Source organism: Arachis hypogaea, chromosome 3 (assembly GCF_003086295.3).
Source record: "Arachis hypogaea cultivar Tifrunner chromosome 3, arahy.Tifrunner.gnm2.J5K5, whole genome shotgun sequence".
NCBI classification, from domain to species: Eukaryota; Viridiplantae; Streptophyta; class Magnoliopsida; order Fabales; family Fabaceae; genus Arachis; species Arachis hypogaea.
The window spans coordinates 26,504,834-26,571,926 of NC_092038.1; the positions used below are offsets into that span (position 1 = coordinate 26,504,834).

General features: G+C 32.5%; 1 non-coding gene across 1 annotated transcript; it reads right to left on the bottom strand.

Moving 5' to 3' along the window:
- Window positions 1–44,487: 44,487 nt before the first annotated feature.
- Window positions 44,488–44,594, bottom strand: LOC112792837 (small nucleolar RNA R71). Its single transcript, XR_003197559.1, has one exon. It is a non-coding gene; the product is annotated as a small nucleolar RNA R71 (small nucleolar RNA).
- Window positions 44,595–67,093: the final 22,499 nt, after the last annotated feature.

A 67,093-nucleotide genomic window follows, 5' to 3' on the forward strand; every position in this document is an offset into this window, starting at 1 on the left:
ATTCGACAGTCCAGGGTCTCGTTAGTGTTAAAGCCCCATCTCCGACCGTCTTCAATCATATACGGTTAGTGGGTTAATTTTCTTTTTTCAGGATTCATCTTTCTATTGCTTCGTGTTTTAGACATAGTTTAGCCTGCTGAGATGTTTGATTGTACATGGTGGAAAACCGAATACATACAATTTTAGTAAGTAGGAACATGATGAATAAGATGTTTGCTGAGATTGTTGAAATTGATTTAAGCATAGCCCGGGAAAGTTAGCAAAATTTAGGTAATCTGGTTCAAATAGAAGAATATTTTTCCCTCGCCTGGTTGTCCTTTGCATGCAGTGTGACGTAAGCAAGCTGACCATTGTCTATCTGTAATTAACCCCTAATTGGATGGTTACTTTAGTAAGATATCGGATGGTTGGTTTTGATGATAGATCTTTTTCTTTTTCTGCATATATGTTGTCTGTTTGTGCTGTTGGTGGTTGTATTGAATTTTAATTAAGAATGTAATAATTGAATAAAAGTTCTTAATTTGTTAGATGTTTATTATCAATTAAAATGGATGTTCTTTTTACTATGTATACATATGGTTCGTTTATCCGAAAAGCGGATGTTATTTTACTTATAATATTGATCTTTTGCATTGATTTGCTGAATTCTGCATGTACATGCTCCATTAGTTTCTTTTGTTAAGTGGTTTGGGAGTAATGAAGAAGATTTGGACTAGACTTAGTTTATGTTTTCTTGAATTGAAGTTGGTAGATGAAATTTTGGTTAATTTGTTAGATGTTTAATATCAACTAAAACGGATGTTCATTTTTTTTAGAATAAGTTAGTTGGCTGTAAAAGTGATTTGACTATCTCTTTGAGATTAAGGTACTATGTTCACTCTTAAAGTGAACAACAATTAAGTTACATAAACAGAACAAGAAATGATGTTTTTTCTCTCTCTTACAGCTACTGAAAATCACAAGAGACAACAAGATATGATGCAACAATAAGGTTGCTGTTGTATGACTTTGGTGGTCACAACCCAGAATTTGTAGTCCTGGGAACAGTCTTAGCACAAGGGGAAAGGTTGCATGACACTCACCAAATCACACAATTGCACAGATGCATGCACTGTGTTGCATGCTCAGTCTTGTCAATGAATGCTTGAAATTTCATGATCGATCTACTAGTTTATAATGTCTAATCATGCATTCAAATGATGTAGTGATCCATTAGAAGGTTAAAAGTCTTCAATAGAAAATACCATGACATATAACATGTCTCATAATATGATATTTTGAATTAAGATAAGAAAAACAAGTTTAATTTACATATGTTTACAAGTGATACTGAGAATTCAAGATAAACCTGCCAGTATTAAAGAAGTCCTTGAGTTCTTGATGAAATATCTTGAATTGCTCCACAAATGCTTGATTATATTCCCATGGGTTTTTTATGATTTTATCAAGCATAGCTTCTGTTGCAACCAAATCTTCAGAACCACCATTTCAGTGAAGCTTGTTTTGTATAGTGTGCTTAATTTGTAACTGCCAAAAAAGAGCATGAAACAGGCAATCTATCATACATTAAACTGAAATGGGATTACATATTTGAGGTACTGTGAAAAAACAACCTTGAGGTCATATGGGATGTCATTCCGGTGAGAAATATCTCTAATTTGAGTCAGAGGAGCAGATTCTTGAAGAGCTTAGCCTTGAAGAGCTTAATACTTGTCATCATAATGCAGCATTTTTTGAAGATTCTTCTTATGTTAACACACTTTTAAATTTTGATGACTAACTGTTGACTTTTTAGTATTTCTCTAAACTATAAATTATATATCTCATGTAAATGTTATGTAATAAAAATTTCTTTTAATTTCAAATTAAGATTTTATTTATTTTTTAATTTAATATCAATGTTTACAAAAATTCTATTTTAATCTATACTTTCTAAACCATAAAACAAAAGAAACACATGGAGCATGCGGATGCAAAAACCGAAAAATTAAGTTAAGGACAAATGGTATATCTAAAATAAACATTCACTTTAAAAAGAAAGGAACAATTCGCATAGACAGTAAAATAAACATCCACATTAGTTGATAAAAAATAACTAAGCAATTCATAAAAAATACCACTCCTGCATCATGTTTAAATGGCATAACTAAAACTTAGCTTAAATTCAATCAAATTAAACTAAATCTAATTCAACCCATAAATAAAAAAATTTGCAGGCCATATGCAAACAAAATGCAGGAAATCAAGTAAAAGACAAATAATATACCCAAAATAACTATCTACTTTAAAATGAAAAGAACCATCTGCAATTATAATAAAATGAACATCAGACTTAGTTTAAGTATAGACAATTTTTTTAATATGACTTTTTTATTTGAATCACAACTTGTAATATAGAAAAACTCATTGTTATCCTCATTTATTGTTTTAATATGATATCTATTTTTATGGATACCTTTAAAATTCATCAAGTTCTTTTGAGGCTTTGTAAAATAACACATTATCTATAACGAGTTTTATTCCTCTAAGGAGCAAAATAATAACTTTTCTAGAACCATCAATTATTTTATTTGTACCAATAATGATAACAACACTTGCCTCTTCGTATATAAGGTTGGCAAAATAATTTTTACTTTTAAATAGTGTATGTAATATTTACATTATCCGCAACACAAATATCTTCTTTAGGTACCTTCATTATTTTCTTAAAAAAAACATGTGAAAAAGCAATTCAACATATGATTTATTTTTAAAATTAATTTTCTTTTATTAAAATTCCTAAGTCAATTGTTTTGATAATATATATATAATGAATTAAACCATATTCTTACTTGCACAACTATTTTATTTATTGTACACATATTATTATAGCTCAAATTTATTTATTGATTCTTTGAAACTTACATAAAAAGATAAATTTAAAAATAAATACATTTAAATATAAATAAATAATAAAAACATACATTATCGAAAACCAAATATATAAAATATTCAATATTTTTATTATTGATCATATGACCAATATTTTTTTTAGGATCTTCAGATAGAACATATATCATAATAAATTGTGGTAAGAATATTTTTTGAGATAAAGTTAGTTTATATCTTTTTTTCATTGATATTTGGTAAACTCCAACTAACTGTTTTGGCGTATCACGTATGACAAATATGCGACTAATGACCTTTATCATAAAAAAGATGACATCTGCTTTCTATATTCTTAATGTGCTCATTTTTGTTATTATTCCACTTTTTTGTAGGATCCTTTATTATTGAATAATATTTTCTTTTCTTTGTCATATTTGTTACTCATGATTTTTCATGAATAATTTGTTTTCCTGTTCTATCACAAGAAGACATGCAATTAATTTACAATATTTTGTAAATTCTTTTTCTCAATATTACTGTTACAAAAGCATATATGAGGCATGAAAGGTTGAATATGTTTTCTACATCTCACTATCAGTAACATTTTTACCACACAATTTTAATTAGGAGGTTATTTTAAACATTGTGAAATTATATTCAACGATAAATTTAAAATTTTGTAACTGTAAATATAACTATTCATATCAGACATTTGAAAGAATCACTAACTTTTGGTGATAATACCTTTTCATTAAACTCTTTTATAGTTTTATTAGATTTTTTATGGCAAGATTTATTTTTCAATTTTTTGTCAAGATAACATCGAAAAAAATCATTACTGTAGTGCGATATATATATATAGCATTAATGGCATTACTAAGACCTATTGAGTCAAAATAAATTATAGTTTCACAATTCTTAATAAATAAATTTTTTTTTTAAAAATATGAAATTGTACAAATTTCAAACGAAAAAAATTTAATATAATTAAAATTTTTTACCTGAAGAGCCTTCATACTGATAAAATGTTGTGAAATTAATATGAATTATAAATAAAAATAGAACTAGAGAATTATAAGAGAGTAAGAGAACTTTGTTATTAATATAACATAACATATTTATACTAATATTACGTGCATTATTTTTCTCAAACGAATCAAAAGATTATTTGAGATAAGTAACTCTCTGAGTTCTCTTCCATGTATTTTTTTTTGGTGTGTTAAAACTTTTTTTTTTAGAATTTATTTATAGATGAAACATTTAAATTAAATAATATATAATAAGATATTATTCACCTAACTCACTAATTAGTAGAAACAGATGATAAAAATTCATATTTCATTAATTGATAATGTTCTCTACTCCATTATGTATGATAATATTTCATAATACATTATGTATGATAATGTTTCATACTCTGTTATATATGATAAAGCTTCATAATATGACATCCACAATTATAATCATTTTATAACAAATTTTAATTTGTTTAAATTATTAGTTTTTTAGTCAGAAAAAGCTCATTTTTCACTATTCAATAACTAAATACATAAACTTGGTATAATACACAAAATCAAATAATACATAAAATTTAGGTGCGCTTAATTTGAGCTTTTATTTTTTATTTTTAATATTTTTATTTTTAAAATTTTATAAAAGAAAATAAGAGATAAAAACAGAAAAGATAAAATATATTTTTAATTTTTAACATTTTCAAAAAAATTTAAAATTATCCATAACATTAATTTAATTCATTTTGTTATTAACTTTAAAATAGTTTTAATTTTATCTTTACCATCAATTTTTTTCGGTCAACATTTAATAATTTTTTTTCAATTTTACTTTTAATAAAAAATATAACCTTAATCTCTAAGCCCCAACAATTCTAAATTCCCAACCACCTCCGTCACTCCAACTCTCCACTCCCAATCTCTCACCGTCACTCTTGTCACTACTGCCTCCCTTCCTTCAAATTTCTCTTCTCACCCTCTATTTTGCCCTTGTCCTCCCTTCCACTGTGGTTCACCCTCCCCTCCACTTTCGATTTGTCCTCGTCCTCCCCTTCACCTCCGCCTGTGATTCGACCTCCTCTCCGTCTCCACTTCTAATTCACCCTCATACCCCCTTCACTTTTGGGTCTCCTTTTCCTCCGTCTCTAGTTCGCTCTCCTCTTCCCTTTCCATTATATTTTTGATTGTGTCTCATCTCTGTCTTTCTGTTCTCTATTTCTCTTTGTTAGATGAGAGAAAAGTTAAAATTAAAAAAAAATTGACTAATTGTTAATTGGCAAAAATTTGATGGTAAAGATAAAATTAAAATTATTTTAAACATTAGAGATAAAACTGAATCAAATTAAACATTAAAAATAATTTTAAAATTTTTTAAAAATATTAGACAAAAATATAATTTATCCAAACAAAAAAAATTAATTCTAAATACAAAAAATATTTAAAATAAAAATAAAAAAATACAAATACAAATCAAACGCACCCTTAATTTTTAACTATGAAATTGAATTAAAGTGAAAGATATAATAGTTTTTTTCTTTCCTAATTAGTGGCCTATATAATAATTGAGGGCTTTAAGCTTTAATTTGTTCTGCATCCAAGTAATTTTAAAATTTGTGGTCTACATCTATCCTAGAAGTATACGTGGGTTGGGTTGGGTTGGGTGAAATCGGATTTGATGTGATTCAGATCTGATTCGAAATATATATGGGGTTTATTTGTTAGACCCGAACTCAACCTTAGACCTGATGAAACCTATAGACTTTCGGGCCACGATTATATCGGATAAAAACTGGGTAAAAACCGAGTCGTTAACATTACATTACCTTGATACCTTCTTACAAGCTAGCATGTGAAAATATCCAAAATTTCAAAACTCTAACCATTATTTAACATGGTAAAAATCACTTAGAAAAATATAACAAGAACCAACTCTTCTCTAAAATTAAAGCATAACCATAATCAATACTAATATTGTCTAATAACATCAAATATTTAAATCAATACAAATAACACAATATTATGTATTAGTCTAAAATCTTACGCATTTAAACATAAAACATTAACTTATTGTCTTATAATAACTAATAACACAAAATATTAAGATTTACCATACTTAAATTTCACATAAGAATAGCCATCACCCATTACTAATAACAAAAAATATTAATTATGTATGACGTCCGGATCACCGGGACGAGTTCGGATGACTCGAACCATGGCCCGGACTCGACCCAAAATAATGACCGAGTCTATTTTTGAGATCATTACCCGACTCTAGACCCGATAAAATCACACAAAATTAGTCTCTAAAATATTCAGAAACGAACTGAATCTTTAAGTCGGGCCGAACCATACACACCCCTAATCTATCCTTAGCCAATTGATAAGGAGCAACCTAGTGTAAAAGATCCCATGTTAGGTAGGATTTGGAATAAAAATTTCCTATCAAAATGTATAATGAGAACAATCTAGTTTGATGAAGTATTTAGTTTATTTCACTGTTTTAAACTAGTAACCTTAATTTACCCCTAGCCAATTCAAATTGAAATATCCAATTAATATGACAACAAATACTTTGTGAAACAAAAGTGAAACAGGTAAATAAAAAAAATAGAGAATTAGTTTTTAAGTAGATAACATTATTAGTTAATTCTTTTTATTGTAAAATTAGTTTTTGAATCTTATTTTTTTTTGAGAATTTAGGATATTTAGAATTTAAAATTTAAATTAAAAAATAGTTAATATTAGGTAAGAAATTTATTTATAGTTGAATTTATAAATAAAATAACATATAAGCCTAAACTTAAAATATTAATCGATAAATTTTTAATTGGTCCAAGCAGCAAGATAATTTTGTTAGCTAACAACATTAAATTTTTGAAATGAGTGACCTCATAATACTATATGAGAAATTTTATAATCAAAATATCTAGAATTTAATCTTAAAAAAATCAATATAAGACAAACAAAAAATCATGTTTCAAAGCTCTCATAAAAGCTATTATATATATGAAGGAGTACGTTAATATATATATATATAACCATTATGTATTCAAACATGATATACATGTAAATTTTTTAATAAAATATTTTCACAACGAATTTGAGCAAAAAATTTTTTAATATGGAGTTGAGATATGGGATTCTCAATTATATTGCTTTTTGCTTTTATTTTTTTAAATATAAAAATTGTTTACCAAAAAGTAAAATCAGAAGGCTCGATTTTAATTTTTAAATTTTTTAATTTTCTAAAAATAGAAATTGGAGAGTCTAATTTAAAATTTTTATTTTTTAAAATAAAAATCGAGAGATCCATTTCAGTTTTAAAATATTTTATTAATTTTTTAAAAACAAAAATCAGAGATCCAATTTAAATTTTAAAATTTTTTTAATTTTTCTAAAACAAAAATTAAAGGATTTAATCAGTTAATTTTAATTTTTATTATTGTTTAATTTCGTAAAATATGAAATTGGAAAGTTCAATTTTAATTTTAAAAATATTTTAAAAATGTTAAATCCTAAAAACAAAAATTGGAAAGTATAATTTCAGTTACAGCATGCTTTTGAAAATATCCCTTTTTTCCATATTACAGTATAGTAGTATACCAAACATGCATGTATGATGTGAAAATTAATTTGGAACAAATTTGTTACTGTTATCGAAAGTAAATATCTCAAAACGAAAAGAAGAAAACAAAACACACACAGAGAGAAGACACATACTCATACTAGAAATGGAACCCTAGTAAGAGGGACGCTATATATCGCATCATAGTTTCCGTGTGCTTTTACTTTTAAGTAGCATAGCATGCATGTTGCTTTCGCTTTCACACTTTCACACTTGAGATGTAGAGTTAAAAATTGAGATAGGGAGTGTGAGAGATGATAACGTTTTGTTTCTTCATGGCAATCAATAATTAAGTGCTTCGTCTTCCATTTACTGTTGAACAGTTCTCTTGTCGGTCAAATTTAACCAGAAATAATGACCCTATATTTCCTCCTATTTCATCCCTAGATGTTGCTAGAACGATCCAGATACATTTGTTAAACAACACTATTAGTAATTATTCTAGTTTTATTTTAAATATTTATTAAGAAAAATAATTATTATTAATGGTTAGTGTATATTGTTAGGATTTTATGATTTATTTTAAATTTTTATTGAAAAACAGGATTAAATTAATTATTAGGATATATTTTTAGTAATTAATTAGTTTGATTTTACGTATTTATAAACAAAAGAGAATTATTATTAAATATGTTTAATTATTTTGTTGGTTCCTAGAGTTTCACCAAATTCTTAATTATATTTTTATATATTTTTTTTAATTAGGACTTTATACTATTTTTAATTGTATAATTAGTTCATTCTTAGTGTAAAAAATATTAGAATTAATTAAATATTTTTTTGTAAATTAAAGGTATTCATAATTAAAAACTTAACTAGATCTTTAACAACATGTATTTTAGAAAAAAATATTCGGTTAGTTTTAATATTTGTTATATAAAAAAGGCCTAATTACAAAATTAAAACTAATGTAGGGATTCAATTGAAAAAAAAAGTATTAGAACCTAATTAAAAATTTGGTAAAATTATAAAGACTAACAAAATAATTAAACCTATTAAATATTAGCATATATTTATTGAATTTAGTTCTAGTTTAAATATTGATTAAAAAACATAATTATTATTAATGTTTAGTATATATTTTTAGTAATTTATGTTCAATTTTAAATATTTATTTTAAGAAACAATATTATTATTAATTATTAGCATATGTTGCTATTAATTTTAGATTTATTTTAAATATTATAAAAGATTAATTACTAGTAAAAATAGAATTATTATTAATTGTTAGTATTTTTTTTGTAAAGTTTAGAAAAGATAAAAATAGAAAAACGTGAATTCACACTAACTTGATGTGTAATTAATTTTATACGAAATTGATAGTTAAGAGTCATTGATGATTTGATAAATTTGACAAAATTATCATATAACGATTCTCTACTATCAATTTCATATGAAATTAACTGCACCTGAATTTTTAACTTATAAAATATCTTTAGCATTCTTTATATGTGAGTAATTTTCCTATTTAAAATAGTGGTTAATAATTAAGAATTAATTCAGCAATTACTAATTAAGTAATTTTGTTAGTTATTATTCAAATTAATTATTAATTTACTAATTATTAATTGTGTTTATTCGTATTAATAGTAATTTAGTAATTATTAATTATAGATGTTACTAAGTAGTTAATAATTAATTACAATATCAATTTATTATTAATCAATTATAGTATTTATTAATTATTTATAGTCAATTATTAAGTAGCTATTATTTATGTTATTTACTATCATTATTGTTGTCGTTAGTTGTAGTTATTGACTGTTAATAATAATTTGTCTTTTTAGAATACAAAAATATTGCATAATATACACTTAAATTAAACAGGTTTGTACGATGTGATAAAAGAACAGTTAAAACAAAGAATAAATTTTATCATATATTTTAGATTGACAAGATCATGATTCATTATCTAACGATAAATACGTTGGTTGAAAGATGACATCTTAAAACGGAAGGATTATCATGTGTTTATAATATACAGCAAAAAAAAAGAAAGTAATTCTTAAAGATCTATTTTGTACTTAAACTTTATTCTAATAATATAATATATAGTAAATCAGATCTAAATATCTGTATGTACGCTAGTAAAAATCTTTTTCTCCTTCGATAGTACGAAGGCGCTATGCATATCCACACCGATATCAATACTTGCTGTCAACTCTTTGACCAATGGACATCTGATCTAAATTGAAAAACCTCTTTGCAACTCTTTGCACACCATAAAATTCTTCTCCAAGAATTAGGCTCACATACATTTATGTGTATAGAGATAAAGGAATAAAACTATTGTTATTCTCTCGTGGCTTTCCTGTACTCTTGACGTACATATATATAGTATGAGATTTGTTACTGATTTTAAATTTGATTCTCAATTCAAATTTAAATCATATCTTGAAATTCCAAATCTGAATCATTCAAATTTTATGAATCATATCATAACTCAATTTGAAAACAGAATCAGTTAGGATCTCATCCAAATTTAAAAATAAAATAACTAATTATTCTCAAATCTCATTTAATATTCTCAATTATCATACTATTATTATATTTTTGGTGCTAGCAAAAAATATAATAATATTCCATCTGAATTAATATAATTATTTATTTGATCAAATCAAAATAATAATTAAATAATTCTATAACAAATATTAGAACACTCGTTAGTGTGTGACTCCATAGGTTTAATACTAAGCGGGTAGTAAATTAGTCATACTAAATTTACTAATTAAGGTTGGCGTCTAGCAACACTTCTCAACGACCCGATAGTATGAAGTAATATATTTTTACTAAGAACCTCAGAAGAACAAAGTATAATTCCTTCTATCTTTCCAGCTCTTTGTTAACCTTTAGAGTATAGTTTAATTGTCAAACTCTAATTTGTTACCATTATTATAATGAACTGTGAATGACCTAAGAAACTCATTTCTTCATTCATTCAATCCCCTTGACTAAGGTTTTATTCATTTCATTCATTATAATCATATAGCTCAAACTCTTTACCGAGAGTTGACAGATTCCTTATTGACTGATCATTAATTCTACAAGTATTTAAATCATACCCAATATCCATTCAACTAGCACCCTAGGGTATTAGGTGTCCGGAATCAAAGTATAATAAATACGTTGTTAATTACTATGATAGTCACATGTCAAAGGAAACTCTATTACTATGTTCATTTTGAGAATATCCTATTGACAAATATACGGCAATTATAACCATTAGAAATTCTCAAAGTGAGTCAGTTCAATGGTCATATCTCTATATGCACCATCTATATATATAATTTAATAAATGAGATCTATTAATCTTCATCCAATGAAGACCATTATGTATATATTGGTCTTTTCGGATTATTAATGTCCTTTTTAATAATTCTATGACCAAGAACAATTTAGATTAAATTATAAAAGATTTATCTCTCAATATTATGATCACTATCACAATAATAAATCTCTAAATTTAATCAAGGACCTTATTATATTAACATTTTAATATAATAACAATAACAAATTATTTGACACATGATTGATTGAATTGTGGTCATACTCTTTATGTCCAACAATCTCCCACTTGCACAAGAGCCAATCATGATAGATTGGATCTTGGGCATACTATTATCTCAATAATCTCCTACTTGCATTAGAGCCAATCAATCATGTATATAATTTTTCAATGCACATTTGTGTTTGTCAAAACTCTTTTGACCTTAAACACCTTTGCTCTTGAGCCTGTTTGCTTGTCCTTTTGTAAAATACACCTAGTGTATAATAAATATCATGTTTTTTCAAAACATGAAATCTTCCACTACAATAGTGCATAATTTTATTTTAAGGACAATCCTTATTAAACATGATTATAAAAAAAATGTAAGTAACCATTAGATTTATCTTTATAGAATTGTATCATTATACAAATAGGCTACTTTTTCGAAAAGTTAGTTTGACGATCAAACATTTTATACTTTTAGGAGAAAGTATATCCTCTATTGAGTGATATACAATTCTAATAAAAGTAATTATACTCCCACTTTTTCTTTAAGATGGAATCCCTTTTCTAAAAAAGTGTTTAACTTCTTATCACAGACACTTTGTTATAAGATGAATGATAAAAAATAATCTCATTATTTCTTTATGGTAACCAATAAATCTCATTTATCGGACCTAATATCAATTCTATTGTTGTGCATTCTCTTAACACATATAAGGTATCTCCAAACTCTAATGTTCTTGAGTTTCAGCTTATGCCTTTTCCATATCTCATATGGATAAAAAATTGATTTAGTGAAAAATTTGTTAATTTAGCAACAATTTTAAAATGTCGTCCAAATATTTAACAAACAGTGATACTCAACTAAATCAAATTTCATGTTTCTTAAACATGATAGAGTACATAGAGTACTAGTATTTATACATGGAGAGAATCTTATTTTCTATTAAATAGAATATCAATTAGATAATTTAGAGATTTTATTTTACACTCTTATAATAAAAATACTCAATATCTTTATTATTGGTCAAACCAACTCTTAAGAGCAATTTTAATTGGCATCCTCAATACTCGTATTGAGTTTTTCTAAAAAGATAAAAAACATTAATCATATTAAGGCCAATTATAAATTATTTGTAACAAAATAAATCTCCAAAAATGCTTGCAAGAACAATTCTCGCAAAAGCCATTTGACTAATGGCATTCCAACTTCTAAAGTGTAAAACCCGGTTAATTAACGGCTAATTAACCCATAAATGAGAATTTATTCTAGAAAGCCTAAAATGTGATTTTTATGGCTAAATGTGATAGAGGAGATTGAGACGAGAATTTCGGTACCAATTTTATAGAAATCGGACCAAGATTGGACCGAACGGGCCAAACCGGGCCAACCGGACCCAAAGTGGGCCCTTGGCCCAATATAACTAGACCAAAACCCTAGTTTTCAGCAATCTCTCTCCTCACTAAACACACTCACATGCTGAAAATGGAGGCCATGGAGGGAAGAACACTCTCAAGTTCTCTCCCTTGGTTGATCTTCAAACCACCATAACTTTTGATCTAGAGCTCCGATTGCCGCTCCGTTTGCAGCCACGCGTTCACCGCGGAGAGCTCTACAAAACCCATACAATCAATCTTGAGGTAAGCCACGTGTTGCTGTTCGAAATTCCAGCCCTTATTTTCGAGTTTCATGGGTGAAATGTTGAGATTTTAGGTTCTTTGATGTTATAGGACCCAACTCTCTTGAAGGAGAAGGTTAATCTTGTCTCCTTGGACCTTAGGTGTGGTAAGATTCTCAGCCCTAGTGTAATTTTGTTGTTTTATGATGTTTGGGTTTTGAGATGTTGTGTATGGGTATGATGATTGTGGCTTAGGTTGTGTATATGTGAATATTGGAGCTTGATTGGTGATTTTGAAAAACTTGGAAAGGGTTTGGTGGTGAAAAATCTGTTCTTGGAGGTGTTGAGGCCTTGAGAGCTTGTGGATAAGTGATTTGGAAGTGCTCCGGTGGAGCTTGGGAAAATCGACTAAGGTATGGTTTCGGTTTCCCGTATCTAATATGTAATGTGGTAGGAAATACTTAGGCTAGAGGCCCTAAGATAGGCATTGAATGGTTGGTGTTGTTGAATTGTTGATATATATGATGTGATCATATATGTGATGATGATTAATGATGCCTTGGTGGTATGATGTATGAGAAATATGCATGTTGTGATATATGCTTGATGATTGGTTATGGTTGAATTGTGGGTTGAACCATGTTTATGGTGAGTATGATGTTGATTGTGTACAATAATGATTTATTGGGATTGGTGTTGTTGGAATTGGCATGAGGAAGAGTATATGATATGTCAATATGTTTGAGTTTGAGCCACTTGGGTGAAGTGGGTTAAAATGATGAGATAGTGATTTTGTAAATTGTGGTAAAGTGTCAATGTGTGAGTTGAGGAGGCTTGATGTTGAAATTGATGTATTTTGATTGATTTCAAAGGAAAGGGATTAAAATGGCATGTTTTGATTGATTTTGAAAAGAGTTGGAAATGGCTTGTTTTGAAAATGGCACTTTGTGGTTTTTATGAAAAACATGGTTTTTGGGCATACTTTGGTGGGACATAACTTGGACTACGGATCTCTGTTTTGTACCAAATCTTTTTAGAAATGAAATTGGATCCAAAATGTCCGTGCCGTTCGAAGAATGGGTGAAAAACGATTTAAAATGAGGAAGTTATGTTCGTTGGAAGATTGGGGTTTAAATTGGTGAATTCTGCAGCTTTTAACTTAGAAAATTTTTAGCAGAATGACCCCTTGCGCGTGGGCGCACTTGGCGCGTACGCGTCGTTCTTCTAGAAAGCGCCATCCACGCGTACGCGTGATGTGCGCGGGCGCGCCGATTGTGCTGCACCCAATGCCCAGCCATTTTTCAGAGAGTTGTGCCAGAACTGTGCCAGCTTTGTGCCTGGGCACGAGAACACCCACGCGTACGCGTGGTTGACGCGTGCGCGTCGATTGGCAAATTTTTAATCCGCGCGTTAGCGTGCATGACGCTTGCGCGTCGATGAAGTTTTTGAGGCCATCCACGCGTGCGCGTGGAGTGCGCGTACGCGTGGACCTGTTTTCATCCCAAAGTTAATTTTTGAGTTTTAAAAGCCAAATTTCATACTTCTAAGCCTCTGATCTCACCACTTATATCTTAAATCATTATGATATGTCTAGCTACGAGAAGAAAGGCTAGTGAATGTGGTAACTTGCGAGTGGAGCAAGGGAAAAATGAATGATCATTGAGGATTAAGCATGGTTATGTGAGATGCGGAGGATGGTGGTGGAAGTGCTTGTTATGCCATGGGCCGAAAGGCCGTATTTGTTAATGAGATGGCTGGTTATGGATTTAACCGTGATGCCAATGGGCTGGTTATGGATTTAACCGTGATGCCAATGGGCTAGTTATGGATTTAACCGTTAGCCGGATGGCTAGATTATTGCCGTGTTACGGCGGAGCCATGATTATGGCCAAGTATAAATGCATATATGCTGTTGAATGAATTGTGAATGTTGCACTTCCACTGTTGGAGATGAGAGTTTCCCTGGGAGGAAGCAGTGGCTAGCCACCACGTGCTCCAGGTTGAGACTCGAAGCTCTTTTGACCCTATGTCATAAGTGTGGCCGGGCACTGTGAAAGACCCGGATGAGCTCGCCCCCGTAAATATTCACCAGTGAAGGTGATGGATATAGATCATGATTATGATCAAGTTTATGACGAGTATAACTTGAGTTGGGGATGCGTGACAGAGGGACAGTCCAATGGTTAGCTACCAGGACTTGTCGGGTTGGCTCTATAACCGACAAGATGATATCATCAGCCACTAGGGACAGGCATTCATCATATGCATACTATATGAATTGTTTGAGATTGCCTATTTGACTGCATATTACTTGCTAATTGTCTAAATGCCTTACTTGTTCCTAATTGTATATTTCTTGCTTGATATAACTGTATTTGCTACATTATACTCCTACTGGTGGTTAGGAGGTCTGAAGGAATTGGAAAGGGAAGTATTAGTTAGACTGAAGTATCTTTAGTCAGATGCCCTTTATGGTTTAGCTTGTCTATAAGCTTTGATACTATCTGGAGGAAGTTCTAGGATTGCCTTCGGCTTTTCTCCATTATTATGTATTATATATGTGGAAGCTATTACCATGCTGGGGACCTCTGGTTCTCACCCATGCGGATTTTGTGGTTTTCAGATGCAGGACGTGAGGTGTCCCGCTGATGCATGCTGGAGACTTCTATAATTGCGAAGATCCTTTGTTCTCGGGGCTATGTTTTGGTTTATGTGTTTTGCTTAGATACTTTTATCTCCATTCAATAATACAAACTGTAATGACTCCTCTTATGGGAGATTTTGGAGAATATGTTTTATGTATTTGTGTCCCTTTGGGTTTCCTTTGGGATTTTTCTTATTTTTATCATATGTATATATTGCTATGCTCGGACCGGTTATCTTCGCAGCCGGATTTTGAGTCTTGATATTCCTGTTTTTGACACTCCTTTGTATATATATATCTCGCGTTGGTTTATCCTTGCTCGTTACGTTATCGATCGGAGTGTTGCGTTTTTGAGTTGCGGTTTTTGTTTACCCCTTTTTCTACAAAGGCTCCTAGTTATAATCAATCATTCATACTACTATACGTACTAGATTTTTATTTTAGAGGTCGTAATACCTTGCCATCTCTGAATTATGACTTAAGCATAAGACTCTGTATGGTAGGGTGTTACATAAAGTCGTTTAATTCAAAATATATTACCCAATACTCCTACTAGTTTAAATAAAATCTTTGATAGTCATACTATCTTGCTTTGGCATTATACATCTTCTCAAGATGTTTAATAATAATAGTAGGTTGTCTTTGAAATTGGAATTCATGGTTGTTAAAACAACCTATGTTACAGTAAAACAATATTCCAAATTCTTTACAACTTCTAACTATTTCATAACCAAATTTATTGGACAATATTATTTTAATAGGATTATCATGTCCATGAAATCCTTTTATACATAAGAACAATTCTCAATGTATAGCCAATTTATTACTTTTAAGTATGTCATACGAAAGATGGACATATTTAAAAATTTAAAATATGAAAGTAAATCAAAAAATTTATATTTTTGGCAAAATTATTTAGAATCGTGAATGAGTACATTGGTAGTCAAGTTGTTACTCATACCTATTCTAAATAAACATGATTAAATTATATTCCATATAATTATAATCCCAAATAATTATCTGGTTGTCAGATAATTATTTAGCTGAATTATATTTTATACCCCTAGGTTGTCTAGGTTCAAGTATAAAATTAATTCTCCTTATGCATCATCATATACATGAATAAATTCTATCCGTGATTACAAGTCTCCTGGTCGTCAGGTCGTTCCTTGTAAACAAGAGATAAATTTATTTTTGACAATATCCTAACTTTTAGGACTTATCTCTATTGTTAGAGAATTACTACCAGTATTCTTGGATTAAATTTTATACTCCTAGGTTGTCTATGTAAAAATATAAAATTAAATTCCTAATACATCAAATGTATATACTGATTATTATCTTAAAAATAAAACTCCTGGTTGTTAGGCCGCTCTTTATAATCAAGAATATTAGAAAAACTAATTTTTAAAATTATAGTGTTCAAAACACATCAATCAAATCAAAATTTGATTTTTCATGTGCTAACGTTTAACTTTAAAAAATTATCAAATCAAATTTGACATTTATAAATACACTTATATATATAAAAAACAAACAAGAAATACTTTACATCTTATTCCTTTTATTGTGATCAAAATCACAATAAAATTTAATATATAAATAAAATCAAACAATATATTTGATTATAAATATAACTTTTATATTAAAAAAATGATATTTAATCACAATTAAATAATTAAAATAAATTAACTATTAATTTATTAAAAAAACCATCTCAATGGAAATAAATACATCACATACTTAAAAAATAATTTGAATTAATCCTATTAATTCACAAACTTTAAGAAAATAGGAATAAAAATTTAAACACAAAAAAGCCAAAGCTTTGATACCACTGAAAGATTACCATGTGTTCATAACACGCAGCGGAAGAAAAGAAAGTAATCCTTAAAGATCTATTTTGTGCTTAAACTTTATTCCAATAATATAATATATAGTAAATTAGATCTAAATACCTGTATATACGCTAGTAAAATTCTTTTTCTCCTTCGATGGTACGAAGGTGCTATGCGTATCTACACCGATACCAACATTTGCTGTCAACTCCTTGACCAATAGACATCTGATCTAAATTGAGAAACCTCTTTGCAACTCTTTGCACACCATAAAATTCTTCTCCAAGAATTAGACTCACATACATTTATGTGTATAGAGGTAAAGGAATAAAACTCTTGTTATTCTCTCGTGACTTTCCTGTACTCTTGACGTACATATATATAGTAAGAGATTTATTACTGATTTTAAATTTGATTCTCAATTCAAATTTAAATCATATCTTGAAATTCTAAATCTGAATCATTCAAATTTTATGAATCATATCATAACTCAATTTGAAAAAAGAATCAGTTAGGATCTCATCCAAATTTAGAAATAAAATAACTAATTATTCTCAAATCTCATTTAATATTCTCAATTATCATACTATTATTATATTTTTAGTGCTAGCAAAAAATATAATAATATTCCATATGAATTAATATAATTATTTATTTGATCAAATCAAAATAATAATTAAATAATTCTATAACAAATATTAGAACACTCGTTAGTGTGTGACTCCATAGGTTCAATACTAAGCGGGTAGTAAATTAGTCATACAAAATTTACTAATTAAGGTTGGCGTCTAGCAACACTTCTCAACGACCCGATAGTATGAAGTAATATATTTTTACTAAGAACCTCAGAAGAACAAAGTATAATTCCTTCTATCTTTCCAGCTCTTTGTTAACCTTTAGAGTATGGTTTAATTGTCAAACTCTAATTTGTTACCGTTATTATAATGAGCTGTGAATGACCTAAGAAACTCATTTCTTCATTCATTCAATCTCCTTGGCCAAGGTTTTATTCATTTCATTCATTATAATCATATAGCTCAAATTCTTTACCGAGAGTTGACAGATTTCTTATTGACGGATCATTAATTCTACAAGTATTTAAATCATACCCAATATCCATTCAACTAGCACCCTAGGGTATTAGGTGTCCGGAATCAAAGTATAATAAATATGTTGTTAATTACTATGATAGTCACAGGTCAAAGGAAACTCTATTACTATGTTCATTTTGAGAATATCCTATTGACAAATATACGGCAATTATAACCATTAGGAATTCTCAAAGTGAGTCAGTTCAATGGTCATATCTCTATATGCACCATCTATATATATAATTTAATAAATGAGATCTATTAATCTTCATCCAATGAAGACCATTATATATATATTGGTCTTTTCGGATTATTAATGTCCTTTTTAATAATTTTATGACCAAGAACAATTTAGATTAAATTATAAAAGATTTATCTCTCAATATTATGATCACTATCACAATGATAAATCTCTAAATTTAATCAAAGACCTTATTATATTAACATTTTAATATAATAACAATAACAAATTATTTGATACATAATTAATTGAATTGTGATCATACTCCTTATTTCCAAAAGAAAAACGTATATCTTTCATCTTTTACAGTATACTATCATGTTAAAAGATTTCGCAATGATCCTAAGACTCATGACATACCAATGACTGGATCAACTGATAGTTGAGTAAAATATTTAATTATATCTATGCTATACTAACTAATACGATTACTAGGATCATAAATACAAACATTCTATAATTAATAATTATATGCATTAACATATTTAAAAAATTTTGGTGCATGCATGACATTGAAATTCAAAATATGCATGAAAAATAGTTCTCTAAATAAATGCTAGTTCACTAATATATTTGCAATATTTGTCACATCTCTCTTACTCACTATATCATCTTTATCCATATTTTCAGTTAAGCAAATAATTTGATAATTGTCTTCAAAATTTTTATCGTTTCCGTCCAATCTATATAGAGCTCTGGTAAATCAACGTCAATGATTCAAATTTAATATATAACTCGATAATGGAGACTTCTGCTCTAGTGTGATATTAAATTTAAAATATTCTTTATATGTTTATTTCATCAGTCACATACATTATTTAAAATTAAATGAAGTCATCAACTACTAATACAAGTTGTCTATATAAAATATTTGTTATCCTCTTTAACACATAATAATTTATATTTTGAGAAAATAAATTTTTAAGTCTTTTATATGTTATTATAAAAAAAATAATAATAAACATGGATTCTCAAATAAAAAATTTTACATTTTCATATGTATGAGATAAAATCTAACTATTACAGTATATTTTTAAATTAACATAATCCTCTATTCTATACACTCATTTAACTCACTCAAAATTTTTTCCTCTCTCAAAATGCCGAACAAGACCTCTCTCAAAATGCATAATAACACTTCTCTTTTCAGGAATTTCAGCAACAACGCCATTACCTTTTTATAGTTAGTTTTATAATTTTTATTTCTACTAACACAAAATAGCACTAATGTTTTTTTTTTTAAAACGCCATTAATTTTTTTACTTTTATTGCAATACCTCAATGATGTTTTGACCAACTTTGATTTTTAATTTCGTTAAAATCCCCTATTTACTAATTTAAAAAAATTAGTTTATAAAATGACAATACCGTTTTCTTCTTTTACAATTTATTTTTTTTTGTAAAATGACAATGCCATCTTTTATTTAATTAATTTTAAAAAAGATTCACAAAAACGACACATGAGTAATGCGTTGTGTATTAAAAAAAGTAAAAAAAAAATATCATTGGAATATAAATTTATATGAGGCTAAATAACACGATGTAACGCATCTTTCATCAATAATAAAAAAATTTAGCCGTATGTGTATACCAAAAGTAAAACATCTTTTTCTAATAATAAAAACTACTAAAGTTCTTTTTAATATTAAGAAGTTAGTTTTTAATACCAGACAAAAGTGTATAAATGTTAATATGTGTAAAAAGAATACATGCGCTGTTTCTCTATTTAATTTGTACACATAAAAGCAAGAGTGATAATTATATAGGCATCGATTTTATTCTTTTATTACTATTGGATCTGATCTCTGTTTAAAAATATATCATTAATTAATAAATTATTATATATAAAAATAAAATTCAAACTCTCAATGTTTTTTATAAGCAAACGAATAAGGTAACAAATCCATCCATTCAAATTGGTTTTTGACCATTTTTTTTAAATCATCACTATCCAAATATTATTGGAAGTACTTAAATAAAGATACTTAAAATATCTTTTTAAAAATATTTTTTATTAACTAAAATTCAATATTTATAATCGATTAAATATTGTTATTTTTTTAAATTAGATCAGATAAATTAATTTGACCAAAAAATTAGTAAACTAAATCTTAAATAATATAAATTAATATTCTTTTTTATAAAAAATGACTACAATAATCCTATTATAAAAAATGACTAAAATATTCCTATTTTATATATATTGAAAACTCTAAATCCTAACTCTATAACAACACAAAAAAAAGTTAAAATTTAGGATTTTCAAAATTTAATAATAATAATAATAATAATAATAATAATAATAATAATAATAATGATAATAATAATATTTTAGTAGTCATCTTTTATAATAGAAATATTTTAGTTATTTTTTATAAAAAAATATTAATTTAGATTGGTTTAAGATATAATTTATCGATTTTTTGGCCAAATTAATTTATTCAATTTAATTTTGATAAAAATAACATGGTTTAATCAATTATATATATATATATATATTAAATTTTAATTACTTATAAACATTTAAAAAAAAAGACGTTTTAAGCGTTTTTATATGAATATCTCCCAATATTATTATCTAGATGGGTATTTATTTGTAAATTTAATTATTAATGCATTTGTAAATAAGTGAAAATAGTTATTTTTATATGATAGAATAATTATTAAATAAAAATAATATATAATATAATAGCAGTAATGGATATATGGGAATAAATAAATTTAATTTAAACGTATTGTATGTATTATCATTAAAACAATGCAAAGATGTAACTATATGTTGCTACACTAATAAAAATATTTTTTATTCAATCACATTTAATTCTTCAAATTTTACAAATATAAATATCTCATTAAATAATAATAAAAAATTAATTCCAGTTTTTTTTTTAGCGAATTTCTCTCTTTATACATATATAATGTGGGCTTGCTTCCAAATAATAAAAACATACGCGTACTAATCAAAAATAATTATTTATCAATGAAAATGAGTACAATAATAGTCTCCCTTCATTTACTATTTACTTCTGTTCTTGTTGGGCACCGTGGGAGCCCTCAATTACCGGCAAGATTTCGAAGAGAAATCAAGTAAAATAACATAAGATGAGAAAACACCACATCCAACTCAAAACCTTAAGAGACACATGCTCGGATCCTTTGGATTAAACTTGAATGGTTGTATGCTCAAAAAACTGAGAATAACAAGATGTTTTTGATCAAGCAATTGTTGGCTTTGAAATATACAGATGGGACATCAATCACAGATCACTTGAATAACTTCCAAGAAATTATGAATCAGTTATCTTTTATGGGTATCAAGTTTGATGAAGAGGTTCAAGGATTGTTACTTCTTGGCTCCTTACCAGACTCGTGAAAAATTCTCAGAATGTCATTATCCAATTCTGCTCTCGATGGTGTAATCTCTATGGATCTTGTCAAGAGTAGTGTTTTGAATGAAGAGATGAGAAGAAAGTCACAAAGTATATCGACTACACATTCAGACGTTCTTGTTTCTGAGTCTAGGGGGGAGAAACAAAAGTCGAAGTCCTAAAAGTAGAGATCAAAGCAGAAGCAAGTCTCGAGGAAAGTATAAAAATATTGAGTGTCATCATTGTGGTCAAAAAGGACATATGAAGAAATTTTGTTGGCAGCTAAAGAAGGAGAAAGTCAAGGCAAGTAAAGACAAGAGCACAAACAAAGATGATGGTAGCAAGGAAGACAAGGTTAATGTAACTCATGCTGATTTTCTTGTTGTTGAGGAGTTTGAATCTGTTAACCTTGTTGATAATAGCATTAGTTGGGTGATTGATAGTGGTGCTTCTATTCATGTTACATCTAGGAGGGATTTGTTTACATCTTATACTCCTGGTGATTTTGGTGATGTGAAAATGGCTCATCAAGGTGTTACAAAATGTGCCGGTGTTGGACAAGTTTGCTTAGAAACCTCCAACGGTACCAAGTTGACTTTGAAGCGTGTGAAGCATGTTCTAGATATTCGGTTGAACTTACTTTCTATTGGTAAGTTGTGTGATGAAGACTTGGATAGCTCATTTTCTCGTGATAGCTGGAAGCTCACCAAGGGTTCCATGGTTGTTACTAGAGGTACTCGACACTCTACTCTTTATTTAACTCAAGTAAAGATTGTGAAAGATGTTGTTAATGCAGCTGAGTTTGTTGATAAAACTGATTTATGGCATAAGAGATTATGTCATATGAGTGAGAAAGGTATGAATATGTTATCTAAGAGGAATCTTTTATCTGGTGGCAAGGTTGCTTTGCAAAAGTGCAACCATTGCTTTGCTGGAAAACAAAACAGGGTTTCTTTCAAGAGCCATCCACCTTCAAGGAAGCTGGAGATAATTGACTTGGTGCATTCTAATGTATGTGGGCTTATGAAGACAAGAACACTTGGAAGGTCTATTTATTTTGTAACCCTTATTGATGATCATTCTAGGAAATTATGGGTTTACACTTTGAAGACCAAAGATCAAGTTTTGAATGTGTTCAAGCAATTTCAAGCTTCTGTTGAAAGAGAAACTGGGAAGAAGTTGAAATGCATTCGTACTGACAATGGTGATGAGTACTCAGGTCCATTTGATGCTTATTGTAAAGAGCATGGTATCAGACATCAGAAGACTCCTCCGAAGACTCCTCAGTTGAATGGCTTGGATGAAAGAATGAACAGAACATTGGTTGAAAGAGTTAGGTGCTTATTGTCACAATCTGGATTGGCAAAATCCTTTTGGGGTGAAGCTTTGAGCAATGTTGTTCATGTCTTGAACCATGACACCATGTGTTCCCTTGCAATTTGAAGTGCCAGAGAAGTTATGGTCAGGTAAAGATGTTTTTTATGATCATTTAAGAGTCTTTGAATGTAAAACTTTTGTTCATATCCCTGAAGATGAAAGATCTAAGCTTGATGTAAAGACTAGGCAGTGTATTTTTATTGGCTATGGCATGGATGTGTTTGATTACAGGTTTTATGATCCTGTTAGCAAGAAGGTGATTCGGAGTAGAGATGTTGTCTTTGTTGAAGACCAAACATTGAAGGATGTTGATAATGCTGAGAAGCCAATGGTTCAGCCTAGTGATGATTTTTCTGACTTGGATATTACTCCCTCTATGCCTATGGTAGAAGATGGTAGAGTTGAAGCTCAAAATAATGAGCATGATACAAGTGCAGGTGAAGATGGAACAGTTGATGCGATACTCGATGAAGTTGGTGATGATGATCAAGATGAACAACCAACTTTGGAAATTCCTGCAAATGCACTCAGAAGGTATACAAGAGAGAGGAAGCCTTTGTCAAGGTATTCTCCACATGAGTTTGTTTTGTTGACTGATGGAGGAGAACCTGAATGCTTTGGAGAGGCTGCTGAAGATGAAAGCAATGCTCAATGGCTTGAAGCTTTGTAAGAAGAAATGAAGTTCTTACTTGAGAATGAAACCTATGATTTGGTAAAGCTACCGAAGGGTATGCGAGTTTTGAAGAAAAAATGGGTATTCAGAATCAAGAATGAAGAACACAATTCTAAGCCTCGGTATAAGGCTAGATTGGTTGTTAGAGTTTTAGCCAGAGAAAAGGTGTTGATTTTGAGGAGATCTTTCTACTGTTGTGAGGATGTCATCCATTCGTGCTGTGCTTGGATTAGCAGCGTCTCTTGATTTGGAGATTGAGCAAATGGATGTGAAGACAGCTTTTCTTCATGGTGATTTAGATAAGGAGATCTACATGGAGCAATCGGAGGGCTTTGTCGTTAAAGGAAAGAAAAATTTTTTGTGCAAACTTAAGAAGAGTCTTTATGGGTTGAAGCAAGCTCCAAGATAGTTGTACAAGAAGTTTGAATCTGTTATGGGGAAGCAGGGTTACTGTAAGATAACTTCAGATCATTGTGTATTTGTGCAAGAATTTTCTGATGATGATTTTATCATTCTTTTGCTTTATATGGATGATATTTTGATTGTGGGCAAGAATGCTTTGAGGATTAATGAGTTGAAGAAACAGTTGAGTAAGTTCTTTGCTATGAAGGACTTGGGTCTTGCCAAACAGATTTTGGGCATGACTATTACTCGTTATAGAGATTTCAAGAAGCTTTATTTGCCACAAGAGTACATAAAGAAGGTGCTTTAAAGGTTTGGCATGAATGATGCCAAATGTGTTGCTAGTTCTTTTGCTCCTCATTTTAAGTTAAGCACCAAGCAGTGTCCAACTACTGATGAGGAGAAACAAGCAATGGATGAAATTCCTTATGCCTCATCTGTTGGAAGCTTGATGTACGCTATGGTATGTACTCAACCAGACATTGCTCATGCGGTTGGTACTGTAAGCCGTTTTCTCTCTAATCCAGGTAAAGAATATTAGAATGCTGTTAAATGGATTATGAGATATCTCAAAGGTACAACTAACTTGAGTTTGAGTTTGAGTTTTGGTGGTGAGAAACCTTTGCTAGTTGGCTTTACTGATGCAGACATGGCAGGAGATATTGATTCTCGAAAGTCTACTTTAGGTTATTTGGTCAAGTTTGCAGGGGGAGCTATTTCATAGCAGTCAAGGCTACAAAAGTGTGTTGCACTTTTTACCATAGAGGCAGAGTTTATTGCAGCAACTGAAGCATGTAAATAGTTGTTATGGATGAAGAAGTTTCTTGCAGCACTTGGTTTTAAATAAGACCGTTATGTGTTGTTGTGTGATAGCCAAAGTGCTATTCATCTTGCCAAGAATTCTACTTTTCATGCAAGATCTAAACATATTGATGTTAGGTATCACTGGATACGGGATGTGTTAGATTCCAAGTTATTGGAACTTGAGAAAGTTCACACTGATGACGATGGTGCTGATATGATGACAAAAGCATTGTCAAGAGAAAAGTTTGAAACATATTGTTTGATCACCGGAATAGCGAGGGCCTCCACCTAGTCGAGAAGGGGGAGATTTGTTGGGTTTTTCTCTCCTTTGTGAGGCCCAAGCCAACATTTTGAGGGTGTCTCTTTGAACCCATTGTGCCACAACCCTAATCAGATTTTTGGGGTCAATTTGAGAGAAAGAGAGTAGCCATCAAAAGAGAGAGAAGAGGAAAAAATAGAATTTCTGTTTTTTTGTAAAGCAGCAAATTTCAAATGATAGTTTCTCATTCGTTAATCGTTGGATCAGCTTGAAATTTAAATTGCGTGTTCTTATCATCTTGTTCTCATTCTAGTTGGTGAAGATGTTGATTGAAAATTCGCAGTGAGAGAACTTGTCTTTGCAAGAGAGAAATTAGGTTTTCCATTTTTACACAGAGCAGTAATCTTGGAACGGCAGTGGGATCGACATGAAATTTGGACTGTAGATTCTTTACATCTTTTTCTTTATTCTGAATGGTGAAGATTTTAATTTGAGGTCTGCCGAAGGAGAAATTGGCTTCGATAGCAGCTCTAATACCACTTGTTGGGCCACTGTGGGGAGCTCTTGACTACCGGGGAGATTTCGGAGAGGAATCAAGTTAGATAACATAAGATGAGAAGACACCACTTGCAACTCAAAACCTTAAGATAGTGTCTTCTCATCTTATGTTATCTCACTTGATTCCTCTCCGAAATCTCCCCGGTGGTCGAGAGCTCTCCACGGTGGCCCAACAAGTATGAGGTGCACATGTTTTGTGAGTAACTAAAACATTTATATCACAATAGAACGAACTACTGATATAACTAAAAGAAATGATAGAAATCCAAAGAAGGGATTTCTCCTTTTGAATTTGCCAAACTCTTTAACCTAAATTTTGAGGATATTTATTTTGGATCTAAAAGAACAAATTGCGTAATTAAATAAAATATAACTCAAAATTATCTAAATATACTAATTAGATCAGAAAATAGTTATATTTTTGTCTCATGTTTATTTTATATAAACCATTATAAGATGTGAGATTTTAAATTTAAATATAAATCATTTTAGAGTGTCACAATTTATGTGAAAATTAACTAACATCATAAACCACTATAAGCTGTAACGGTTTATGCTAAAAAAAAAAACATAAATACATTAACTGCGCCAACATATAACGGTTTATGTAGAAACACTAATCCTTAAGAAGGTGCAACGGTTTATGAATAAAATATGGTGTATAAATACTAGTTGAACATGATTATAACATAGAGTGGCCAAATACAATATTTAGTGAGGATAATTTTTTAGCATTTATACACTACAGAGGAAAGATTAAAAAAAAAAGAAAAATATCAGGTATAAAGTTTATTGACAAGGAGTCTGCATATATTTTTATCTGTTCATCAAGTAGTTTTGTTGATGTTACAGAAGCTTGAGGTGTATGGAACCAAGTGGGTAAAAAAATTTTACAAGATCCCGATGATCGTGGTGTCACCTTCTGTGAAGTACAATTCATTTATGATAAGATGCGATAAAGATCTGTAAATTCTATTTTATTGTCGGAGAAATTTTCAGTGGTGAGAACCAATAAGTTGTATGTAAAGCTTAAAGATGTTATAATCAATTCGGGGATCAGCTTCAAATATGAAATTTGTTAGCTTAACGGAGAGCTTCAAGTTCGATGCTTGTATGTGGTTGTACCTGTGCCAGCATTTGTAGCATCCCCATCTTTTGTGGGTTAATTTAAATTGCAATGGTAAGGATGCCTATGATATAAGAGATAAAAATTGTTCATTTTTCAAACTTGCAGGTGCAATAACTGGTTCTCGTCATATGATTTCTACTGGTTCAGAGGAACAAGGACTAGATCAGAATTGAAATGCAATGTGGTAAGACGATTAATGAGGGTTAGATACCGTTTCAGAATTTTACAAGTTTTTAAAATTCGAATTCGTTGTAACCATAGTCCTAAACCGGAAAATAACCTTATCAACAGTGACGGACCCAGAAAATTTTAAGAGTGGGGACAAAAATATATATAATAAAATAAGTTTTGTTGAATATTATTAATTATATGGAGATATTGTAACACCCTAATATTCAAATCCTTATGCTCGAGTCATAAGTTAATGATATTATGATGGTACGACTCTCAGGTGGATTTTTAATATATAATTATAAGTATATTTGAAAAGAGTATTAATCGAGAAGCCTGAAAAGAGTAAAAATAAAATCGCGAAGTTGGGTCACTCATGCATCGACAATTAAAAGTTAAAGCGTGAAGTCGAAAAGTGACATACAGGTAAAGGCATAAAGGAGAGTAAGAGAAAGACAGCATATAGATATATATAACATAAGTAAATAGCCACTAGTCGTGACCCGCGAAATTTAGGTTGGCTAGGGTATAGTATAACAGTAGTGGACAACAGTACCTCATAATCTCTCCCAAATAAAACATGAAAGCCTCTATAGGCAAGTTCAGAAGAGTTCAATACATAATATAGCTTTTCAAAATAAAGGTGGAGAGATTCTAAGTAAATATAAAGTAGAGAATATAAAGATCTTTGCCGTCTCTCAGATGAACCATAGCTCACTTCTGAGCACCTGGACCTGTATCTAAAAAACAAGAGATATATACAGAATGAGAACCCCGACCCATGGGTTCCTAGTACGGTAAAAGTGTCAAATAAATACAAAGCATTACAATAAAAACTCACTAAGCGTCTTAACTTCCTTTCACCAATATTCACCCTATGTTCTCGCTAATCCATAAATAGGCAACTGTCATAAGGGAATGCTAAATCTAAATCATATCTTTCATGCTTCTCAACTCTCTCTAACTCTCCAACGAATCAGAATCAGAGTCATAAACAAAACAATCACCAGTTATTCTGTCTCAGCAAGTAGAACAAGTAGCACATAATCAGGTAACATAGCATATATGATATAATAATCCAAAACAAATAGGCAAACCCAAACAATTCAAGCATATGCAAATAATGTATGCCTGCATTATGGCTGATGAGTCTCATCTGTCAGTTGTAAAGCCAACTCGACAAGTCCTGGTAGCTAACCATTGGACTGTCCCTCTGTCATATATTCCCAACTCGAGTCGTTCTCAATCATAAACATGATCATAATCATAATCATACAACACCCACACTGGTGTTTATCCATACAACACCCACACTGGTATTTTTCCATGGGGGCGAGCTCATCTGGAACTTTCACAATGTCCGGCCACACTTATGACATAGGGTCAGCAGAGTATCGAGTCTCAACCTGGAGCACGTGGTGGCTAGTCACTGCTTTCATCCATGGAAACTCGTATCTCAGATAATCATTTCACATTCATTCATAACATTCTATAATCAATCATTATGACCAAATAATCATGTATACCTCACATGATTGCACATTTTATACATCACTCATCATAGTCCGGGGCAAGTGGGGGCAAAACCACAATCCTTGCATCCACTCGAGGAGCCTCTATACTAACAAACCTGGAGCAAGTGTGGTGTAACCACAACCATTGCATCCACCCAGGAGGTACGTTCTCATATGCCCAGGAGGAACTAAGGAGGGATCTTAACCTCCCCCCGTCTCGCTGGGGGCGATTTTACAATATCAGGAGTAACAAGGAAGGGGATCCTCACCTTCCTTCATCTCTCTGGGGTCGCACTTTCGAGAAAGAGGACTCAAGATAAAGCAATATTTCAAAGCCATATTTTCATTTCCAGCCATAAATCAATATTTATCATAGCCATCCGACTCATAACATAACCCATAACCAGCTAATAATCATTATCAAATATAGTCCTTTGGCTCATGGCGTGCACCGCACTTCCATCATCACCCTCAGCAATTCATATAATCATCATTAATTCTCCCCTTATTTCGTCCATAAGTTACCACATCTCCCAGCCTCTTTCCATCGCTAGGCATACTATAATTATTGAGGACATAAAGGGTGAGATTGGAGACTTAAGAGTCTGGAATTTGGCCTGAAAACTCAAAATTAGCTTTGGGGTGAAAATGGGGTCACGCGTGCGCATCGCCCATGCGCACACGTGGAAAGCAGGAAAGTTATCGTGACGCGTACGCGTCACCCACGCGCACGCATGGATGGGAGAAAAGTAAAGTGATGCCTGCGCGTCAGCCACGAGTACGCGTGGGTGCGGTTTGTGCCCCACGCACAAAAGCAGCACAATATCCGCACAACTCTCGGGAACTTTGGCTGGGCACTTGAATCAGTACATCGACGCGTACGCATTGGCTAGGCGCACGCGTGGGGGAGTGAAAATTTGAAAGTGACGCGTGCGCTTCGCCCACACGTACGCGTGGGAGTACGATCTACCAAAAATTTTACTTAGTTAAAAAGCTGTAGAATTTCATTTTTAAACTTCAAACTTCCACCACATAACATCTTCTACAAAATTCATTTTTCAACCATTTCTGAACTGTTGGAAAGATCGTTGAATAAACTTTCATGAAATCTAATTTTGAAGAATTTCAAATTCCGTGGACTGAGTTACGGACCGCCAAAGTTGGTCAAAAATCAGTTGTTACCCAAAACTAGAAATCACCAATTTTTCCAAAATTCACAAGCCAAATGACCACAACCCAACCACATTCACATAATTAGACTCAACCAAACCAAACATACTTTCTCTATATAATTTCACCAAAAACTATCAAATTCCACACCTGAATTCCTCAAACTTTATTATTCAATAACTAAACCAATTATTTACACATTCAATATCTAAAATCCATCCAATCTCTTATATCATCACACAATACACACATCAACTTACCTTCCTTACCTCTTTCCGGCCTCCGGCCCAAGATTCACGGCCTCCGGCCCAAATTCAAAATTTAAATGCATATTCCACAAACCAATATTCATTATCTAATTCATCAAATCCTCAACACACGAAACATACAAATTCACACAATCCTCAACCCAATCATTAATTTACATTACATATCAACTATACATATTAGTACCAACCATTTACACAATCCAAACTTAATTCTAGGGGCATCTAGCCTAGGAATTCTCATCACACCATACAGTACTTAAGTGAAACTTAAATTGTACCTCTTGTAGCTAAAATAATTGAGCTTCTTCCTGAGAGTCTCCACCAACCCTTAGTTTCAAACCTCACCAAGGCCCCACAAGCAAGTTGAATTTTTCCATTATGCACCAAAATCACCAAATACACTAGCATAACCAATTTCACATATATACATCAACTTAGGGTTCATGAAATTGATAAATCACAAGGGTTTGAGTATGTTTTACCTCAATCCATATGAAATAGGGATAGAACCCACTTAGAATCCATGTTAGAGTATTTCTAAACAACCAAAATCACAAGATTTCAACACTAACTATCCAAAAATGCATAATAGTGGAAAATTTAAAAAATTAGGCAGAGATGAATGGAATAATCACCACAAAACTGAGATAGAATTGTAGAGGATAAGAAGAGCAACGCGTGGTCACAAACGGCTCATCAATCAGAGTTCCAGAAAGAAAGTTATGGTGGTTTGAATTTTGATGAAGATAGGATTTTCTCTCTTCTGCTTCTCTTCTTCAAAGCTGCGCCCCTACCCTCTTCCTTTAGGGTAAATGAGCTGAAATTCTCATAACTAATATTTATATATGTTGGGTCTTGAGCCCACTTTGGCCTGGTTCACTTATTTTTGTCCGTTGGCCTAATTTTGGGCCAAAACCTTTAAGATTAGGGTTTTAAATTGCATTTTAAATATTTCTACGTTTTCTAATTATTAATCCTAATTTCTTAGCCTTATTCACTTATAATTAATTTTCGCAATTGTAGTACTAGACAGATCTCAGTCGGTAATGCCAGTCAAAATTTCAGTGCGTGTTTTTACGTAGAAAACTATGTTTTTCGACTCAGAAAAATTTACTGAATCCAAATATCATATTTAAATTATCAAATTCTAATTACTAGATTTTCTAACCATATTTGTTCCTATTTAATTTATTATTTAATTAATTACGATTTGACTGGGTTTTACAGATATAAAAATTAAAAAGAGTTAGTAAACACTTTCATTCTTAAAATTCTATTCATTATATATAATTTATAAAAAAATATTTTTATTTCTAAAATTTGAACTTAAAATATTTTAATTAAATTATAGATAACTTGTTATTCTAACTAATTTTTTTAAACACATTTAAAAATAAAAGACTGAATCAATGGGCACATTAGCGTCTAATGATACACTAGTGTTTATAAGTTGAAACTAGAATTATATATAAATACTAAAAAATTAAATCTGGATATTAAAAGTATGTTTATATAAAATAATAGAAACTTAATTTATAATTTTTTTCTTTCTTTTTTTTAAATAATTAAACTTGTTATATATTATTTTAATTTAATTTTGATATAATATTAGATGAAAAATTTTATACATCTGTTTAATTATATATTGTAATTAAAATTTTTTTCATTACTATTTCTAAAAATAAAAAATATATTCTAAATTAGTAAATTAATCAATTTATTTTTAAAATTTTATATACAACATAGGTATATATAATAGAACAAAAGATAAAAAACAAGTAATAAGGATGAATAAATCGAGAATAAAATAAAATATATAAAGTCATGAAGAGAATAAAATATTATATTAATTCCTAAATTATAATTGTTTGAATTAAAATTTGCAATTGATAATATCAAAAAGAGAAACAATAAAATTAGAAGATACATAGAGTCATGGAGAGCTATATAAAAAATATAGAGAATTTGAAATTTGCCTTTTGATGAAGAGAAGATGACCACTAGACAAAGAATAGAAAAAGAAGGTTAAAAATATAAAAAATAATAAAAGGGTTTAAGGGAATAAAAGAGTGACGGCACAAGAACTAAATTTAAATAGGTTAAATAATAGTTAAAATAATACAAAAATAAAAGAAAATGAATTTGAGATTTTAGCCAATTGAATTTAATTTATTTGTAGTGGAGTCATTTAAAATTTGAAATGGGGGCACATTATATATAACTATGTTTTTTTTAAAAAATAAAAACATTGTGGAGGCAAATGCCCCCTCATTGTTGTTATTGGGTTTGTCCCTGCCTATCAAAGTTTAAAAAGGTTGTCACAATTCAAATCAAATAACCAGGAATTTTAAATTTCGGGTTGTTCTCCCACGAAATTACAATTGGGTGTGCATATCATTGGTTATGAGAAAAAGAGTGGGGATTTTGATCGCAAGTAATAAAAAATATAAATGGCAAGAAATTAAAAGCAAGCAATATCTAAATGTCAAGAAAAATTAAACTAAGAGCAATTAAAATAAAGAAAAGAAAATTCAAGTGCAAAAGGAATCTTAGCAATGGTTCGTCAAGGATTCATATCCTTGTCATTAACCACGAATATGACAATTTTGAAGAGTTATTCCCACTTCGTCATCCCTTAAACATCGAGAAAATCAAACAGGCATAATTGATCTCAATCCACAAATCCTAACTAACTTACTAATTTAATTTGGTAAAAAATTAGCGTTAGTGAAAACCAAATCAACTAACAACCCTAAATCACCAATCAATATCGCACATCAATGACTCAAGGTCACCTAAGTCTTCATCAATCCCAAGCCAAGAAGAAAAATCTTCTCTAAAACTAAGGAAGGCAGTTTATCGAACACTTAGAAGGCATAAAAGCAAAGTCTCATAAATTGCAACAATAAAATCTATAACTATCCAAGACAAGAAAGTAATAATAACAACTCAATTAAGCATGGATAAAACATAAAAAATTTAAATTGCATTAGAAGTAAACAAAAATTCAACTAGAGTTCATAAAACTAAAATAGCATAATAGAGAAATTAACAAGAAAAACTAGGCAAATTAAGATACTAGAACAAGAAAATATAAAAAAACCTAAACTAAGATAGGATGAAAACCTAAAATTAGAGAGAAATTAACTAAGAAACCTATAATTCTAGAGAGAAGTTGGAGCTTCTTTCTCTAGAATTACTACGAAGACTCCTTGGTTGATCCCTTTGAGTCCATGCTTCAAATGCTCCAGAAATAAGTTGGATTGTGCCAAAATTGGTCCTCAAATTGCGATCCACGTATTCATTTAAGTGAGTCACGTGCCGCTACTCGTGCGTATGTATGAACCATGCGTATGCACAAATTAGAAGATATGTATACGCACAGGACACGCGTACGCACAACCTAGAAAATGTCAAATCTTCATTTCTTCATGAATCCTCCACTTTTGCATGCTTTTTCTCCATTTCTTCAAGTCATCCTTGTCTTATAATCCTGAATTCACTCAAACAAATACATCAAGGTGTCGAATGGGAGAAAAGTGAATTAAATTTGGCAATTTAAAGTATAAAAAAATATGTTTTTAATGATTAAGCACAATTTGGAGGAAATTTACAAAAGTATGCAATTTTAAGGAATAAATGTAAAGTAAGTTGATAAAATCTACTCTTTTCAAGGTAAAAATTATTGTAAAATATGAATTTATCAATGATTCAAATGAGGAGCCTATCATGATAGGTGAGGACAGTGATAACAATACAAGGAGCAATCCAGCTACACAGCAGGGTCCATGAAGTTCTAATACAAAAATACTTGCCACACTTTTTCACCATAAACCTAGAGGCAATGGCACAATAACTAGACTTTGAGTTTGTCTTTGGGTCAGGGCTTGTACGATATAAATACTCCAATAAAATTTAAAATTTGGCAATCCTATTATGCTTAGTGTGAACAGTTATAGTATCCATCGTGGATTTAAGCACAGAGTTTTAGAGTTCAACCACCTCAAGTGCCATGGAGAGTGCAAAGAATTGGAAAAAGGTTGCAATTTGTTTATTTGGATCTCACTTCAACAGAAAAATGATACTTGGAAGGTCAGAAGATATAATAGACCTCACACATGTTTTTCCACATCGATATTACGTGATATATGCTTTCATCTTTTTATTGGTTAGAGTCGATGTTGCTGTTGCCATAAAAGTCTTGTAGTAAGCAACATAGGTAAGTTATGATTTCAGACATAGTTACAAGATGGTTTCGTTGGCAAAGCAAAAGGCAGTAGCATGGATCTACAGGGATTAGGAGGAGTCTTACAAAAAGTTGCCACGATGGATTGTTGGTATGCAGTCCACAATGGTCAGAAGCATTATAGTTCTCATGACTTCTTCAGTTAAAGTTGAGAATCATATTGATGAATTTACAGTGTATTCCACCGTCTTTTCTAGACATTCCTTTTGTATATCGAACATAGTTATCAAAATCGAACCGACAATTAATCGAGTCAAACTATTGAGTCACTGAGTTAGTGGTTCAACTAACGAATTATTAGTCGAACCATTTCATCTGGTAATAATTCAACAAATATATAAAGTTATAATAAAAAAATTTAAATAATAAAAATAAAATATAATATTATTAATAAAAATATGATATTTTAAATATATAATCCATACATTTATATAATATATATAATGATGCGCAAACATAATAAAAAGTCAGTGTTAATAACAACCAATTCTGGAAAATGTTATATAAATAATTATAAGCACCATATATAACGAAAGTTTCACTTGTCGTAATGGCAAATGTGTCGGTTATCTACTTCTGGGTACAAGGATCGCGCCTTCGACATACAACTTCTTAAAGGCTTCACACAGTTAATTCTCCATGGATTTTTTTTCCTGCAATAACCATTTTTTTACTCATTTGTATACAATTGCATACTCAAATATTTCTTAGTCATATATATTTTGAAAAATCATAATAATTCTTTAAATATTTTTTTAGTGTTTAAACATACACCTAAGGATTTTCTACCCAATAAACTACCATTTCTCTTTTCTAAATATTAAACACATAAACTAGTCCAAGGGCAATCTGAAGTCACTACACATCAAACATAATCAAATCAAACAATTCAATCACACAAAAGCAAACACATATAAAACACATAACACAAAGCACATAATCAGATAAATCACATAAGCACACACAACAATAAAATGCACACCCAAATAATTCAAACAAATGCATATGATGCATGCCTATCCTACTAGCTGTGAGTTCACGTATCGGTTAAACTAACAGACCCAATACATCCCATAGCTAACCCGGATATCAACTTTCTGCCTTTACCTGAGATGTTAATACCTCAAGTTCTCAACAACTGTATAATAGAACACTTAGCGATGAGGATTCCGAAATAAGAATACTTATAGAAATTAGGGAGGAATGACAGAACAAAGCAGCAGTAGCTCTAGCGGTCCTTCCAACGACAACATCGCCATTCCCGATGACCAGAAGCATGGCGACATAGTCTCTGGTGAAGTTCCTTATTCTCTTCCATTCGCACTCTTCTTCCCAATTCTGTTGTTCGGTGGTGGTGGCCTCGACGGTGACGGTGACTATGGCAGTAGCAGAACAACCCTCTTCTTCTCGGCACAAGCCTCACGCAATTCCCCTTCCCTGTTCTCGAAGCCTCTCTTTCTCCTTCTCGCTTGCAGCAGCGCTGATGGAAAACTCGGCAGCGGTGACAAGCGACGGCTAGGGTTCCTTTTGGCAGTGGCTCCTTCGCCGGTGACGAGGCACCCCTCTTCCTCTCCTCGACCGCGCATTCTCTCTCGTGCATCACTCCTTCTCACTCCTCCTCCTTTATTCGATGGTGATGGCGATGGTAGGACCCTGGCCTATTCTCTCTTTTCTTATTCTCTTCTGATTTGTGTATGTGTTACAGCGGCTGGATTAGAGATGTGAGGGGGGGTGTGTGTCAATTAGGGTTATGGTTTTTAGAATTAGGCAAAAAGAATAAGGGTAGAATAAGTATTTTGATAAAATTAGAGGGTAAAGTAGTAATTTAAAATCAAATTTAACCCAATAAAATTATTTCAAGAACATTATTTGTTTATCAACTTACTAATTGATTTTCAAATAAGTACTCTAATTTAAAACTAGAGATAATATAATTAATTTTCTTTTAGTTCATAAAATTAAAATATTAAACTCTAAATCTCAATTATTCAAATTAAATTAACAAATTCTCATTAATTTTTAATTACTAAAACTTTAAATTTTAATTAAGGAAATATCTAAATTATTAATTTCAATTAAGCAAAATATTTAGTTAAATAGAATAAGATTCTCAATAAATTTAAACTCATTATCATAAAAATTAATTTAAATACCCTCAATAATAAAAAAAATTTATATAATAAAAAGCTCAATCTAATAAAATAAAATGTAATTTATTCAGAAATAAATTTTCTGAACATAAGGGGCGTTACAATATTTAAATTAATTTTTATAATAAAAAGCTCAATTTAATAAAATAAAACGTAACCTATTCATAATTAAAATTTCCAAAAATAAGGGGTGTTACAATCTACTCACCTAACAAAAATTTTCATCTTCAAAAATTGATATAAGATGGAAGAGATTTATACCAACTTTACTTTTGAACACATTAGGAAAAAAGTAAACTTTTTTGGCATATATATCTTCAAATACTAGGAAAATCATATGGCATGAATATAAGGGAAAAAGTGTGATGCGAAGCAGAAGCTACAAGATAGGCTTGATGCAAGTCTAACCTATTAAAATCTGAAACTTAACAAGTAGGGTTAATGTTTGGTCAGAATCTTTTAGCGAAGCACGATCGTCTTACCTCGTTCTTACAATCAAACTGAGAATTTCCTAAGATATTACTTTCACCAATCTCATCTTCTAGTCAATCATCAAGCTCATTGATAACGAAACTCACTTTTCTACTTGCTTTGACATAACCCTCTAACCACTCATGTAACCTCGGCATACTATCATAATTCTCGATTGTACTTTATCAAATAACTCATCCAAAGATTTTTAACCTCACTAATCACTTTGCAAACCTATTACCAACCATAAATCTGACGCTAACGAAATTTTTTTGCGAGAATCAAAGCTTCACAACTTCTTGTTACGTTACACGATTACAAGTTTTACCCTTTTGAGTCCACATGTTTCTGAAGAACTAACCTATCGATTGTTATATCTAGGAATTACATGTGACATCAAAACAAGCTCGAGTATACTCATAGAGATACAAAATTAGGAAGAGAAGAACAACCATCACAAATAGTATTTGCAAGAAAGTGAAAAGATGTTTAGGATCGCAATTAAGCAAGGATATATAAATACAATAAAGTCTTCCAAAAAGAGTCAAATCACAACTTTAAAAGAAAATCTGAATCAAGAAACTTTGAAAGAAATAATAAAAGAAAATATGGTGTCTTAGATCAAAATAAGTTCAAGCTAAATAAAAGAAGTATAAAGTTCACAAATAAAGATAACCAAAGTCAAGGGCAATGTTAAGAAAAATTTAAGAGGATGATAAAAAGCACAATTCATGCGTCACATCAAGACAAATTCAATTTGAAACAAAAGATGCAAAGTTTATGAAGTGGAGATTAATACGGGTCAAGAACAGAAGTCTTTTCTCAAAAAATCTTAGAGCATACCTAAATGCACAATCAAATAGAGATATGCATAAAAGCTATAGTATGGCTGGAACAAAATTAAGTTGTATTTGAAAAATAAAATTCGAGGTAGAGTTTTTCTATAAGTCAAAGAATAAGTGGTGCGTTACAAACAAATAGGTTCAAACTACAATAAAGAAGTTCCAAAGTTCATACAAGGGAGTGTATGCTGAATTGAAAATGATCTTATCAAAATTTTAAAAATGGTTATGGACACAGTCAAGCAAGAGAAGAACTGAAACAAAGAACTCCTGAAATGAAAAATGGAAAGATAAATAGTACACCAAATCAAGCGGCATGATTAAAGCGCATACGTCAGCACAAACTAATCCAAGAAGAATACCTAACGTTCTCAAATTCAATGATTATCATTACCTATTGATTTTACTTTGTCTATGATAAACTATTAGTGTTCCAAATACACAAACCAATAGTATTAGGTTGGCCAGACCAAATACCATGAAATGTCCACGGTAGACTAACAGAGTTAATCAGTAGACAGTCATATGCGTAAAGCTCTAACTCTCATCATCCAGACAAGACCTACTACATGACAGACGTTTAGTGTATGCAATGAAGCATAATCAATCCATTCCTCAGGCTGCTCTACAAAAAAGACTGCTCTGATAACATAATGTAACACCCTCACTACCAGAATATCATGCTTCTGGCTACACCACTCTGATAGCGACGACATTACGATGAAGTCTATATATAACTATAATAAATAGGAGCCTTTGCCTGAAATTCTTATTGACTTTTTTTTAACAATTGGTATGTATGTTTTTTTACAAATATGCACACACACACATACATCTCAATTCATGAATGCACTTTTTATTTACTATAACAGTTTATCCAAATAATATACAAACATATATAATTACAACTCCTATCCATCTTTATAAAATATAAATAATAATAATAAAGATGGGGAACATCTAACATAATAAAACAAATAACACATATCCAACACTTTCCTTCTTCGTCAGTTATTCTAAAAAATATTGGATGTAGGGGGTGAGAACCAACTCACAGGGTCCTCCATAGGAGAAGGAAATGCCACAAATTCAATAGAAATAAATGCACTTGGTCAATGCTCATCTCAAGAAAGTCTATCTTTATAAAAGCTTGCGGCCTTTATTTTTTATTTCAAGAAAATCCTTTTTTACTCACTTGTATACAATTGCATATTCAAGTATTTCTTAGTCATATATATTTTGGAAAATCACAATAATTCTTTAAATATTTTTTTAGGGTTCAAAGACACACCAAAGAATTTTTTACCCAATAAACTACCATCTCTCTTCTTATATATTAAACACATAAACTAGTCCAAGGGTAAGCTAAAGTCAATCTGCCTCAACCTCCATCACTTCCGTACACAACAAACACAATCAAATCAAATAATTTAATCACACAAAAGCAAATACATATAAAACACATAACAAATATCACATAATCAGATAAATCACATAAGCACACACAACAATAAAATGAACATCCAAACAATTCAAACAAATGCATATGATGCATGCCTATCCTACTAGTCATGAGCTCACTTGTCGGTTCAACTACTAGACCTGACACATTTGGTAGCTGACTTGGACATCATCTCTCTATCGAACATCCCCATGATGAATATAATCGAGGAAGTGTGCCCTACCACCTTCTCCTGGAGTAGCACTATCTGGGATATAGTGCTCAGCCACACTTAGCGTTCAGAGAGAGATTATGATGCAACAAAAAGGGAATCCTCAACCTACCTCGTCCATACCATAGTTAAAAATTCAATCAAAGAAAATTCTCAACATTCTATCCAATTTTCCGATGTAACAAAAGAGGAAATCATCAACCCCACTTGTTCATTGCAACAAGAGGAGGAATCCTCAACCTTACTTGTCTATCTGTGGGTGGGGCAAAGCCACCATCCTCACCGTGGGCGAGATGAACAACCATCCCTACAACATCAATAACACAAGCGGAACAAAATCCACGTCCTTGCCAATTCAGTTATCATATCACATTTATAGTTATTTTGATCATAATCCTCATCAACCAAAACCATTATCCTAATCATAATCGTAATCAATATCATTATTAACTATATCATCATCGCTTCCATATATCTAAATTTAATCTCATCTCTCATCATAAGCCTTATATGAATCTCACTTTTGTCATAAGCCTCGAATCGAAATCTCATTTCTCGTCAATAACCTCATAACAAGCATAATTCACATCATAACCGTTAACACACTTCCACTTCCTACTACATGCTTTAAGTTTCACTGGGTTAGGCTTCGGCCGTTACATACAACTTGCGGGTGAGGTGTCAAATATAATACTCTAGACTCGAGGTCAAGGTTGTAAACTAACTCAAATACAATATAATAATCTATAGACAACCTCTATCTAAATTAAACACATAATCTTTTCCTCATTCAATCTCATAACAACATTATTTAATTATTCACCTTATAGGCTAACAAAACCAAGCTTTCATAATCCTCAAGTTCAAGCAACATTCGCAATAACACTTCTTAGACCTTTTTCTTCTGCAACCAATATCCATCAAACTTCATCTATGTTCAAGCCTAAACCATATCTATCTTTCCTAACACCCAACAAGTCATCAAACACCTAATTTTCATCTTAACCATCACATGACTTTCTTCCACCTAAAATCACACAATTTGTCATCATATTCCTTAAAATAACTCTTTTTCTCTCAACTCTTATGTTTAATTCAATTAAAACCTAAAATTCACTCTTCCTATTCCCAATCCCTTAAGTTAATAAGTAATAACTTATTTTAAATTTTTATTTAATTCATTAAATATCTTTCCAAGTTAACTTTAACTACTTATTCACTCTTTTCATTGTTAATCAAAATCAAATAAGTCAAATCAAAAACCAATTCCGTTCAAGTCTTACAAAAATTTTGGCAAAATCTCCCCTAAAACTTAGACTTTTTCACTCTTCAAGGGTTTCATCCAAACCAGAATATTCTCCAACCCTTATCAAATGTTGTAAAGAATCAAACAGTTTCTCAGTATAAATATTATTCTTGGTTTGTTATCTTTAATTGTCATTAAGTTATTAAATTTTCACACATTGAGCAACAAATAATTTGTCCAAGTTCTAATCCACCCACCAAGAGGCTTCAAGCATTATTACTAATTAATTTTATTATTATTAGAGCTATTAATCTCTTTTCAATCTATTATCAATTTTAATCAATTACGTAAAAAAATCTTAAATGATCAAAATTGAATTAATCAAACTTTCTCTCGCGCGTGTCACTCCCTCTCACTCTTCCTCCTTCATTTGATGGCGATGGCGACGATGGCACCCTGGCCTGCCAGCACCGTCTCCCTCTCATCTCTGTTCTTCTTCCTTCGCCTTCTCTTCTGATCTGTGTGTGTGTTACGACGGTTGAGTTAGAGATGTGGGGGGGGGTTGTATGTGTGTATGTCAATTAGGGTTAGAGTTTTTAGAATTAGGTAAAAAGAGTAAGGGTAGAATAAGTATTTAGATAAAATTGGAGAATAGAGTAGTAATTTAAAACTAAATTTAACCCAATAAAATTTTTCAAGAACATTATTTGTTTATCAACTTACTAATTGATTTTCAAATAAGAACTCTAATTTAAAATTAGAGATAATATAATTAATTTTTTTAGTTCATAAAATTAAAGTATTAAATCCTAAATCTCAATTATTCAAATTAAATTAACAAATTCTCATTATTTTTTAATTATTAAAATTTTAAATTTTAATTAAGGAAATACCCAAATTATTAATTTCAATTAAGAAAAATATCTAATTAAATAATAAGATTCTTAATAAATTTAAACTCATTATCATAAAAATTAATTTAAATACCCTCAATAATAAAAAATAATTTCTATAATAAAAAGCTCAATTTAATAAAATAAAACGTAATTTATTCATAATTAAATTTTTTGAAAATAAGAAATGTTACAATATTTAAATTAGTTTTTATAATAAAAAGCTCAATTTAATAAAATAAAACATAACTTATTCATAATTAAATTGGTTGGTCCAATTCAGTTCTGATAACTATGGTATCAAGACTTTCCAGCACTCGAAGCTGTCAGCATTGATGGAAAACATTTATATGGCAAATATAAAGGTACATTGCTTTTGGCAATTGTGCAAGATGAGAACTCGAACTTCAACCTAGTGGCTTTTGCACTTGGTGAGAGAGAAAATGCGGAGTCCTGATCCTTTTTCCTATCCAAGTTTTGCCGTAACATGATCCCACAGTAGGGTATTCTTGTTATGTCTAATAGGCACAACACGATCAAGGTTTCTTTGGAGGCCCCTAATGGTGGTTGGCTCCCTCCAAGTGTGTATCGCGCATTTTTTATTCTCTAAGTTGTAGCAAACTTTGCTTTGAGTTTCAATGGTAGGGATGCAACAAGGCTTCTTGTCAATTATGTGTATGCTGATGCCTAAGCATCTTTAGTTATTTTTAAATTTTTTTGAATATTTTTCTTAGGATTGAATCAAAGTTCTTATGTTTTTAGTGAATTTTTTAAGACTAATTGTATGTTTGGATTTGTTTTAGAATGATTGTGTTTTCAGTATATGTTTAAGGAAATCAAGATAAAATTTATAAGAAAACATAAGTGCACTTCCATGCAAGAAACACAAAGTTGGCGCCAAGCGCCAGCATAGGGAAGCCCAGTGCCAGGAATAGGCGCCCAACTCCAAGCACAAGCGCCCAGCGTCCGATCTCTAAGCCGAGCACCCAAACATCCAAGCCTGGTGCCTAACTCCATACCGCAAAGTCCGGTGCCTTTGTGCCCTAAGAAGGCTAAAATAGGCTAGCGCCCAACTTTGAGAAGTGGCGCCCAGTGCCATCCAACTTCAATGTATTAGGTGCCTAGCGCCCAATTCCAAAGCCCGCTTCAACTGATTTTTCAACTCACAGTGGTCCAGAATTCATCAAAGCCCAGTGCCATTGGATCAAGCTCAATGTCAAACCTATAGTCCACTCCCAGGAAGCTCTAAATTCAACCGAAGATTCAAGATTTAAATGATTAGGTAGCATTAACTTCTTCTATAAAGATAATATTTGGTTGTTAGGATTTAGTTTTAGGTTAGATTGAATTATTGTTTTGAATTTGAATACATTGTTATCTTATTCTTCAGAGATAAGAGATGAGATTAGTTTTTAAATTTCAAAAGTTAGGAAGATAGAATATAAATAAGTGAAAAATGTTGACAGAGAGTATCGAATAATAACTGGATTCAACCAGCACCTCATTAGTTTTACATTGTTTTCTTTTCTACCATGTGTAACTAAACCTCTTTTGTTAAAGGTTGGGAGCTCTGTTTGATTTTATGGATAGTAATGTAAATGTTTTCTTTATTTTAATTCATGCTTTTCTACTTTTTCAAGATTCAGTCTCGTTCTTCATCTTTAATGGTTAGAAGTATTCAACAATTTAATATCGGAATTATCTTGAAACTCTTTCTCATGGTTTTCAACTTGACTATGAATAGTATTTTGAAAGTTGTGTGGCTTTAAATTGAAACAGTGTTTAAATTCTTCTCTTGATTAGTTGACCAAGAAATTAACGATTAATTAAGTTAAGAGAAATTAAATTACCAAGGAATTGAAATTTGGTTAATAAAGATTTGTTGTGAAAATATTTTTGCATGAGTCAAAGTAGGAAAATATAAGCATTACTTCTTCTAAAAGTTAAACATATCTGAAGCCTTTGACATTTCATTATCTGATTACTTCTCCAAAGTTTATAAGCAATCATTCATTCACATACCCACTCTTCTTCATTGTTTTTGCTTCTACTTCAAGATTTACAATCCTCTTGCCAAGGTTTGATTTATCTAATTAGAGATTCAATTAGATGTTGCTTGATTCAATCTGTTAATCCTCGTGGAAATGATATCCACTCACCGTGGTATTACTTGGAGCGATTTGGTGCACTGACTAACATCCGAGCGTATCAATTTTTCTCATCAAGATTTTTGCACCATTACCAGAAATTAATTGAGATTGACAACTTACGTTTGCTCGAATCACTAAATTAGATCTTGTCAATTTTTGTTTTATTTTCTTTCCATTATTTTGTTTAATCATTATTTTCTTCTTTACTCTTCTTCTTCATTCCACACGGTACATTTGATTTCTTGTTATTTTTTGTAGATGTAAGGGAAAAGAATCAAGAGCTAGGAGAGAAGAGGTAGAAAGAATGTCAAAGGAGAATAATAATGTGAGAAGGACCATTGGTGATTACACCATGCTTACCACTAATAGCTACGAAAGTAGCATAGTGAGGCCCATGGTTCAAGAAAATAACTTTGAACTAAAACCATGACTAATCCAATTGTATAGCAAGACCAATTCAGTGGTAGTCCACAAGAGGATCCGAACATATACATAGCTAGTTTTCTGCAGCTATGTGACACAGTGAAGAGTAATGGAGTAAGCCCCGAAGCCATCCGACTAAGGCTATTCCCATGCTCTTTAAGAAATAGAGCCACACAATAGCTCTAAGCTCAACCCTTGGAAAACATTACTTCTTGGGAGGATTTAGTTAACAAATTTCTAACTAAGTCCTTTCCTCCCCAAAAGTTAGCTCGGTTGAGGAATGAAATTAATTCTTTTTCCCAAAAGGATGGAGAATCACTCTATGAAGTTTGGGAAAGGTATAAAGAGATGTTCAAAAAATGTCCACACTATGCCTTTCTTGAGTGGCTTCAAATCTAAACCTTTTATGATGGGGTCTCTCAAATCTCAAGAATGATGATTGATTCACTGGCTAGAGGTTCTTTACATCAAAAGACACCTGAAGAGGCATTGAAATTGATGGAAATAGTAGCGGCTATTAATTTCTTCATGTATTCATTCGAAAGATCCTCTATAAAAGGTGTAATGGCATTAGAAATCATGGATGCGATTCTAGTTCAAAATAAAATCATGACCCAACAACTTTCCTCTCTTACAAAATAACTCGAACATAGGCAAGTTTCAGCCATTGGAACTCAAGCCTAATGTGACATGTGTGGAGGAACACATCCGAGTGAGGAGTGTGAATTAAGCAAGAAAGATCTTTCATTCACTGAGAAAGTAAATTTCATGGGACATTCCTCAAGGCCAAAGAACATTCCGTTATAAAAAACATATAATCTCGACTGGAGGAATCATCCCAATTTTGGTTGGGGAAATAAGGACAAAGGAATTTTAATGTTCCATATCAACAGCAAGCCAACCATCAAAAACCATCATCTCTTGAGCTTGCCATTGAGAAACTTTCTCAATCCACTATCTCCTTCATGCAACAAATCCAAAGCTTCATGTAAGAAACAAGAGCAAATTTCAAAAATTAAGAAGCTTCCATCAGAAACTTAGAAGTTCAAGTGGGGTAAATTACCAATCAATTGATAGAGAAGCTTGCAAATTCCTTTTATAGGAACACAATACCAAATCTTAGAGAGGAATGCAAGGCTATCTCTATAAGAAGCGAAAGAGTGATTAGCAAAGAGCTTTCCAAGGAGGATGAGCAAAAAACCAAAGAGCCTCCGAAAGAGACAAAGAAGGAGAACCTAGAAGAAGAAAAAACTCCTGCACCAATAAAGACCAAGAAGAAAAGGTGAAGGCCTATAAACCAATGATTCTATATCCTCAAAGGCTACAAAAGCAAAATCAAGAGAAGAATTTCTCCAAATTTTTAGATGTGTTCAAAAAGCTACAAATCAACATCCATTTTGCTGAAATCCTAGAATAAATGCCACTCGTTGCTAAATTCATGAAGGAGCTGCTGTCCAAGAAAAGAACTGTTGGGTAGTGTCATTATTCAAAAGAAACTACCACAGAAGTTAAAAGATCCCGATAGTTTCTAAATCCCTGTCCATGATGAGGAAGCCTCAAATTAAGGAAGTAAATCCAACAAGAATTTCATCACAACAAACTAACCGATTAATGAAGTTTTCACATAGGATAGTGGAAAATGCATTGGTCAAGGTCAGAAAGTTTATTTTTCCTGCGGACTTCGCGATCCTCGACATGGAAGAAGATGGAAGACTGTTTGTAGCCACTGGAGAAGCACTTATAAATGTCCAAAAGATCAAGTTAACACTAAATGTGCATGATGAACAAATTAGTTTCAAAGTTCTCAAAGCCATGCAACACCTTAGTGAATCGAAAAGTTGTATGATGATTGACCTAATTGACTCCTTAGTCCAAGAAACTGTTGATACAGGAGCCTTTGAAGACCCTCTTAAACACATGGATTCCAAAATGGAAGAGGAAGATGAGTTGAATAATACACATTTAATGGAGGATGGCATTGTAAGAAGGTGTTGTGAAGCAACCCGACTCCCAACCAAGCAGAATCAAACATCAAGCTAGTAACATTAAAAGAGTGCTTGTTGGGAGGCAACCCAACCACAATCAGTATTTTCATACTTTTTTTTTTCAATTAAGCATTCCATTAGAGTCTGTTGTATTCTCCTTCCTCTCTGTTCTTTTGCAACTTTTTTCTTCTCCCTTTTCTTGTTTATGGTATTTTTCAGTTAAATAAAAAAAGGATGTGTGAAGACAAGCGCCTAAGGGGGGAGCCATGCTCCTTCGACCATACATTGAAGGTGGCGCCCAGTGCCAGGTATGGGAATCCAGCACCTAAAGCAAGGGAAGCTCCCAGGGGAGCAAATTTTGGGTGGCGCCCAGCACCCAATGACCAAGTCCGGCGCCAGGTGCTCAAGCCCAACGCTTGGGACTCAAGCCTGGCTCATTTGATTGGTTTCTGAAGGAGTGATGCCTAACTTCAAAACTTGGCACCCAGCGCCAAGCAACAATGTTCCCCTGGATGACTCCCTCACTTTTACTCATACATCCTCTCCAAAAAGATTTTAATCCTTGTTTCTTTAATTCTTATTTTCTATTCTTAATCTTTAAACTTCAAGTAAAATTTTGTTCAAAACATGTGCATGCATATTCATCTTTCACTTTGTTTTTTTTAACTGTCACCATGAATTATCTTTCAAAAGTAATCATTATGCATGCACGACACATCATTTCAGCCACACATCTACCATGCATATCATTCTTCCCAAGCTCTGCCCATATCATAATTCACATGCATGAAATTAAGGCTTGCATTTACACCTTACCTCTATACTTTCAATATTTTAAATTTGGCATTTAGTTTTTGTTTTTCACTTATTCCTTCTGCACACATGTTCACCACATATATCATCCTGCATTCACAGCCATACAATTCAAACTCCAATGCATTATAAATTCACATGTATTTTTCATTCATACCACATCACATACACGTTCAAACTTCTTATTTTCTCCACTTCATATTCCATTCTTTTCATACGGCCAAATTATAAGTTTGGTATTGTGGTTGTGCTGTGCATTACTATGAGTGTTAATACAAAAATTCAAAATGTCTCTATTTAAAAAGAGAAAGAAAAAGGAACTGGCTACTCTATCCTTTAACATAACCCAGTTCCGATCCAAACTCCATAAGGACCGGTACAGAATGTGGACAAAAGGGAAATCAGTGATTCTCAATGTGAGGTTCGACTTGAAACCGAATGAATATCCGGTCATTCAAGCCGAAATCTCCCGATGGAAATAGTGTATTTTGGAAAAACCACCAAGGAGTATGTGTAACTCCCTACCATTTATTGCCTTATGCTTAAGTCATAGTTCAATTATGGTTTGGTGTTATGACACACGGCTGGGATATAAAGGCTTATGTATGGAAAGAAGTATTAAACTAGAAGCCTAGAAAAAGGATTTAAAACTCGGATAATAGACAATTTGCTGATTGTTCACACTTGATACATGCATAAGCACGTCAAAAGAAAGGTAGATAATTAAAAATTTGAAGGAAGAATAAGAGTAAGAGACATATATAAGTATATATAAATATTTACTAGTTTCGGCCCGTGAAGATTATACTGGCTAGAGTTACCACAGTAAAACAGTTTGATAAACATATCCTATCTCTCCAAAATACATCATAAGCCTCTAAAGGCAAGTTTTCAAAATAAATACATCATATAAGTTCTTTTCCAAAAGGAGGAGAGAATTTAAATTCAAAAAAGAATAAAGTATCTTCTTCGCTGTCTTCCAAATAAATCTTTCTCTCACTAAGGAGCGCTGGGACCTACATATGAAAAATAACAATTTTCACAACGGGTGAGAACATCATTCTTTTAGGTTTTCAGTAGGGTAATAATTCCAAATAGAGATTATGTAAAACGACATGAACCCACTAGGCAATCCTAATTCTCCAATCCCACAAGGTTCAAGCCTAGGGTTCGTACTAACCAGAACATGGCAACTTGCCTAAGGGATTTTAATCTATCTATTTATCTCAGTTTTTTCACAAATCTCCAATCACCACGTCTCATTAGGAACAACCCTCAGTATCACCACCACCAGCATAAGAAATACACAAATAGAGGGTACAGATAAAGCAATTAGTTTAATTAGCATATAGATACAATTATTCAACAAGGCAAACCAAATACAAGATGCACATCCAAATAATTCACACAAATGCAAATGATTATGTCTGACCTATGGCCAATAAACTCATCAATCAGTTATAAGTCAAAACCTGACAACTCCAGTAGCAAACCCTGGACAGTCCCTCGGTGCGCACATCCCCAAAGCTCGTACTCATATTCATTCATCAATAACATTAGGGATTCATCCAGGAAGGTCTAAGTGCCCGGCCATATCTTGCGATGGAGTCAGCAAAGTTTCAATTCCGACCGGTAGCAAGCGAGACAAAACCACAATCTTTGCATATTATCCCAGAAGCTCAAATACTGATCAGGAGCAAGCAGGACAAAACCACAATCCTTGTATATTACCCCGGAAGCTCAAATATTAATCGAGAGCAAGCAGGACAAAACCACAATCCTTGCATCTACCCTTAGAAGCTCAAATATCAATCAAACTCATTCTCTTTATCCAATCATATCAACTCATTCTCATCATCCAATCATATCAACTCATTCTCATCATCTAATCATATCACCTCATTCTCATCGTCCAATCATATCAACTTATTCTCATCATCCATTCATATGAACTCATTCTCATGACCCAATCATATCAACTCTTTCTCATCATCCAATCATATCAAATCATTCCTGCAATCACTTCCGACTCACTTCAACTTAATATTTTCCTCTCCAACACTTTCTATCCTCTAATTCACCGGCTCTATACCTGTTATAGGATTTACGATAGTTTGAAACGTTAAGGAAATGGTTTAAAGGCATAAGATTCGTTCCAAATCCTAGAAACTAGTTATCGGATTTTAAAAATAGGACAGTTGTGCGTACGCATGCCTCGTGCGTACGCACAAGTTTTCCTTTTGAGCGTAGGCGTGGTACGCGCACAAAAAACCATTCAATTCTGAAAATGCAGGTTGTACGTACACATGCCTCGTGCGTACATGCAACTCCATTTTTGTGCGTGTGTGTGAAACTCGCACGAAATCATTTCACTTCTGTTACACCCCTCATGCGTATGCATGACCTCAGTTTTCTGCAACTTCTACAGAATTTAGTTTTTTATACCCAATTTCAAACTCTTATAACTTTTTCTACAAAATTTCATTTTCCTTCATTTTTAGATGGTTTTAAAAAATTTTCCACTAAATTTAATTTAAGACAAATCTCATTCAAATCCAAACTCCAAGCGTCATGTCATGGTCCGTCGAAGTTGGCTAAAAATCTAATTTTTACCAATTTCACATGATCCCTTAATTCCATCCATTCTTAATTCAATTCAATCCTAAACCAGTTCAAAACCATTTCTACACATTCAAAACACTCATTCATCAATCCTCAACTATTCTACTCCTAAATTAACCAACTTTCAACTTATTTAATACATTCTATTAACTATGTCCATATTCATCAACAATATGCAACATTCATATATTCAAACTCTCAATCAACCAATAATCAATCATCTCATTCTCATACAATAATTTACACCACTTACCAAATAAGGGATTTCTCACCCTATCACGGCCTCCGACCCAATTTTCACAAACCACAATATTCATACATCCAATTCTCAATTAAATCTCCAATATACATACTCATTTTCATGCAACGTAACACCAACATATATCACAGTATCCAAATTTTAACATCACATCATACTTTTCAATTTCATGTCAAAATACCTCAACCAACACAATACTCATACTACCAATTATCTAAGCATATCAATAATCAATTCCATTTAATTTATCCTACGAGCAAGCAACCTAGGTTTTCACATAACCTTACATAATTCCTACTCAAAACTAAAACATGTACCTTAATGTCGCAATTCCAAGCTTCCAAGCTCTTCCTTCCAAAATTTCACCAAGTCAAGCTTCCAATCACTCAATCTAATACCATATACAATTTGGCACAATATCAAAAACTAGGTTTTATATAGATTCATGAACCAAGAGAAAAAAAAGAGTTCCTTACCTTTATTCACTAAAATTGGTGATGGATACCACCAAAAACATAAGTTAGAGAACTCATAACATCAAAATCACAAAAATCCTCAATACCTCTGTCAAAAATGTGTAATCAGAATTGATAGAGAAACTGAGGGCTAGAATTTTGAGTTATTTACCAAACTAATTAGATAAAATTAAAGAGAAGAAGACAAGCTTTGTGTGGCCGTAAACGGTGCGACGATCGGAGATCCAAAGCAAAAGTTATGATGGATTGAAGGTGAGGGTGGCTAGGATTTCATCTTTCTTTTCTATTTTCTCTTCTATAACGTGCTCTCTCACTTAGATGGGGACTTGAGCTCAGTGTGGTCTAATTTTATTTTCTAGCCTTTAGCTCAACTTTGGACCAAAACTTTTAAGATAAGTGTTTTAATTCGTATCGTAAATATTTTTTTCTAGATTATAAATATTAAATCCCAAATTTTTTTGCTTCTATTTAATTTATTTATTAGTTGTCAATTAATTATTTAGTGTTTTGCAAGGTTTTACAGTATAGACTTTACCTTAATCCATGAGTTCTATGCCATTGCATGGATGACCCATGAAGAGGAGGCTCAAGAACTCGAGGAACCAAGATTTATGAGCTTCGTCCGAGACCAGCCCATTAACTATGGGCCTCGAAAAGTCTCCGAAGGGTTCTTCGCCTTCCTCCTCCACCTCGTTCTTCCAACTCCAATCACTGTGATTATTCCGCAAGAATGATGAGTAATAGGAGATAGCTTGAGGTATTTCATGACATCTATATCCCAGGGGCAAAGTGGAAGCTTGATGCTAGGGGGTGCCAAATCAATTAAGGAGGTCGGATCTCGTCTCTGTCGCTAAGGGATGGTTGGATTCATCCAATATTCACTTGTCCGTATCTCTAATCATTCTGAGATAACAATGGACCGAGCCATCCTTATCCACTCTATCATGATTGGAGAAGCAATTAGAGTGGAGAACCTCATTCTCCCACATATAAAAATCATGGCACAAAGTTCAGACTCAAGATCAAGGCTCGGATTCCCAGGCCACATCCATCGTCTCTGTGAAGCAGCTGTGGTGTCTATTGAGTAATACACCCCTATAAAAATTACAAGGCTCATCACTGTGGCGGTAGTGGAAAGAAAGGCAAGAAGGTACCACATTGAAGTCCAAGAAAAAGGAGCCATAATAACAGCCTCCTCTGTAACCACCCTACCCCGACGAGGCCTGTGATTCCTCATTCTTTACAACGTTCGCTGACGTGCATATGATTATATATATATATATATATATATATATATATATATATATATATATATATATATAGAATTAAAACACGTAGCGCTAAATCTTGGTAATTAGATAATTACCTCTACAGTTAATTTATTTCTTTTAAAAATAACTACCTCTTAATAATTCATAAGGAATTACCCTAGAGGTGTTACCAACTATTAATCTGGTTTTTTCCTTCCTCCATTTCAAAGTCATGGTTTTTTTCTTCTCCTGGTTCAAACGAACCAAGCTTCCCTTAATTGAACCTAACCCTAATTTCTTTCCCTCTCAGCACCGTTTGGAACTCTGATTACACCTCCTTAAACGTGCATTGATGTTGTGTTGAAGTGAGGAGAAGACATGAAGCCTCTGCACCACCTCATCCCACTTCCTTTTCTTCCACCTAATGAATCTAATGCTCATCATTCTCTTCAAATCAAAGACACGCGCAAAACGAAGTAGAAGAATAGAGAAGAGAAGCAAAACGAAGCTGAAGAGGAAGGAAGAAGCCATCCGCAGCAAGAAGATAGGCGTCCCACTTCACATCACTCTGAATCTTCGAAGCATCATTGCTGGGTGAGAACCAGTAACTTCCCTTTTTCCTCTTCTTCAAATTTAGAGAAAGAAATTCTGTTGTTCCACTTATTCCACCACTGCTATTCTAATTTCAATTCTTGCTAGAACAGTAGTAGTCGTAAGCAAGAACTCTTCTCATGCTCTAACTGGGGTCGGCCGTTTGTCCTTGGAGGAGAGGCCGAAGCTCTAATTCCGTGTGACTAGAGTTTTGACTCAGGAAAGAAGCAAAAATAGAATCTTTAACTTCAAAAAGAGGCAAGGGTTAGAATTATAGATTAGCTATGGGTAATTATTTATACGTAATTTTGATTGATGATAATGAGTTTGTATGATTGATACTGCTGAAATGGTGTTAATTGGCTGAATCATTGTTGATGGATGTAGTGCAGATTTTTAATGTTGTGAAGGTGTGATTATACTATGTAAATTATGTGAATTCCTGATATACGTAGAACTGAGGCTTTTTGGGCAGGGTTATGAGATAATTTATGTAGATATGGTAATGAGTAATGAGAATTATTGATTGGTATAAGTTAGAAACTTAGAGGATTAAATTTGATTGTTGAAAGTTAGGAAACCTTGCTGTAGAAATTTTTGAAAATAGATTGGATAGCAACTTGAAATAAATTCTGGAAGCAATCTGGCTTGTTTTTAAGAGCGAAATTATTTTTATAACGAACTTCAAGAGGTCAAGATTCCTCCATAAAAATTTCAGAGAATTTGGCCAAGCGGTTTGGAAGATTTGAATTTTTGAACTTTAGTGGTTGCTGCATAATTTTCTGGTTTTCTGGTTCTGCAGTATCAACTTTCAGCCACTAGAACATTTGATTTACTTGTTATTTTGAGTTTCTTCCATAAGAATTTTATAGATCTATCAGTCTATTTTAAGTGAGTACAAATTTCATATTCATAGCTATTTTTTAGAGTTAGTTAGTCTCTTGGAAACTAGGTTGTTTGCAGGAAATTCAGAACCAATTTAAAGAAACAGGGCAACACTTCCAATTGATATTTAATTAACCAAATGAGGTGCTATAGACCTTAAATTTAGTTGTCCTAAAACTTATGGGTGTTAAGTGTATTCTCACAAAAATTTGGAAGTATCGGATTAGAATTGGATTTATCATAAATTTTTCAAAAACATAGCTGCCTGCTATATTTTTCTAAATCTTCTTAGGGCAGTAGCAGATTTTTATTAAGTTTGCTATAAAATCCAATTATAATCCAAATACGATAAAATTTTAACTTCAACCTGAAGGATATGTCTAGATTTGGCAGCATACATGACCTTAGTGAAATGAAAAGAAAAGGATGGACTTTTGGTTTCTAACAGAGTTTATGTTAAATGGTGATGCAGAGAGTTGTGTAATTAAAATGGTGATGCGGAGGTGCGTGCATGTAATTGGTGATGTGAAGGTATAATAAAAGAAAAAGAAAATGAGAAACAATGAATGAAACAAAAGTTGAGAATTGTATGTTGAATGGGCCTTCTGCCAAATTGCTAATGCGAAAGTGCCCGCCTAACTAATAGACTGAGATTGCTAATGCGGGAATGTTCACCTAACTTATAGCCTGTCTCTTATCGTGATGTCAAGATATTCTAACTGATATGGGTCCGCCCATGATGATAATTGTGCCTAACTGACACGGTAAAGAGACCATATTCGGGGTTCGTCCCGAGTAATGTTGGGTTGCGGATAGACAACCGATGCATGAGCTCATGGCCTGTGCTAGGAATAGGCATGCATCATCTTGTTTGCGCATACGAACTTCCTATGAATTATTTATTGCCATTTCTTAATTGTCTATACTATTTACTTGTTGTATGTATGTTTGTGCCCTGTGTTTCTGTATTCGTTCTTTTTCTGTTTCACGACAACTTAGAGACAAGACCTTATGCTCCCTTTTACCTTGCTGAGAACTCTAGGTTCTCACCCTTCTTCTCTTTCTTTCTCCTCCCTCCCCAGATGGGTTCGGCAAAGGAGTCCATTGAATTTCGGGTTTCGGTACATCGCTCAAGTTTTGATCCTGGCATGTCGTACGTATTCACTCTAGCTGAAGACCATTCTGGAGATTGACGTAGTTGACTTTTTACTCCTTTTGATGATCAGTAGTATTACTTTCCCCTCGCTTTTGTAGTACTTTTAGAGGGGTAGGACCTCTTGGTAGTTTGGTTCCAGTTTAGGAAATCCTTGTGAGAGTTGGGACTGACTTCCTCTTTTGTATTTGTATATATAAGTTGGTGTAGTACTCGGCTTTTCATAAATGACATGTATCTCTAAACTTAACTCATGTGTATGATTGTATATATGTATATATGATATTTTCTATTACCAAGTATTTATCTATGATATGGCTTTAATTATTAACCTTGCAAGCAACTAAATGATTTTTCATGATAAATAAGTTAATTACGCTGAATCGATAAAGGCTTATATTAACATTTGCTTATGACAAGTAACACGTAAACGTTAACATTGGTCATGAAATGTTAAAAGTTGGGGTGTTACATCCTCCACCTCCCACACCTGAACCTCAAGTAGGCCCAAGTTAACCTTAAGCTCAAGAGGTTGACGTGCAAAAATTCTACCAGGAGTTCCAACAATTTCGGTTGGATATGACTGAAAGAATGAAATATCTATGTGCTTCTGCCCATTACTCACATTGACAGCAAGTTCCCCCTACCAATATATGGACCAAATATGCGAATGCAACAGGATGGAGGAGGAAGCTCGAAGAATATGGGAGAAAGCACGAGAAAGACAAAGAATGTGACCTCCTCGGACCCCGGAGGAAAAAGTTGAGACAGAGGATAAGGAAGGTAGTAATGATGAATGATGAACTTGGTAATATGAATTTTTTTTCTGATGGTTAGTTATTTTTCTTTCTTTTTCTTTCTTTTTTCTTTGTCATCGTTTTCTTTTTCTTTCTTTCTTTTTTATGCATCATGTTTTATGTTTCTATTTTATTTGTTTTCTTTAAGTGCTTAAAACTTTTACTTGTTCTCCAATACTTTACTGATGTAAAGAGAGTGACTTTTAATGATAAATAAAAAAGAAGTTCAAAAAAAACGGTGTGGTTATTAGAAGTATGGTTATATAGGAATAGTATATTGAAAGTTGTGTGACTTTAAATGGAAATCGTGTTTAACCTTTTCTCTTAATTACTTGACTAAGGAATTGGTGATTAATTAAGTTAAGAGAAATTAAATGGCCAAAGAATTAGAATTTGGTTAATAATGATTTGTTGTGAAAAGATTTTTGCATGAGTCAAAGTAGGAAAACATAAGAATTACTTCTTCGAAATGTTAAACATCTCCGAGGTCTTTGACATCTTATTCTCTTATTACTTCTCCAAAGTTTATAAGCATTAATTCATTCACAAACCCACTGTTCTTTGGTTCTACTTCAAGATTTACAATTCTCTTGCCAAGATTTGATTGATCTAATTAGAGATTCAATTAGATATTACTTGATTCAATTCGTTAATCCTCATAGGAATGATATCCACTCACTATGGTATTACTTAGAGCGATTTGGTGCACTTGCCAATATCCAAACGCATCAATTTTGGCTCATCATATGTGAAGATGGAGCAAGAGTTTGACTATTGGTTTGACCTTCTAAAGATAGAGGATTCGACTATGTGTGATTGGGCAAACATAATGCAATATAATAAGTGGACCTAGCATCAGCACAGTGGGAGAGGGTTCAAATACGTGACCACGAACATCTCTGAGTATATTAACTATGTTCTAAAAATACACAAAGAATTTTTTTGTCACCTCACTGGTGAAGTCCATATATGGCAGGCAAGCAGAGCTATTCGTTCGTTAAAAATAAGAGTTGGAGACAAAGTTGGGGATTGGCCACCAATTCTACCAGGCACAGAGGAAGGCCATATAGTGCAACTTAAGGAATTCGAGATTCTTCACAGTGACCCTATTAGATATGCATCACTTAGAGTTCATTATGGTCGAGACGAGTCCTACCGGTAATTTCTCACTTGTCTCATATAGAGTATCAATTAGGTTTTAGATTTTCTTAGTAGTTTTTAGGTTTCTTTTTCATTTGTTTTCTTAGATTTCAATCAAATTTCTTATGTTTTCTAGTGAAAATTCAAAACTAATCAAGTATTTAAAGTTATATTAGTATTATTGTGTTTTTAGGAGTTTTTGTTCTCAAAATAATCAAGGATTAAAGTCTTTAAATAAAATAAAAATACGGTGCAAGGAAGGTCCAACCAAGACCCGAAACACCAAAACCGGATGCCTAGCCTTGAAGCATGGATGCCCAACGGCTAAGCACACAAGCCCGGTGGCCAAGCACATAGGCCCGGCATTCAAACACATGCCAGGAAGCCTTCCACATTTTTGCACACACGCCCGGATGCCAATCCCCCAAGCCCGGCGGCTAGCACCCCCTGGAAGGCCAATTTGGGCCAATGCCCACATTTGAAGGAGTACACCCGACGTTCTTAAGCCTCAACTCCCAGGATCAGCACTTATTAAGGCCCAATTTCAAAAATACAAATTATGAGAAGCCTTAATCTCATCTGAAGATTCAATATTCAAGAGATTATTTATCATAAATTTCTTCTTGAAAGATAAATATTTGGTTATGTGAATTTGTTTTTAGATTATATTTGAATTATTATTTTGATTTGAATTTAAGTAGGTAGTTATCTATCTTATCTTTCCTGAAGATAAGATAAGAGTTTATTTTTGAATTTGAATTTTAGATAGACCTTAGGATATAAATAAGTGAACAAGGTTCACAAGAGAGAGACTTCTGGAGAAGGATCTTCGGATCCCAATCCAGAATCAGATCATACACAATCTCTCATCATTAGGATTAGTGTTTTCTTTATCATGAGTCACTAAACCTCCATTGTTGAAGGTTAGGAGCTCTGTTTGGTTTAAGTATTTATAATGTAAGTGTTTTCTTTATTTTAATTCATGCTTCTTTACTTTTTCAGGATTGAGTTTTATTCTTCATCACTAAAGGTTAGAACTATTTGGAAATATTCTAATTTTGCCTTGGATTTTGATTTTTTATTTGGGAAAATTAAGTTTAGAATTAGTTTGAAACTCCTCTCATAATCTTCAATTATCTAGATCTAGTTTGAATAAGTGACATATAATTTGGCTAGTGATAATTCTTGAACATAGTGTGGCTTAAAAATCGAAATCGTTCTTCACCTCTTCTCTTGATTAGTTAACCAAGAAATTGGTGATTAATTGGATTTAAAGAAATTAAATTACCAAGGGATTGAGATTTCATTATAAATGATTTGTTGTGAAAAGATTTTTTCATGAATTAAATAAGAAAGCATAAGCATTGTTCTTCCAAGAATCAAACATCTCCGAGGCCTTCAACATTCTCATCTATTGATTTTACTTCAACTTCAAAGCATTGATAAACCACTATTTTATGGTTTATATTGTGTTTAATTGAGTGGTTTTTATCAAATTCTTGCCCACTTATTCATATGATTTGCATGATTTTACAATTCCTTACTAGTTTAGTTCTATGGTTGAAAACTTGCTCCTAGAGATGTTTTAATTATGTATTTTAATTCCCCTTTATACCATTCGATGCCGTGATCCATGTGATTAAGTGTTTCAGGCTTCATAGGGCAGGAATAGCTTAGAGAATGGAAAGGAAGCTTGCAAAAGGGAAGGAGCACAAGAAATAAAGGAGACAACCAGCGAACAGCGACGCGCACGCATGGCTGACGCGTGCGCGCGATTTAGGCAAAATCACAGCGATGTGTACGCGTGCCTGACGCGTACACGTGGATTGGAGTCCGCACAAATGATGCGAGCGCGTGCCTGACGCGCACGCGTGGAGGGGAAAATCGTTAAATGACACGTACGCGTGACATGCGCGATCTCCAAAAAATTCAGGAGACGCTGGAGACGATTTTGGACCGCGTTTTGACCCAGATTTTGGCCCAGAAATATAGATTAAAGTCAGAAAACATGCAGAGACTCAACATATGAGATCATACACACAATTTTAGGTTTAGATGTAGTTTTTAGAGAGAGAGAACATCTCTCTCTCTTAGGATATAGGATTAGGATTCCTCTTAAAGGAATTGGGATTTCTTCTTCTTAATTTTCATGTTCAAGATTCCTTTTATCTATTTTCCCAATTTAATCTATGAACTTTTCCATGATAGATTTGATTTCTTTTATTAATGCAATTTAAGGTATTTCAGATATATGACTTTTATATTCTTTGTTCTGGTTGATTAATTGGTGACTCTTGAGTTGTCAAACTCATCGTGATTGATAATTGTTATTTTTGCTGATTGATTTAGATTCCTATAACTCTAGTCTTTCCTTAGGAGTTTACTAGGACTTTAGGTGTTAAATTGATTTATCCACTTGACTTACCTTCATAGTTAGAGGTTGACTTAGTGGGAGGAAAAATATAATTCTCATCACCATTGATAAGGATAACTAGGATAGGACTTCCAGTTTTCATACCTTGGCAGGAGTTTTCTTTGCTATTGATTTATTAATTCCTGCAATTTATTTATCTTGTTCAAACCTTTGAAAACCCCAAAATATATCTTTGCACAACCAATAATAAGAACACCTCCCTGCAATTCCTTGAGAAGACGACCCGAGGTTTAAATACTTCGGTTATCAATTTTATCAGGGGTTTGTTACTTGTGACAACCAAAACATTTGTACGAAAGGATTTTCTGTTGGTTTAGAAGCTATACTTACAACGCGATTATATTTTTAAATTTCTTTACCAATAGAAAACCCGATCGTCAAAATGGCGGCGTTGCCGGGGAATTGCAAACGTGTGACTTATTATTGGTTATTGTAAATATTTTTTTTTTAAATTTTTATCTTATCTCATTTTTTTTTTCAAAAATCATATCTTTTTCAAAATCTTATCTTATCTTTTTCAAAATCTTAACTTATCTTTTTTTCAAAAATCATATCTTTTTCAAAATATTTTCTTTTTGTTAGTTTTTTTTTATTTTCTCCTACTACTATGAACTCTCACCCCTTTGACTATGAGTCTGGTTACAATTATGTTGCAGGAAGAGGAGATTACAACGAGAACATGCATCGATGTTGGGACAATCAAAGATGGGAGGAGCCACAAGGATTCGATCAACCCTCATGGCAACAACCACCTCCAATGGACTATCAACAACCGTTCTGTGATGCATATCAAGGCAATGGCTATGGTGAGCACTCTTTTGATTATCAACAACCACCACCATATGCCTATGAACCCCCTCCTCAACATGACTTTAGACCACCATACTCACAAGCCCCTTTCCGCCATTCACCTCCATATGACCCGAACCCATATCCACCATACCAACCACCCTATGAATCGTCTGAACCATATATAGAGCCACCCCAATTCCACCCCAATTACTCCCAAGAACCACCACCTTAATATACACCATATCCATATCCATCAATCCAAGAGCACTATGATCCTACTTATGATAGCCGAGCACAACAAGAATCAAGGGATCGTCTCAAGGAAACAGTGAAAAAATTTCATGCAACCCTTCGCCAACTGGATCAAGCAATAAATCGATTACCTTCCTGACATTCGGACATTCAAGGAACCCCCATGGCTTCATGTGGAGAATATACTGAAGAACGTGGCATGAAGGAGAAGTTAGAAACTCCGGTAGACAGTGAGCAGCACGATTTGGTATTGGAACAATTAGAAGAAGCTACGCCTGCCATTGAAGAGGAAGAAGTGGTTGAAGACTTAGGAGATGCGGAACCTCCATGGGAAACTCAAGTCACAGAGCCCCCTTCTAAGGAGTTTGAATTTGATGTTGAGGAGGGTGTACAACCTCCAAGGCATATCATGGTTGAAGACTTTGAAGGGGACGATCAAGAGATAGATTCAATCATTAATGGGTGTGTCAATCGGCGTAATTGGGGTTTCACACAAAAAGTTGTGCGGGAGTCCAGATGGCCTCGTGCATTTTGCACGATCCCTAATCGTACGTGCCCATGATGGACGCTCTCGCGTCCCTCCCCTATACGCTCACCAACGCGTCCACGTGTGTGACGCGTTCGCGCCGTGCACCTTGCACGCAGCGCGCCGCCTAATCAGTTTTCTTTTCTTCTCTTTTCAAATCCTATTTCTTTCTTCTAATCCTCCCTCTTCTCTTCTTCATTCTTCTTCAACCTTTTGCACTTTTGTCCCCTCCCTTCTCATCCCTATTCTCTTTCACTTTCTTTTACTTAATTTATTTGCATACTTTCATTCATCTTTTAATTACTGCATTTAATTATTTTTTTTCTTAATTTTCTTTTTAGCATAATTATTTATGGTCTCTTTTTCTTTCTTTTTCATGCATTTTTATGTTGGTGTTGGAACTTTATTTAGGTCTTACACTATTGCTTGTGGATTATTATGGAGTTGTTTGACAATTCATATTAATTGTTTTCGAAATGCTTGCGTGTTCCAATTTTATTCTCCCCCTATCATATTAAACATGCATACTAAGTGTTTGTGAAAAAGCCCATATGGCATTGTGCATTCTTCATTATTCTATCCTTCTACCCTAATGCCTATTTTTTACAAAACCTTTTCCACATTTTATTAATTAATTATAATTGTCAATACCAACGTAATTGTCGGTTTGTTACGAGTAATAATACATTTTTAATTTGTGATGCTTGATCTATGCTACTCATGCCTTTGCCGGCATGATAATAAACATCTTGCATCCAATACTTACCATGCCTTGCTATATTTCCATTGATGAACTGATCACATGGAATCGCAACCATGTTTTTTGTTCACTATTTTTCTTACCTGGGCATTGATTATTACTTGCACTGTCCTTTTTCTTGGACTTACATGCTACTACTCTTTTCCCTTTCAGGATGGCCACCAAAACGGGTAAAGAGAAAGTCTCTAACAAGCCACCAGCGAAGAGTGGAACGAAAGGAGCACCGGCTGAGGAACCACAACCCCCGCCCACCTGCACATCTTTGCATGCACCAAGGACGGTGCAATCTTTATGTATGGGGAGGTCGATACCGATCTCCGTGGGTTAGTACCTTCCTGTCTCAACACCAATATTTAAATTCTCTTTGTTAAATTAGTTGTTGCATTTGCATGTTTGATTACATATTTTCTTGATTTTGTGCATATTTTACCACTTGGTTGAAGTAACATTTTCTTTTTCAAGGAAATTTTTATAGCATTTCACTAATTTAAATTAAAATTTTTGAAAAACTTATTTAAAGAAATATTATTTTGAAACGTGGTTTAGAGCTCGAACACACAAAACCAGTGAGATTTTGAGCCTATTTGATTGGGTGCATTTTATCAACCAATATTTTATTTTTGGTGTGTGTTATTCTCTCTAAAATTATGATCTTTGTCTTTTTTGATTCTATATTTCCATGGTTTAATGTATGCATGCACTTATATGATTGAGGCCTTATTTCACTTAGCTTACATACCCATATGGCCTTACACTTTTATTATCCTTTGCAAACCAATGGTGAGCCTGTTTTACCCCTTTGTTCTTTACTTTAGCTCATCACTAACTCTAAGCAGAAAACAATAATGTCCTTAATTTGAATTCTTGATTAGCTTAGACTAGTGAAAGTGCTCATGAATTAAGTGTGGGGAAAGTAGGTGTGGAAACGTTTGGTTTGGGAATTGAGTATGTTAAACTTTCTGTGAAAATGTGAAAAATGTTGAGAACATGTTTATGAAGCCTATACCTTAATCATATGCATCGGGAAAAACAAAAGAAAAAAATAATAATACAAGAAAATCAAAGAAAAAGAAAAGAAAAAGAGCAAATAAATAAAAAGGGGACAAAATGCCCCAAGTCAAAGTAATAATATCAATGCATATGAGTTGTACTTAAATTTGGGATGCATGAATGTGTGGTAAACATAGTTAATGGGCAGTTAGATCTTGCATTGTAATTACATGGATTGTCTTAAGTAGGTGGGAAAAGTTTAAGTTAATTAAGGATTCAGATTTTAGTCCACTTAACCAAATACAATCCTACCTTGACCTTGACCCCAGTACAACCCTTAAAAGACCTCTTAATTTGTGTATTTGTGCATTAAACTTTTGTTGATTGGTAGAAGAAGAGCAAGCCTTAGAAAGTAAGGTTAGTAGAGAATTGAGAGAATCGAACCTTAAACACCTGAGCGATTAGAGTGCATACACTTCTAGTAAGGGTTTGATGCTCGATTCCTTGTTCCCTGCTTTCATGAGCTATTTTCTTCTTGCAAGTTATCTGTACTTTATTTTGTGATTTGAATTAGTGAAATCCAGTTCATATTTACTGTTGAAAGATTTATTTACTTTTTCACCAAGTAGGTAGAATCATTTTAGCATGTAAGTTGCTTTCACATTCATAGGTTGCATTGCATGAGTCTTGCTTTTCCCTACTCATTTCATTTATCTCCTTAAGATAAGTATGAGGACATGCTAATGTTTAAGTGTTGGGAGGTTGATAAACCACTATTTTATGGTTTATATTATGTTTAATTGAGTGGTTTTTATCAAATTCTTGCCCACTTATTCATATGATTTGCATGATTTTACAATTCCTTCCTAGTTTAGTTCTATGGTTGAAAACTTGCTTCCTAGAGATCTTTTAATTACGTATTTTAATTTTCCTTTATACCATTCGATGTCGTGATCCGTGTGATTAAGTGTTTCAGGCTTCATAGGTCAGGAATGGCTTAGAGAATGGAGAGGAAGCTTGCAAAAAAGGAAGGAGCTCAAGAAATAAAGGAGACAACCAGCGAACAGCGACGCGCACGCATGGCTGACGCGTGCGCCGATTTGGGCAAAATCACAGCGACACGTATACGTGCCTGACGCGTACGCGTGGATTGGAGTCCGTGCAAACGACGCGAGCGCGTGCCTGACGCGCACGCGTGGAGAGGAAAATCGTCAAACGACGCGTATGCGTGACTGACGCGTACGCGTGACATGCGCGATCTGCAGAAAATTTAGGAGACACTGGAGATGATTTTGGATCGCGTTTTGACCCAGATTTCAGCCCAGAAACACAGATTAAAGTCAGGAAAGATACAGAGACTCAACATATGAGATCATACACACAATTTTAGGTTTAGATGTAGTTTTTAGAGAGAGAACCTCTCTCTCTTAGGATTTAGGATTAGGATTCCTCTTAAAGGAATTAGGATTTCTTTTTCTCAACTTTCAGGTTCAATGTTCCTTTTATCTATTTTCCCAATTTAATCTATGAACTTTTCCATGATAGATTTGATTTCTTTTATTAATGCAATTTGAGATATTTTAGATATATGACTTTTATATTCTTGGTTCTAGTTGATTAATTGGTGACTCTTGAGTTGTCAAACTCATCGTGATTGATAATTGTTATTTTTGCTGATTGATTTAGATTCCTATAACTCTAGTCTTTCCTTAGGAGTTGACTAGGACTTTAGGTGTTAAATTGATTTATCCACTTGACTTACCTTCATAGTTAGAGGTTGACTTAGTGGGAGCAAAAATATAATTCTCATCACCATGATAAGGATAACTAGGATAAGACTTCCAGTTTTCATACCTTGACAAGAGTTTTCTTAGCTATTGATTTATTAATTCCTGCAATTTATTTATCTTGTTCAAACCTTTGAAAACCCCAAAATATATCTTTCCACAACCAATAATAAGAACACCTCCCTGCAATTTCTTGAGAAGGCAACCCGAGGTTTAAATACTTTGGTTATCAATTTTATCAGGGGTTTGTTACTTGTGACAACTAAAATGTTTGTACGAAATGATTTTCTGTTGGTTTAGAAGCTATACTTACAACGCGATTATATTTTTAAATTTCTTTACCGATAGAAAACCCGATCGTCAAGCATTCTCTCAAATCTTCTCTATTTTTTTTTCTTCAAAGATCCACCATCCAAAATCTAAGGTTTGATCGATTTAATTAGAGATTTGATTAGACGTTGCTTGCCTCAATCCATTAATCCTCGTGGGAATGATATCCACTCTCCATGGTATTATTTGAACGATCTGGTGTACTTTTCAGTATTCGTGAGTATTAGTTTTCGCTCATCAAGATTTTGGTGCAGTTGTTGACGATTAATTAAGATTGAAAACATACGTCCGGCTAAATCACTAACTTAGATCCTATTTATTTTCTTTTCTTTTATTTTTTGTTTTATTTCCTTTTTTATTTTCTTTATTTTGTTTAATTCTTCTTTCCTTGTTTATTTTTTCTTCTTTATTCTGTAAGGTGCGTTTAATTTTTCTTTGTTTGTGTATAAGAGAATGATGAAGTTGGTTGCTATGGAAGAATCCTATTAAACAATAAACTCATGATTCAACAACTTTTCTTTCTCACAAAACAAGTGAAACTAACGTATATTATTTGTGATTTATGTGGAGGAGCACATAAGAATGAAGGATTTGAGCTATTTTTCCAGTCATTCACCAAGAAATTAAATTACATGGGACACCTTTCAAGACTATAGAATGGCCCGTACTTCCATAGATGGAAGAATCATCGTAATTTTGGTTGGAAGATCAAGAACAAAAATACTTTAACGCTCTATACCAATAGCAAGAAAATTTAATGCAATTCCAGAATCCTCAGGAACCATCACCCTTGAGCTTGCTATGGAGAAACTATCTCAATTCGCTCTTGAGTTTGCTATAGATAGACTATCTCAATCCACTTCTGCATTCATTCAACAAATCGAAAGCTCCATGCAAGAGACATGAGCAAAATTCAAGAATCAAGAAGCTTCCATAAAAAATTTAGAGAAACTTGCGAGCGCGGAAGCATACTTGAATTCATAAGCATGATTGAAAGAGTTTGGTTCTTTGATCTTCATCAACTAAAATTTTCTGTATCGCTGATAGTGCTGAATCACAACTCTTCTAATAGAAAAAGAGCTACGGATGTAGCTTTGATGTGTTGGGGACCAAAAACCTGAAGTCACTATTTATATTCGAGTGTGGCACCCATTAAACCCTAAAAACCAAATAAAATAGTATCTTTAATTTTATTCTCATTTATTTCCAAATCAAAAGTAATAATGACTTATTTAATTCAATATTTATGGAGATCGCCGTTATATAAGTCATTTAATGTGAAATAGCTTAATTTATAATTATAATTAATATATATATATATATATATATATATATATATTGCCCATGAATAGATTAGGAAAAAATAATTTTCTAACAATCTCCCACTTGGGCTATACATATATATATTTTTTTGAGATAATCACATCTTATAAACTTTATGCACATATCTGAATGCTTTAATCATATTAGTGTCGCGATAAAACCACAATGATCACCATACAAATATACTAAATGACATAGATCAAATTTGTATGAGAAAATTCAGAAATTACATGCGAAAATGATCATATGCATGTCTATTTTCAACTGGTCAAACTTTATACCTTTATTAGATCATGAGTCAGAGTGAAAACAAACTAACACTGTAAGAAAAACGCTGAATATTGTCGGATTTACCGTCGGATTTGGCTATAAATTCATAATCGTCAAATATTATCTTCGGACTTGATATTCTGATAGTAACGTCGACTGTAATATTTGGCGGAAAAAAAGAAATTATCGTGCACCCTAGTACCGTCAAATTTATTGGCGGATAAATCCGACGATAACCTTGTTTAGTGAAACACTCCATTTTGGTCACATGAAAAATGCCACCGTCTAATTTTCTGACGGTAATTGTACCCTAAATGTGAACCTTCATCTCTTGTAAATCTTTTTGAATTGCATGATTTAGCCACCACGTGATTTGAATTTTATTCTTTGATTAGGAAATCTCTTGTTGGATGTTGTGCATTTACCTTAATGCATTGTGCTTCTTGCTCATATGCATCCATATGTTTTTGGCTTGAATGCTTCATGCTTCTTTAGTACTTGTTTGGTTGTCTTGACCTACGAGTTTAGAGCATCTCAAGTGCACTAGAATTAGTGAAGTGCATACTTCTCTTGTGACACCGCTTTTCATGTTAGTGTATGTTTTAGACCGCATGCATCCTAGAACACACACATGCTTAATTCATTAATGTCACACTAATTCACTCACTTCATTCTAGTGATTATTACCTCATTCCAACAATATACGCTTCCTTGCTTTTGTACTTTCTCATCTTACGGTGTTATTTTCTATTTTTCATGAATGATGCACCATAAGCAAAGATGGAAGCAGAAAAAAACACGCAGCAACCGGTTGATCCACCAACTAAAAGTGGCAACCCAGAGAGTCGCCATACCCCCTTTCTCATCTTTGAATGCACCGAGGACGGTGCAAACTTTTAAGTGTGGAGAGGTCATCCGACCGTGCGGCGCTTTTGGGTGACAAGTTTCTAATCCCAACACTTTTGCATTTCATTTTTAGGTCTTTTAGAATTTTTACTTGTATTTTCTTATTTTGCATATATATATAATAAGCTTAGTCAAAATCATGATATTTTCCAAGGATTTATTCTATAGGGCATCCCAATTAATTTGAGTGAAAACTTTTCACTGAACTTGCTTGAATTATATCTTGTGGATCATGCTTTGAGCTAAGAACACAAGCTTGTGAGTTTTGAGTCTAATGATGTGGTTACATCTTATAACCACTTATTTCCCTTCATGTGTGCAATTGTTCTCTTTCTATGATTGTGATCTTTGATTTATTTGATTCTTTATGTCCATTATTCCATCTATACATGCATTTATATGATTGAGGTCATCATTTCATTTAGCTCACTTACCCAAATAGCCTACCTTTTACCTACCGTTGTTAGCCAACTTTGAGCCTACGATTAACCTACTTGTTCTTTAATTTAGCACATTACAAGCCTTAAAGTGAAAA